The sequence below is a fragment of the Aegilops tauschii genome, chromosome 1, assembly GCF_002575655.3.
Source record: "Aegilops tauschii subsp. strangulata cultivar AL8/78 chromosome 1, Aet v6.0, whole genome shotgun sequence".
NCBI classification, from domain to species: Eukaryota; Viridiplantae; Streptophyta; class Magnoliopsida; order Poales; family Poaceae; genus Aegilops; species Aegilops tauschii.
In genome coordinates this window covers 392,704,475-392,775,123 of record NC_053035.3, presented here as the reverse complement: position 1 = coordinate 392,775,123, position 70,649 = coordinate 392,704,475, and the positions used below count along the sequence as shown (strand labels likewise).

The 70,649-nt window shown below is 46.8% G+C and overlaps 5 protein-coding genes and 1 non-coding gene across 8 annotated transcripts in view; 2 read left to right on the top strand and 4 right to left on the bottom strand.

Annotated features, from left to right (window-relative positions):
- The first annotated feature begins 24,418 nt into the window (after nt 1-24,418).
- On the top strand, nt 24,419-24,491 carry TRNAK-CUU (transfer RNA lysine (anticodon CUU)). Its single transcript has one exon. It is a non-coding gene; the product is annotated as a tRNA-Lys (tRNA).
- Nucleotides 24,492-24,927: 436 nt separating this feature from the next.
- LOC109732247 (kinesin-like protein KIN-10C) lies at nt 24,928-28,634 on the bottom strand. Its single transcript, XM_020291446.4, has 13 exons — nt 28,313-28,634; nt 27,932-28,097; nt 27,630-27,830; nt 27,373-27,544; nt 27,082-27,287; nt 26,706-27,010; nt 26,534-26,619; nt 25,967-26,184; nt 25,836-25,882; nt 25,728-25,749; nt 25,574-25,642; nt 25,448-25,486; nt 24,928-25,339 (listed from the first exon to the last, which is right to left on the bottom strand). Exons 1-13 carry the CDS (start codon nt 28,486-28,488, stop codon nt 25,295-25,297), a joined length of 1,752 nt encoding a protein of 583 aa, XP_020147035.1. The 5' UTR covers nt 28,489-28,634; the 3' UTR covers nt 24,928-25,294.
- A 4,618-nt stretch (nt 28,635-33,252) lies between these two features.
- On the bottom strand, nt 33,253-37,369 carry LOC109732248 (uncharacterized). Of its 2 annotated transcripts, none has more exons than XM_045227941.2 (5): nt 37,235-37,369; nt 36,967-37,145; nt 35,951-36,032; nt 34,980-35,120; nt 33,253-34,359 (listed from the first exon to the last, which is right to left on the bottom strand). In XM_045227941.2, the coding sequence occupies exon 5, from the start codon at nt 34,231-34,233 to the stop codon at nt 33,550-33,552; it is 684 nt and encodes a 227-aa protein (XP_045083876.1). In that variant the 5' UTR covers nt 34,234-34,359; nt 34,980-35,120; nt 35,951-36,032; nt 36,967-37,145; nt 37,235-37,369; the 3' UTR covers nt 33,253-33,549. The 2 variants fall into 2 exon arrangements, with proteins under 2 accessions (XP_045083876.1, XP_045083875.1); XM_045227940.2 differs by having other exon boundaries at nt 33,253-34,356.
- Nucleotides 37,370-43,573: 6,204 nt separating this feature from the next.
- LOC109732249 (transcription factor MYB3R-2) lies at nt 43,574-55,576 on the top strand. Its single transcript, XM_020291449.4, has 9 exons — nt 43,574-43,846; nt 43,953-44,149; nt 45,615-45,666; nt 45,843-45,900; nt 51,664-51,758; nt 51,848-51,951; nt 52,786-52,914; nt 53,783-54,992; nt 55,142-55,576. The coding sequence occupies exons 2-8, from the start codon at nt 43,983-43,985 to the stop codon at nt 54,975-54,977; spliced, it is 1,800 nt and encodes a 599-aa protein (XP_020147038.1). The 5' UTR covers nt 43,574-43,846; nt 43,953-43,982; the 3' UTR covers nt 54,978-54,992; nt 55,142-55,576.
- A 9,259-nt stretch (nt 55,577-64,835) lies between these two features.
- LOC109732250 (laccase-12) lies at nt 64,836-67,443 on the bottom strand. Of its 2 annotated transcripts, none has more exons than XM_020291450.4 (3): nt 67,265-67,443; nt 65,436-66,948; nt 64,836-65,315 (listed from the first exon to the last, which is right to left on the bottom strand). In XM_020291450.4, exons 1-3 carry the CDS (start codon nt 67,373-67,375, stop codon nt 65,185-65,187), a joined length of 1,755 nt encoding a protein of 584 aa, XP_020147039.1. In that variant the 5' UTR covers nt 67,376-67,443; the 3' UTR covers nt 64,836-65,184. The 2 variants fall into 2 exon arrangements, with proteins under 2 accessions (XP_020147039.1, XP_073354985.1); XM_073498884.1 differs by having other exon boundaries at nt 64,998-65,355.
- A 2,601-nt stretch (nt 67,444-70,044) lies between these two features.
- The window catches only part of LOC109732251 (ATP-dependent zinc metalloprotease FTSH 8, mitochondrial), a 5,896-nt gene continuing 5,291 nt past the window's right edge, over nt 70,045-70,649 (bottom strand). Inside the window, exon 8 of the mRNA XM_020291451.3 lies at nt 70,045-70,649. This exon is cut by the window's right edge and continues 199 nt beyond it. Within this exon, the coding sequence (XP_020147040.1) occupies nt 70,363-70,649 (287 nt within the window). The 3' untranslated portion in view covers nt 70,045-70,362.

Sequence of the window (70,649 nt, the reverse complement as noted above, 5' to 3'; positions counted from 1 at the left end):
GTTACATTACTTATGATACTGTTCGGAGATGGGGCTGAAGGGGCAGGTGGCTCCATCCCGGTAGAGGTGGGCCTGGGTTCCCGACGGCCCCCGACTCTTACTTTATGGCGGAGCGACAGGGCAGGTTGAGACCACCTAGGAGAGAGGTGGGCCTGGCCCTGGTCGGCATTTGCGGATACTTCAATTAACACGCTTAACGAGATCTTGGTATTTGATCTGAGTCTGGCCACTGGCCTATACGCACTAACCAACTACGCGGGAACAGTTATGGGCACTCGACGTCGTGGTATCAGCCGAAGCCTTCTTGACATCAGCGACTGAGCGGCGCGCGCCGAATTGGACCGTAAGCCCGCGCTTGTATTAAGGGGGATAGGTCTGCTTTCGGCCGCCCACGCAACATGCAGGTGTGCAATGGGCGATGGGCCTAGACCCCTGCGCCATAGGATTTAGACCGGCGTGCTGACCTCTCTGTTGTGCCTAGGTAGGGCTGCGACGTGTTGATCTTCCGAGGCCGGGCATGACCCAGGAAAGTGTGTTCGGCCAAATGGGATCGAGCGTGTTGGGTAATGTGGTGCACCCCTGCAGGGAAGTTTATCTATTCGAATAGCCGTGTCCCTCGGTAAAAGGACGACCCGGAGTTGTACCTTGACCTTATGACAACTAGAACCAGATACTTAATAAAACACACCCTTCCAAGTGCCAGATACAACCCGGTAATTGCTCTCTCACAGGTCGACGAGGAGAGGATCGTTGGGTTAGGATTATGCTATGCGATGATACTTGGTGAACTTACCATCTACTCTCTTCTACATGCTGCAAGATGGAGGCTGCCAGAAGCGTAGTCTTTGATAGGATTAGCTATCCCCCTCTTATTCTGGCATTCTGCAATTCAGTCCACCGATATTGCCCCTTTACACAGATACCCATGCATATGTAGTGTAGATCCTTGGTTGCGAGTACTTTGGATGAGTACTCACGGTTGCTTTTCTCCCTCTTTTCCCCCTTTCCTTTCTACCTGGTTGTCGCAACCAGATGCTGGAGCCTAGAAGCCAGATGCCACTATCGACGACGACTCCTACTACACCGGAGGGGCCTACTACTACGTGGAGGCCGCTGGCGATGACAATTACAGTAGTTTAGGAGGATCCCAGGCAGGAGGCCTGCGCCTCTTTCGATCTGTATCCCAGTTTGTGCTAGCCTTCTTAAGGCAAACTTGTTTAACTTATGTCTGTACTCAGATATTGTTGCTTCCGCTGACTCGTCTATGATCGAGCACTTGTATTCGAGCCCTCGAGGCCCCTGGCTTGTATTATGATTCTTGTATGACTTATTTATGTTTTTATAGTTGTGTTGTGATATCTTCCCGTGAGTCCCTGATCTTGATCGTACACGTTTGCGTGTATGATTAGTGTACGATTGAATCGGGGGCATTACAGTGTACCTTGTCTTCACCATGGCCCAGGCCTCTCGCGCACCTTCTCGGCAGGCTGATATCTTCCATAATCAAATATGCCGCCGAGCTCCTTTGAATAGCTCCACGAGCTCCGCCATACTTCCTGGAGGGGAGGCGGATGGCCATAAAGCCTTGGAAACACTTCGCATTGCTTGCCGAACTCGCTCGTGCCTTTGGGAAAGCTCTTGTAGCAGGTCGCCTTGAGATCCGGACATTTCCTCTTTGGGACGGCCAGTCAGCATACCTGCAGACATAAATCTTTCAGTTCCAGCCCTCGCTGAATTACAGGGAGACAAGTTTGAAAAGCATACTGAATATGCCGCCTCGTAGCTTTTTATTCTCCTTCACGGAGTCGGCTAGCTGGGCTCGCACATCTTTTAGTTCTTCGCCCAGTAGAGTGTTGGAATCCTGCAGCTTATTCTTCTCATCCCTGACCCGTGTCAGCACACGATCGCTCGCGGCCAGTTAACTTTTGGCTTCTTGCATGACTTGTAGGGCCTCCTTCAGTTGATCTGACGATCCTGCCATGGGAGATACAAAAAGTATTAATATTGCTGGTACATGATTATATTTTCTCGATGGAGGGGAACATTACCAGGCAATGCCTCCTTGGATTTCTCCAGTTCGGCGGTAGCAGCAGCCAGCTGGGTCCGACATTTTTCTAGCTCTTGAGACAATAGGTTGTTCTTCTCTGTGAGCACCTGGGTATACAATGATCCTTAAAACAGTTGTATCAATTGCTTCAAGTCTTGGGGGGCTACTGGTATATAATTATCAGATTTGTACAAATGTGTACTTACCCGCATATCTTTCAAATGCTGGTCTGTGGCTCTAGTAAGCCCGTCTCGAGCAGCTCAAATGTATGCATCAGCCGAGCTGAAGGCATTGAATGCCTCCTTTGTAAAGCCAGGGTCGCGAAGAGCGGCCCGCCGGCGCCGATGATTCATGACGCTTTCCACTTCAGAGTTTGTGACGGATACATCATCTGACTCCTTTGCCGAAGGACAATCCGGCGTCACTCCCGTATCAGCCCTCGCCTTTAAAGCAGGGTCGGGAACCTGACTTGTGGAGGTGCGACCGGCAAGATCCCCGGACATAGTCCGGCGAACGTTTTTCCTGATAAGACACAGCGGAAACTGTCATAGTTTGACGTGACTGCCAGGGGGCATGATCAAAAACCATACCTCTTTGTTGAAGGCTCTGCCGTCTTGTCGCTTGCTTTCCTCTTCGAAGATTTGCTTGGTGTGGGCGCTGCTCTCTTAGGAGATGCCTCTGGCGTACGTTGAGGCATCGGATGCCTCCCCTTTGGAGCACAAAATTGTGCGGTGAGTGAGGCGTAATGAGAAAGCTCTCTCGAAGAAGGTGTCTCTTGATCACTTACATGCGAGGCAGGGAGGAGACCGGGATAGTCGACGGTGATGGCCACTTCCGTGCCGTCATAGCTCGCCTGGTAGAACACCCCATCCTCGAGCTCCACGAATATGTCCGGATCCTCTTCGAATCCGGGGTCAAGGTCCCGGTTGTGATCCTCTGGCTGTGGGGCGGGGCTATGGATCCCCTTGGTAACCTTCCGCCATTCCTGTTACAAATGGATGGGTTAATGTCCATTAAAAGTGACTTAGGGAGAGGATTGAGTAAAGTGGTGGGATTAGAACTCACCCAGCTAGGAGGATTGTACATGGAAAATCCATCTCGACGTTTAATATGAGTGAACTCCTCTTTCTCCCCTTTGTACAGTTCGGCCAATATTTTGGCCAAAGCGGCGGGGGTGTCCAGACCCTTCCGACCGCAGCGTGAGGCGTCATCTTCCCCATTATAGTGCCACATGGGAAGCCCTCTGTACTAGAGTGGCTGAACCCCCCGCACTATGGAAGTCGCCATTACCTCGACTATTGATAGTCCGGACTGGGCGAGTGACTTTATCTTGCCCATCAATTGACGGACTTTCGCGCTATCTTCCTCCTCGAGGCTCCGAGGGCGCCAGCTGTGGCGTTTCTTCAACGGAGCGCTCGAAAATTCGGGAAGACCCATTCATACTGGGTTAGGAAGGGTGACGTCCTCGATATAGAACCACTCGGAAGGCCACTCTTCGGACGCCTTCTTCGGCGTGCCGGACAGGTATTCGGTCCCGGCGATGTGCCATACCTCGGCTCCACCCACTTCGAATATTGATCCCTCTTGGTTACGAGGGACGACGCAGAATAATTTCCTCCATAATTCAAAATGGGCCTCACAACCCAGGAATAGCTCACAAAGAGCAACGTAATCCGCAATGTGCAGGATGGAGGCAGGAGTGAAATTGTGCAGTTGGAGGCCATAATACTCCAGAAGTCCTCGGAGGAATGGGTGGATTGGAAATCTGACGCCTCTTAGCAAGTAGGGAACGAAGCACACCTGTTCCCCCTGGATAGATTGGGGAAATTCTCCGCCTGAGCCCCATCGTTGAAGGAAGTCAATCCTGCTCGAACGGGGACTAGATCTGCGGGGGAAGAAATCTCTGTGTTTGCAGCTTCACTAGTTGACCGTGGGATACAGAACATCTCTCCCAATCGCCTTTTTCGAAGCCGTGGGAACGGGAGGAAGAACTGGGAGCGCTAGCCATGATGGAGTGGTTCCTCCTAGCAAGCTCTGAGGATTTTCCGCGTGGTGTGGAACGGATCTGAGATCCAATCTCTTTTAAATAGACGCTTTTCTCACATGGCCGGGGTGTTATGTGCAAAAAATACCCTGACCTCTCGTATTCTCTCAACACGTGGAAGCTGAAGACATGGATGCACAGAAGCCGATGGGTACGGCATTAAATGGAAGGCCGAATACAACTCTTTGAAGCCATCGTAGGAGGATCCCGCCTTGCAATGCCGAAGACAATCTGCGCGCCGGACACATAGTCATTGAAAGCCTGGATCGGGGGCTACTGAGGGAGTCCTGGATTAAGGGGTCCTCGGACGTCCGGCCTGTTGGACGTGGGCCGGACTGATGGGCTGTGAAGATACAAGACCGAAGACTCTCACCCGTGTCCGGATAGGACTCTCCTTGGAGTGGAAGGCAAGCTTGGCGTCCAGATATGAAGATTCCTTTCTCTGTAACCGACCTTGTACAACCCTAGTCCCCTCCCGTGTCTATATAAAACCGGAGGGTTTAGTCCATAGGGACGATCAAAATCATACAGGCTAGACTTCTAGGGTTTTAGCCATTACGATCTCGTGGTAGATCAACCCTTGTAATACTCATATTCATCAAGATCAATCAAGCAGGAGGTAGGGTATTACCTCCATAGAGAGGGCCCGAACCTGGGTAAACATCGTGTCCCTATCTCCTGTTACCATCGACCTTAGACACATAGTTCGGGACCCCCTACCCGAGATCCACCGGTTTTGACACCGACACTCGCCGATCATCGGTCAAGTCAATCAAAGTCCATACTTTGTTCTCATACATGGATCCCATCTCAGATTTCATGGCCTCAAGCCATTTCGTGGAATTTGGGCTCATCATCGCTTCCTCATAGTTCGTAGGTTCGTCATGGTCTAGTAACATGACTTCCAGAAAGGATTATCGTACCACTCTGGTGCGGACCATACTCTGGTTGACCTACGAGGTTCGGCAGTAACTTGATCCGAAGTTTCATGATCATCATCATTAGCTTCCTCAATAATTGGTGTAGGAATCACTGGAACTGATTTCTGTGATGAACTACTTTCCAATTTGGGAGAAGGTACAACCACCTCATCAAGTTCTACTTCCCCCCACTCACTTCTTTCAACAGAAACTCCTTCTCTAGAAAGGATCCATTCTTAGCAACAAAGATCTTGCCTTCGGATCTGTGATAGAAGGTGTACCCAACAGTTTCTTTTGGGTATCCTATGAAGACGCACTTCTCCGAATTGGATTCGAGCTTATCAGGCTGAAGCTTTTTCACATAAGCATCGCAACCCCAAACTTTAAGAAACAACTGCTTAGGTTTCTTGCTAAACCATAGTTCATATGGTGTCGTCGCAACGGATTAGACGGTGGCCTATTTAACGTGAATGCAGCTGTCTCTAATGCATAACCCCAAAATGATAGTGGTAAATCGCTAAGAGACATCATAGATCGCGCCATATCTAATAAAGTACGATTATGATGTTCGGACAAACCATTACTCCATGGTGTTCCAGGTGGCATCAGTTGTGAAACTATTCCACATTGTTTTTAAATGAAGGCCAAACTCGTAACTCAAATATTTGCCTCCACGATCAGATCGTAGAAACTTTATTTTCTTGTTACAATGATTGATGACCCTCAAGTATAGGGGATCTATCGTAGTCCTTTCGATAAGTAAGAGTGTCGAACCCAACGAGGAGCAGAAGGAAATGATAAGCGGTTTTCAGCAAGGTATTCTCTGCAAGTACTGAAATAAGTGGTAACAGATAGTTTTGTGATAGGATAATTTGTAACGAGCAACAAGTAGCAAAAGTAAATAAAGTGCAGCAAGGTGGCCCAATCCTTTTTGTAGCAAAGGACAAGCCTAGACAAACTCTTATATGAAGAAAAGCGCTCCCGAGGACACATGGGAATTATCGTCAAGCTAGTTTTCATCACGTTCATATGATTCGTGTTCGGTACTTTGATAATTTGATATGTGGGTGGACCGGTGCTTGGGTGCTGTTCTTACTTGAACAAGCATCCCACTTATGATTAACCTCTATTGCAAGCATCCGCAACTACAACAAAAGTATTAAGGTAAACCTAACCATAGCATGAAACATATGGATCCAAATCAGCCCCTTACGAAGCAACGCATAAACTAGGGTTTAAGCTTCTATCACTCTAGCAACCCATCATCTACTTATTACTTCCCAATGCCTTCCTCTAGGCCCAAATAATGGTGAAGTGTTATGTAGTTGACGTTCACATAACACCACTAGAGGATAGACAACATACATCTCATCAAAATATCGAACGAATACCAAATTCACATGACTATAGCAAGACTTCTCCCATGTCCTCAGGAACAAACGTAACTACTCACAAAGCATATTCATGTTCATAATCAGAGGGGTATTAATATGCATATAGGATCTGAACATATGATCTTCCACCAAATAAACCAACTAGTATCAACTACAAGGAGTAATCAACACTACTAGCAACCTACTAGTACCAATCCCGGACTTGGAGACAAGAATTGGATACAAGAGATGAACTAGGGTTTTGAGAGGAGATGGTGCTGGTGAAGATGTTGATGGAGATTGCCCCCTCCCGATGAGAGGAGCGTTGGTGATGACGATGGCGATGATTTCCCCTTCCCGGAGGGAAGTGTCCCCGGCAGAACAGCTCTGCCGGAGCCCTAGATTGGTTCCGCCAAGGTTCCGCCTCGTGGCGGCGGAGTCTCGTCCCGAAAGCTTGCTTATGATTTTTTCCTCGACGAAAGACTTCATATAGCAGAAGATGGCCACCGGAGAGCCAACAGGGGGCCCACGAGGCAGGGGGCGCGCCCTGGGGGTAGGGCGTGCCCCCCACCCTCGTGGGCAGGTGGTGGCCCCCTGACGTATTTCTTCCGCTCAGTATTTTTTATTATTTCCAAAAATAATTTTCATGGAGTTTCAGGACTTTTGGAGTTGTGCAGAATAGGTCTCTAATATTTGCTCCTTTTCCAACCCAGAATTCCAGCTGCCGGCATTCTCCCTCCTCATGTAAACCTTGTAAAATAAGAGAGAATAGGCATAAGTATTGTGACATAACGTGTAATAACAGCCCATAATGCAATAAATATCGATATAAAAGCATGATGCAAAATGGACGTATCAACTCCCCCAAGCTTAGACCTCGCTTGTCCTCAAGCGGAAGCCGATAACGATAAATATGTCCACATGTTTAGAGGTAGAGGTGTCGATAAAATAAAATACGGACATAAGGGAATCATGATTATTTTCATAACAGCAACATATATAGATATTGTCATATGATTTCTTATGCTCAAGTAATAACATATTCACAATGCAAAAGTATGAATCAAAAACTTTATTGAGAACTAACAAACTATAATCTCAGTCATTGAAGCAATTGCAATTTATCATAACATCAGAAAGAGTCTATGTCAGAGCTTTATAGCAAGTCCACATACTCAACTATCACTTAGTCTTTCATAACTGCTAACACTCACGCAATACTTGTGGTTACGGAGTTTTAATCGGACACAGAAAAAGATAGGGGCTTATAGTTTCGCCTCCCAACCTTTTACCTCAAGGGTAATGTCAACAATAATAACTCATGCTGACTTACATCCAATTAGATATATCTATCAGGATCTTTCCAACACCCTGTGCTTGCCAAAGGATAACATGTAAAAAGGAAAGGTGAAGATCACCTTGACTCTTGCATAAGGTAGAAGATACTAATAAAAGATAGGCCCTTCGTAGAGGGAAGCAGAGGTTGCCATGCGCTTTTATGGTTGGATGCACAAAATCTTAATGCGAAAGAACGTCACTTTATATTGCCACTTGTGATATGAACCTTTATTATGCAGTCCATCGCTTTTATTTCTTCCACATCACAAGATCGTATAAAGCTTATTTCCTCCACACCAATCAATCATACATATTTAGAGAGCAATTTTTATTGCTTGCACCGATGACAACTTACTTGAAGGATCTTACTCAATCCATAGGTAGATATGGTGGACTCTCATGGCAAAACTGGTTTAAGGGTTTTTGGAAGCACAAGTAGTATCTCTACTTAGTGCTAAGAATTTGGCTAGCATGAGGGGGAAAGGCAAGCTCAACATGTTGGACGATCCATGACAATATACTTTATCTCAGATATAAGAAAACATAACCCATTACGTTGTCTTCCTTGTCCAACATCAACTCTTTAGCATGTCATATTTTAATGAGTGCTCCCAATCATAAAAGATGTCAAGATAGTATATTTATATGTGCAACCTCTCTTTCTTTATTACTTCCTATTAATTGCAACGATGAACAAAGCTATGTTTGCCAACTCTCAACAACTTTTAATCATCATACTCTTTCTATGTGAAGTCATTACTCTCGATAAGATCAATATGATCTCTTTGTTTCTTTTTATCTTTTCTTTTATTCACTCAAGATCGTAGCAAGATAATCAAGCCCTTGACTCAACACTAATCTTTATTATATATAGCTCACAGACTCGATTACATAGGGAGATCATAAAGCAAAACTCAAAACTAGATCATGCCATAAACTTTATTCTACTAGATCAAGATACTACTAATAGGATCAAACTAAGAAAAACGGTAAAGATAGGAGTGTGATGGTGATACGATACCGGGGCACCTCCCCCAAGCTTGGCAGTTGCCAAGGGGAGTGCCCATACCCATGTGATTATGTCTCCTTTGCTGGTGAGGAAGGTGGAGGTGTTGTTGATGATGCGGGCTTATCATCCATCTTCCAAGGCATAGGCTCACCATCATAGAAGGATGATCGAGTCTCCAGGATCCTCAAATCTGCAGCCAAACTCATCCTTTTGAATCTATATTCATACTCACAGTTTTGGTTTTGCAGGTCATAGATTTGGGCTTGAAGGTGCTCGATCTTCTCGTGAAGCTTGAAGATGGTCTCCCCGATGTTGTCGGCATCCAGCTTGTGATTGTTGGTGAACTCCGCGATCATCATGTGGTTGGAGTTGAGTCCACGTTCCACCATCCCCTGGCACTTGAAAACTTGTTGCTCCATTGCTTCGAGCCTCGTCTCCACGCTTCCGGTCCCCTTCGGTCCCTCAACATCGCGGATGTGCAGCAACCCATCACGCATCTCAATGGTTTGAGGGTGTCGCAGCACCTCCGCGAGGTAAGGGTTGATGACCTTCTCGTAGAACTTGTCCTTGGGGGCACTTGGAGATGTCATGATAATCTAGATCTGTCAGAAAAACAGCTCGAAACAAGAATAGAGAATATTTGCGTGATACAGGAGTCAAAACCTTCGGGAGAATATATAATGAATTTTTACCGACCAAAATACGTATCGTGTAAGAAAACGGAGTCCGGAGAGCGCACAAGGTGCCCACGAGGTAGGGGCGCGCCCAGGGGGGTAGGGCGCGCCCTCCACCCTCGTGGAGGCCTCGTGTCCTTCCCAGACTGCCTCTTATTTTTCTATTTTTCTAAATATTTCAAAATGGAGAAATAATGCCTTAAAAATTGTTTTGGAGTCGGTTTACTTACCGTACCACATACCTACTCCTTTTTGGAGTCTGAAACGTTCCGGAAAGTGTCCCTTATGTATTCCTCCGGGGTTACGGTTTCAATAACATTGGTTTCAACATTTAGGATTACGTGAGATATAATTTTTAATTCTTTGACCGTTCACCACTTTCGGATTTGTGCCTTCGAAGTTGTTGATTTTTATGGCACCGGAACGATAGACCTCCTCGATAACGTAAGGACCTTCCCATTTAGAGAGAAATTTTCCTGCAAAAAATCTTAAACGAGAGTTGTATGGCAATACATAATCACCTACATTAAACTCACGCTTTTGTATCCTTTTGTCATGCCATCTTTTAACTTTTTCTTTAAACAACTTGGCATTTTCATAAGCTTGGGTTCTCCATTCATCAAGTGAGCTAATATCAAATAACCTCTTCTCACCGGCAAGTTTGAAATCATAGTTGAGCTCTTTAATAGCCCAATATGCCTTATGTTCTAGTTCGAGAGGTAAGTGACATGCTTTTCCATAAACCATTTTATACGGAGACATACCCATAGGATTTTTATATGCAGTTCTATAGGCCCATAATGCATCATCAAGTTTCTTGGACCAATTCTTCCTAGACCTATTGACAGTCCTTTGCAAAATTAATTTGAGCTCTGTATTACTCAATTCTACTTGACCACTAGACTGTGGGTGATAAGGAGATGCAATTCTATGATTAACATCATACTTAGCAAGCATTTTACGAAAAGCACCATGAATAAAATGTGAACCACCTTCAGTCATTAAATATCTAGGGACTCCGAACCTCGGAAAAATAACTTCTTTAAGCATTTTAATAGAGGTGTTATGATCAGCACTACTAGTTGGAATAGCTTCTACCCACTTAGTAACGTAATCAACAACAACTAAAATATGTGTATATCCATTAGAGGCAGGAAAAGGTCCCATATAATTAAAGCCCCAAACATCAAATGGTTCAATAACAAGTGAATAATTCATAGGCATTTCTTGACGTCTACTAATATTACCAATTCTTTGACATTCATCACAAGATAAGACAAACTTACAGGCATCCTTGAAGAGAGTAGGCCAATAGAAACCGGATTGCAATACCTTATGTGCAGTTCTATCTCCAGCGTGGTGTCCTCCATAAGCTTCGGAGTGACACTTGCGTAGGATCTGTTCCTGTTCATGCTCAGGTACACAACGTCTAATAACACCATGTACTCCTTTATAAAGATGTGGGTCATCCCAAAAGTAATGTCTCAAATCATAGAAGAACTTTTTCTTTTGTTGGTATGTGAAACTAGGTGGTATAAATTTAGCAACAATGTAATTAGCATAATCAGCATACCATGGAGCAGTACAAGAAGCATTTATGACATTTAATTGCTCATCAGGAAAGCTATCATCAATAGTAGTGGGTCATCAAGAACATTTTCTAACCTAGACAAGTTGTCTGCAACGGGGTTCTCAGCTCCCTTTCTATCAACAATATGCAAATCAAATTCTTGTAGCAAGAGAACCCATCTAATGAGTCTAGGTTTAGCATCTTTCTTTTCCATAAGATATTTAATAGCAGCATGATCTGTGTGAATAGTTACTTTAGAATCAACAATATAAGGCCTGAACTTATCACAAGCAAATACAACTGCTAAGAATTCTTTTTCAGTAGTAGCATAATTTCTTTGAGCATTGTCTAGAGTCTTACTAGCATATTGAATAACATTTAATTTCTTATCAACTCTTCGCCCCTAGAACAGCACCTACAGCATAATCACTAGCATCACACATAATTTCAAAGGGTAAATTCCAATCAGGTGGCTGAACAATAGGTGCAGAGATCAATGCTTTCTTAAGTATTTCAAATGCTTCTACACAATCATCATCAAAGACAAATGGTATATCTTTTTGTAATAAATTAGTCAGAGGCCGAGAAATTTTTGAGAAGTCCTTATTGAACCTCCTATAAAATCCGGTGTGACCAAGGAAACTTCTTATACCTTTGATGTCCTTGGGACATGGCATCTTTTCAATAGCATCAACCTTGGCTTTATCAACTTCAATACCTCTTTCAGAAACTTTATGCCCCAAGACAATACCTTCATTAACCATAAAGTGGCACTTTTCCCAATTCAAGACAAGATTAGTTTCTTCACATCTCTGCAAAACTCGATCAAGGTTGCTCAAGCAATCATCAAAAGAGGATCCATAGACGGAAAAGTCGTCCATGAAAACCTCACAAATCTTTTCACAAAAGTCAGAGAATATAGCCATCATGCATCTTTGAAAGGTAGCAGGTGCATTACATAAACCAAAAGGCATACGTCTATAGGCAAAAGTACCAAAAGGGCAAGTAAAAGTAGTCTTTGATTGATCATTGGCTGACACAGGTATTTGAGAGAAACCAGAATAACCATCTAGAAAGCAAAAATGTGTATGTTTGGATAATCTTTCTAGCATTTGATCGATAAAAGGTAAGGGGCAATGATCCTTTTAGTAGCCTTATTTAATTTGCGGAAATCAATTACCATCCTATAACCTGTAATAATTCTTTGCGGAATCAATTCATCTTTATCATTAGGAATGACAGTAATACCTCCCTTCTTAGGGACACAATGGACAGGACTTACCCACTGACTATCAGCAACGGGATAAATTATACCTGCCTCAAGGAGCTTTAGTATTTCTTTTCTTACCACTTCCTTCATCTTAGGATTCAGCCGTCGTTGATGATCAACAACTGGTTTGGACTACCTAACTCTTTCATTTCTGGAGTAACAGAAGCAGAGGCAGAAGAATGCCTTCTGGAGTCAAAAGCCAACTTGATCTCAGCCTCGATATCCAACACGGTATTCTGATGTGCCGAAAAATCTGAGGAATCTTCTTTCAAATTTATTTTATGTTGACATAGAGTGGGACTAATGCCCTTAAGATCATCAAGAGTATATCCAATAGCAGCACGGTGCTTCTTCAGAGTTTTCAATAATCTCTCTTCTTCATGCTCTGAAAGGTTAGCACTAATAATAACATGACATATCTTCTTTTCATCAAGATAAGCATATTTAAGAGTATCAGGCAACGGTTTAAGCTCAAACACGGGATCACCCTTGGGTGGAGGAGGATCCCCTAGGATTTCAACAGGCAAATTGTGTTTCAGGATAGGTTCTTGTTTAAAGAATACTTCATCTATTTCCCTTCTTTCATTCATAAACATATCATTTTCATGGTCTAGCAAATATTGTTCTAAAGGATCACTAGGAGGTACGGCAATAGAAGCAAGACCAATAATTTCATCCTTACTAGGTAATTCTTCTTCACGGTGTTGTCTACTAAATTTAGAGAAATTAAACTCATGAGACAAATCACCCAAGCCAATAGTAACAACATTCTTTTCGCAGTCTATCCTAGCATTAACTGTGTTCAAGAAGGGTCTACCAAAAATAATGGGACAAAAGCTGTCTTGTGAGGAACCAAGAACAAGAAAATCAGCAGGATATTTAGTTTTCCCACACAAGACTTCAACATCTCTAACAATTCCAATGGGCGATATTGTATCTCTATTAGCAAGTTTGATGGTAACATCAATACCTTCTATCTCAGCAGGTGCAATTTCATGCATAATTTCTTTGTATAAGTCATGAGGTATAGCACTAGCACTAGCACCCATATCACATAAGCCATGATAACAATGGTCTCCTATTTTAACAGAAATAACAGGCATGCCTACCACAGGTCTATGTTTATCTTTAGCACAAGGTTTGGCAATTCTAGCAGTTTCACTGCAGAAATAAATAACATGCCCATCAATATTATCAGCCAAGAGATCTTTAACAATAGCAATATTAGCTTCAACTTTAATTTGCTCAGGAGGTGTATAAGTTCTGATATTGCTTTTACGAACCACAGTTGAAGCTTTAGCATGATCCTATTCTAACAAGGAAAGGTGGTTTCTCAACATAAGAAGTAGGAACAACAGGATCATTATAAGTGATAGTCTTTTCTTCAACTTTAGTAGGTGCAGCTACTTTCACTTCTATGAGAGGATGATATTTAAACCACTTCTCCTTGGGGAGATCAACATAAGTAGCAAAAGATTCACAGAAAGAAGCTACTATCTCACAGTCAAGTCCATATTTAGTGCTAAATTTTCGGAAAACATCGGTATCCATAAAAAATTTAACACAATCAAACTTAGGTGTCATACCTGACTCCTTACCTTCGTCGAGATCCAAATCTTCAGAGTTGCGTTTAATTCTATCCAATAAATTCCATTTGAATTCAATAGTCTTCATCATAAAAGAGCCAGCACAAGAAGTATCGAGCATGGTGCGATCGTTATCAGAAAGCCGAGCATAAAAACTTTGAATAATTATTTCTCTTGGGAGCTCATGATTGGGGCATGAATATAACATTGATTTAAGCCTCCCCCCAAGCTTGAGCGATGCTTTATCCTTCGCGAGGCCAAAAATTATATATATAATTGCGATCACGATGAACAAGATGCATAGGATAAAATTTCTGATGAAATTCCAATTTCAATCGTTTGTAGTTCCATGACCCCGTATCATCACACAGCCTATACCATGTCGATGCATCTCCCTCCAGAGATAAAGGGAAGACCTTCTTCTTAATGACATCATCGGGTATACCTGCAAGCTTAAATAATCCACAAACTTCATCCACATATATTAGGTGCTCATCAGGATGCTTTGTTCCATCTCCTGCAAAAGGATTAGCTAGCAGTTTTTCTAACATACCCAAAGGAACTTCAAAGGGGACATTTTCATTTTCAATAGGTTCAATAGGTTGAGGAGCAACTCTTTGCTCTACTGGTCGGGGTGAAGATACCCCGAACAGGCCCCTCAGAGGATTACTTTCCATAGTAACAAGTGACAGTAAATTTCAGCACACTATATAAATTTTTCCTTACCAAATTCCACCTACCAAAGGCGCTTCACTCCCCGGCAACGGCGCCAGAAAAGAGTCTTGATGACCCACAAGTATAGGGGATCTATCGTAGTCCTTTCGATAAGTAAGAGTGTCGAACCCAACGAGGAGCAGAAGGAAATGATAAGCGGTTTTCAGCAAGGTCTCTGCAAGTACTGAAACAAGTGGTAACAGATTGTGATAAGATAATTTGTAACGAGCAACAAGTAACAAAAGTAAATAAACTGCAGCAAGGTGGCCCAATCCTTTTTGTAGCAAAGGACAAGCCTGTACAAACTCTTATATAGAGAAAAGCGCTCCCGATGACACATGGGAATTATCGTCAAGCTAGTTTTCATCACGTTCATATGATTCGCGTTCGGTACTTTGATAATTTGATATGTGGGTGGACCGGTGCTTGGGTGTTGTTCTTACTTGAACAAGCATCCCACTTATGATTAACCTCTATTGCAAGCATCCGCAACTACAACAAAAGTATTAAGGTAAACCTAACCATAGCATGAAACATATGGATCCAAATCAGCCCCTTACGAAGCAACGCATAAACTAGGGTTTAAGCTTCTGTCACTCTAGCAACCCATCATCTACTTATTACTTCCCAATGCCTTCCTCTAGGCCCAAATAATGGTGAAGTGTTATGTAGTCGGCGTTCACATAACACCACTAGAGGATAGACAACATACATCTCATCAAAATATCGAACAAATACCAAATTCACATGACTACTAATAGCAAGACTTCTCCCATGTCCTCAGGAACAAATGTAACTACTCACAAAGCATATTCATGTTCATAATCAGAGGGGTATTAATATGCATATAGGATCTGAACATATGATCTTCCACCAAATAAACCAACTAGCATCAACTACAAGGAGTAATCAAAACTACTAGCAACCTACTAGTACCAATCCTGGACGAAATGGGAGGAATCTCTCCCGTATGCTGAGTTCTCCTATAATAATAGCTATCAAGCTAGTCTGAAGATGGCCCCCTTCGAGGTGTTATATGGACGAAAGTGCCGAACCCCTCTGAACTGGTCAGAAACTGGGGAACGTCCACTCTTCGGTCCGGATATTATCCAAGATGCCGAAGAACAAGTCCGCATTATTTGCGAGAATCTCAAGACTGCTCAGTCACGTCAGAAGAGTCAGTATGACCGTCATCATAAAGACATGGTCTATCAACCTGGCGAAAAGGCTTATCTTCGAGTCACACCTATGAAGGGTGCTCACCGCTTCGGGATCAAGGGCAAACTAGCTCCTCGCTATATTGGCCCATTCACTATTCTCGAAAGGCGTGGAAAAGTGGCATACCAACTGGAACTACCGCCGAACCTTTCTCAGGTTCACGATGTGTTCCATGTGTCACAGCTCCGCCGTTGCTTCAAGGATCCAATCCGAGCGGTGGATCACGAAGTGCTCGAATTGCAGCAAGACCTCTCCTATAAAGAGCATCCGGTCCGCATTCTCGATCAAGCTGAACGCCGCACACGTCAGAAGGCGATCAAGTTTCTCAAAGTCCAGTGGTCGCACCATTCTGAAGATGAGGCCACTTGGGAACGAGAAGATCGTCTGCGCGAAGAATACCCCGCGCTGTTTCCTTCTACCTCCTAAATCTCGGGACGAGATTTCTTGTAGTGGAGGAGATTTGTAACACCCTGAGAATCATGCTACAGTAACCCCCTGTGATTAAGCTAATCATATTGCTAAACAGGGCTAGATCACATTTGAACCACACCCTTGTCAGACTCCTAGTTCAAACTTCAAATATAATTAAAGTGGAAAATAAAAGTTTTCAAAAATTCAAACAGAAATGTTCAGTGGGTTCTAAATAATACACTGGTAATTATGGTGGAGAAAACACATTTTTATAAAATGTCTAAATACTTTTAAATGAAATAAAACAGAAAAGGAAATAAACAAAAAAAGAAAACAGAAAACAAAACAGAAAAAGAAAACAGGGGGGAAAGGGCCCGCTCCCCCCCCCCCACTAGACCCGCGGCCCAAACCCCCCCCCCCCCCGGCCCAAGCTGGGCTGCCACCCGCGCCCCGCGCCCCGGCCCAGCCCACCTCCCCCCCGCGTCCCCTTCCTGTTCCCCCGACCGGGTCGGAACAGGGGAGCGTCGCCGCCGCACCCCCTCGCCGGCGACGGGGAGGATAAGGGCGCCAGCTCCCCCGCCTCCTCGGGCCTCTCTCCCACTCGCCCCCGCTCTCCCTCGGCCTCTGCGCCTTCTCCCCCGCCAGATCCCCCTCCCTCTCCCCTCCGTTCCCCTCTGCCCGCGCGTGCTCGCCGCCGTTCACCGTCGAACTCGCGGTCACCTTGCCCCGATCGCCTCGACGACGTGCCCGAACGACTCCCCGCCGTCGACTACGTCGACTGCGCCCTCGGGAACGAGCCGAGCGCCTCTGCACCGGCCTCCCCGAGCTCGTCTTCAACCTACGGCCGCCGTCGTTCGTCGCCGATTCCGGCTGCCCCGCGCCCTCCCCGAGCTCACTGCCACTCCCTACAGCCGCGCGGTGAGCTCCTCTACCTCCTCCCCCTCTCCGCTAGCTCGCTCGCGCTCCGTAGCTGCTTCCCCGCGCGCGCCCGAACGCCACGCCGCGGAGCTCGCCGCCGGCGTGTCTCCGGTGACCAAATGGTCACGGGCGTTGGCCCGCTAGCCCGACCGCACCGTGCCGCACCCACCTAGCTAGCTAGTTCGGCCGTTCGCGCGCTCTAGCGTAGCTTCCGTCGGGCACCCGTAGCACCTCGCCGCCGGCGAGCTTGTAGCGGTCGCCCCCGGCCGTTCCAGCCCCTCCGACCACCGCCGTTGGACGCGCGACGTCGAGCCGCGTCGAACGCGCCCAGCCCCGCCTCCGCAAACCCACTGTGGGTGAAACCCGCGCCCCTCCCGCGCGCGCCGCCGTGCGTTTTGGTCGCCGGCGATACTCCGGCGCCGGCCGCCGACGTGGCACACCTGGGGCCACCCCTGGGTCACTGCCAGTGGCCCCCACGGGCCCAGTTGACTGGGTTGACCCAGTCAACTGCTGACTGGGCAGGCCCAGTCACTGACATGCGGGCCCCGCCGCAAAAATTAAAAAAAAAAGAAAAGAAAATGTTTTTATAAATAAAAATAATTAGTTTAATTAATCTCTCACTGACAGGTGGGCCCAGTAGCTAATTAACTAAAGATTAATTAGTTTAATCCTCTGTTAACCCACTGTCTATGACAGGTGGGTCCCCCTTGTCAGTTTGACCAGTCAACCCGGGCTGTCGACCGCTGACGTCACTCCTACGTCACGCTGACGTCATATCCCTTTTTCTGTTAAATTAAATAATTCCAGAAATTCAAATAAACTTTGAAAATTCATATCTTTTAAACCGTAACTCGGATGAAAATGTTTTCTATATGAAAGTTGCTCAGAACGACGAGACGAATCCGAATACGCAGTCCGTTCGTCCACCACACCTCCCTAACCTATCGATCTAGCAACTTTCCCCCTCCGGTCCGTCTGTCCGAAAACGCGAAACATCGGGAATACCTCCCGGATGTCCTCCCCCTTCACCGGTACCACCTACTGTCGCGTTAGGACACCCCTAGCACCGCTCACTGTCATGTCACGCATCGTCATGCTTATGTTTGCATTGTATTTACTATTTCCTCCCCCTCTTCTCTCCGGTAGACTACGAGACCGACACTGCTGCTGCCCAGTTCGACTACGGAGTCGACGACCCCTCCTACTTGCCAGAGCAACCAGGCAAGCCCCCCCTTGATCACCAGATATCGCCTACTCTACTCTCTACTACTTGCATTAGAGTAGTGTAGCATGTTACTACTTTCGATATCCTATTCTGATGCATAGCCTATCCTTGCTACTACTGTTGTTACCTTTACCTGCAATCCTACATGCTTAGTCTAGGATGCTAGATTTCCATCAGTGGCCCTACATTCTTGTCCGTCTGCTGTGCTATACTATCGGGCCGTGATCACCTGGGCGGTGAACACGGGCATATACTTATATACTATATACATGACACATGTGATGATTAAAGTCGGGTCGGCTCGTAGGAGTACCCGCAAGTGGATCTTTGTGGCGGAGCGACAGGGCAGGTTGAGACCGCCTAGGTGAGAGGTGGGCCTGGCCCTGGTCGGCGTTCGCGGATACTTAACACGCTTAATGAGATCTTGGTATTTGATCTGAGTCTGGCCATTTGGTCTATACGCACTAACCATCTACGTGGGAGTAGTTATGGGTATCCCGACGTCGTGGTATCAGCCGAAGCTCTTTTGACGTCAGCGACTGAGTGGCGCGCGCCGGATTGGACTGGAACGCCACTAGGCTAGGTCTGCTTCCGGCCGCGTACGCAACGTGCAGGTGTGCATAGGGCGATGGGCCCAGACCCCTGCGCGCATAGGTTTAGACCGGCGTGCTGGCCTCTCTGTTGAGCCTAGGTGGGGCTGCGACGTGTTGATCTTACGAGGCCGGGCATGACCCAGAAAAGTGTGTCCGGCCAATTGGGATCGAGCGTGTTGGGTTATGTGGTGCACCCCTGCAGGGAAGTTTATCTATTCGAATAGCCGTGTCCCTCGGTAAAAGGACGACCCGGAGTTGTACCTTGAGCTTATGACAACTAGAACTGGATACTGAATAAAATACACCCTTCCAAGTGCCAGATACAACCCGGTGATCGCTCTCTAACAGGGCGATGAGGAGAGGATTGCCGGGTAGGTTTATGCTATGCGATGCTACTTGGAGGACTTCAATCTACTCTCTTCTATATGCTGCAAGATGGAGATGTCCAGAAGCGTAGTCTTCGACAGGACTAGCTATCCCCCTCTTATTCCGGCATTCTGCAGTTCAGTCCTCTGATATGCCCCTTTACCCAATTACCCATGCATATGTAGTGTAGCTCCTTGCTTGCGAGTACTTTGGATGAGTACTCACGGTTGCTTTTCTCCCTCCTTTCCCCTTTCTATACCGGATTGTCGCAACCAGATGCTGGAGTTCAGGAGCCAGACGCCACCGTCGACGACGACACCTACGACACTGGAGGTGCCTACTACTACGTGCAGGCCGCTGACGACGACCAGGAGTAGTTAGGAGGTCCCAGGCAGGAGGCCTTGCCTCTTCGATCGTTGCTACTTTTGTGCTAGCCTTCTTAAGGCAAACTTGTTTAACTTATGTCTGTACTCCGATATTGTTGCTTCCGCTGACTCGTCTATGATCGGGCACTTGTATTCGAGCCCTCGAGGCCCCTGGCTTGTATTATAATGCTTGTATGACTTATTTATGTTGTAGAGTTGTGTTGTGATATCTTCCCGTGAGTCCTTGATCGTGATCGTACACATTTGCGTGCATGATTAGTGTACGGTCAAATCGGGGGCGTCACAGCAGCAATGAGGATAATCCTCAAGTTACGGACCCAGTCTGTGTAGTTGCTACCATCATCTTTCAACTTAGCTTTCTCTAGGAATGCATTAAAATTCAAAGGAACGGTAGCACGAGCCATTGATCTACAACAACATAGACATGTAAAATACTATCAGGTACTAAGTTCATGATAAATTAAAGTACAATTAATCATATTACTTAAGAACTCCCACTTAGATAGACATCCCTCTAGTCATCTAAATGATCACGTGATCCATATCAACTAAACCATGTCCGATCATCATGTGAGATGGAGTAGCTTTCAATGGTGAACATCACTATGTTGATCGTATCTACTATATGATTCACGTTCGACCTTTCGGTCTCACTGTTCCGAGGCCATATCTGCATATGCTAGGCTCGTCAAGTTTAACCCGAGTATTCTGCATGTGCAAAACTGGCTTGCACCCGTTGTATGTGAACGTAGAGCTTATCACACCCGATCATCACGTGGTGTCTCGGCACAACGAACTGTAGCAACGGTGCATACTCAGGGAGAACACTTATACCTTGAAATTTAGTGAGGGATCATCTTATAATGCTACCGCCGTACTAAGCAAAATAAGATGCATAAAGGATAAACATCACACGCAATCAAAATATGTGACATGATATGGCCATCATCATCTTGTGCCTTTGATCTCCATCTCCAAAGCACCGTCATGATCTCCATCGTCACCGGCTTGACACCTTGATCTCCATCGTAGCGTCGTTGTCGTCTCGCCAACTATTGCTTCTATGACTATCGCTACCGCTTAATGATAAATTAAAGAAATTACATGGCGATTGCATTTCATACAATAAAGCGACAACCATAAGGCTCCTGCCAGTTACCGATAACTTTTACAAAACATGATCATCTCATACAACAATTTATATCTCATCACGTCTTAACCATATCACATCACAACATGCCCTGCAAAAACAAGTTAGACGTCCTCTACTTTGTTGTTGCAAGTTTTACGTGGCTGCTACGGGTTTCTAGCAAGAACCGTTCTTACCTACGCATCAAAACCACAACGATTTTTCGTCAAGTGTGCTGTTTTAATCTTATGCAAGGACCGGCCATAGTCAAACTCGATTCAACTAAAGATGGAGAAACAGACACCCGCTAGCCACCTGTGTGCGAAGCACGTCGGTAGAACCAGTCTCATGAACGCGGTCATGTAATGTCGGTCCGGGCCACTTCATCCAACAATACCGCCGAATCAAAGTAAGACGTTGGTGGTAAGCAGTATGACTATTATCGCCCACAACTCTTTGTGTTCTACTCGTGCATATCATCTACGCATAGACCTGGCTCAGATGCCACTGTTGGGGAACGCAGTATTTCAAAAGTTTTCCTACGATCATGCAAGATCTATCTAGGAGATGCATTGCAACAAGACGGGAGTGTGTGTCCACGTACCCTCGTAGACCGAAAGCGGAAGCGTTTGGTAACGCGGTTGATGTAGTCGAACGTCTTCATGATCCAACCGATCCAAGTACCGAACGTACGGCACCTCCGTGTTCAGCACACGTTCAACACGATGACGTCCCTCGAGCTCTTGATCCAATTGAGTACGAGGGGGAGTTCCGTCAGCACGACGACATGGCGACGGTGATGATGAAGTTATCGGCGTAGGGCTTCGCCTAAGCACTACGACGATATGACCGAGGTGTTAAACTGTGGAGGGGGGCACCGCACACGGCTAAGAGATTGTCTGTTGTGCTTTCGGGTGCCCCCCTACCCACGTATATAAAGGAGGGGGAGGAGGAGACCGGCCAAGGGGGAGGCGCGCCAGGGGGAGTCCTACTAGGACTCCAAACCTAGTAGGATTCGGCCCCCCTTTTCCTATTCCAAGAGGGGGAAGGAGGGAAGGAGAGGGAGAGGGGAAGGAAAGAGGGGGCCGCGCCCCCTCCCCCTAGTCCAATTCGGACTGCCATGGGGAGGGGGGCGCCACCTTGTGGCCTTCCCTCTCCTACTCCCTTGTGGCCCATCAAGGCCCATAACTTCCCCCGGGGGGTTTCGGTAACCCCTCGGTTCCCCGATAAATATCTGGAACGTCCCGAAACCATTCCGGTGTCCGAATACCTTCGTCCCATATATCAATCTTTACCACTCGACCATTTCGAGACTCCTCATCATGTCCGTGATCTCATCCGGTACTCCGAACAAACTTCGGTCATCAAATCACATAACTCATAATACAAATTGTCATCGAACGTTAAGTGTGCGGACCCTACGGGTTCGAGAACTATGTAGACATGACTGAGACACATCTCCGGTCAATAACCAATAGAGGAACCTAGATGCTCGTATTGGCTCCTACATATTCTACGAAGATCTTTATCGGTCAAACCGCATAACAACATACGTCATTCCCTTTGTCATCGGTATGTTACTTGCCCGAGATTCGATCGTCGGTATCATCATACCTAGTTCAATCTCGTTACCAGCAAGTCTCTTTACTCGTTTCGTAATACATCATCCCGCAACTAACTCATTAGTCACATTGCTTGCAAGTCTTATAGTGATGTGCATTACCGAGAGGGCCCAGAGATACCTCTTCGATACTTGGAGTGACAAATCCTAATCTCGATCTATGCCAACCCAACAAACACCTTCGGAGACACCTGTAGAGCATCTTTATAATCACCCAGTTACGTTGTGATGTTTGATAGCACACAAGGTGTTCCTCCGGTATTCGGGAGTTGCATAATCTTATAGTCAAAAGAATATGTATAAGTCATGAAGAAAGCAATAGCAGTAAAACTGAACGATCAACATGCTAAGCTAACGGATGGGCCTTGTCCATCACATCATTCTCCCAATGATGTGATCCCGTTCATCAAATGACAACACATGTCTATAGTTAGGAAACTTAACCATCTTTGATTAACGAGCTAGTCAAGTAGAGGCATACTAGGGACATTCTGTTTTGTCTATGTATTCACACATGTACTAAGTTTCCGGTTAATACAATTCTAGCATGAATAATAAACATTTATCATGATATAAGAAAATATAAATAACAACTTTATTATTGCCTCTAGGGCATATTTCCTTCAGCCTTGGTATCTTAAATCTACAAAAGTTTTGTTGCTGCCCTCTGTATTCGATGGTTGTGGTTTGAATGGAAGAATCTGATGCCTTGGGTGAGGCTAGGGAACCCCTAACAGTGCTAGCCGCGATATCTTTGCAGCCGCTACCAAAGTGGAGATTGGTGATGGCCTTCGTGCTTCTCTCTGGGAGTCAGCCTGGCTTGAGGGGCTAAGGCCCAAAGATATTGCTCCTAGCATCTTCTTACTGTCTATAAGAAAGGACTGCTCGGTCCAAAAGGCGATTCACAACAACTTTTGGGCCTCCCGAATTAGCATCAACGTGGGCATCTCCATTAATCATCTAATTGAGTTCGTCAATCTATTGGAAAAGCTCTCCCTCGTCCACCTCAACCCGGATAGGGTGGATACCATCTTCTGAAAGCTAACAAATGTTGGCCACTACTCTGTTGCGTCAGCCTACGAGTCCAGTTCAGGGGCTTAGTTGACACGGAACTTGTGCAGACGGTCTGGAAGAATTGGGCCCCTCCAAAATGCATGTTTTTTGCTTGCCTTGTTATCAACAACAGGATTTGAATGTCAGACCAGCTGCAGCGACGGGGATGCTTAGTTGCAGCTTTTGCCCCCTCTGTAAACATGTCCAAGAATCGGCGGCACACCGCCTCTTCCAATGCAGATACACAACTAGAGTTTGGGGTTTGATCAAGGTTTGGCTTGGCCTTCATGACGTGAACCTTCTGGAGTGGGGTCACATGAACTCAGTTAAATATTGGTGGAGCCTCAGCGTGACTAGGAAGACGCAGTCCAAAAGGCCATTCATCTCCCTCATGCTACTCATTTCGTGTGAAATATGGAAGGAAAAGAACGCAAGGGTGGAGTTATTGTCGCTGGGATCAAAGAAGAGTGTAATTTGTGGTATCTCGCTGGAGCAAAGCATTTGCGTAATTCAATGTTGCGAGAATGATGTTTTTGTAATTCGGCCTTTGATCACAAACTCTAAACCTTCTTCCTTATTCAATAAAAATGGAAAATCTTTGCCGAGTTTAAAAAATAAGTACTGATATGCATTGTTTTTCCGTACGAGGAATGTACTTGAACAATAGATTTGTGAGGCAGCAACTGGGCTGCAGCAAAGCATAGATGTTCTGCCCATGTCTCAAGCTGTTTGTCTAGTCTACGGAATTCCTTGCAAACACGGCAAGGCTGCTTCCGGTTGCATGTACTGTGCATACTCCTTTTGAGATGCCAACAATATTCAATTTGAGCATTTTCATCTACAAGGACATCAAATTACGTTATCTTGGTGTTCAAAAGAATACTTTATCTTGGCTAAATCGCTGACGTCTTATCTAAGTAATATAAATATGCAAATTGTGAGTTTTACAAGCAGCCCGTCTAGCTCAGTTGGTAGAGCGCAAGGCTCTTAACCTTGTGGTCGTGGGTTCGAGCCCCACGGTGGGCGCCTGTTTGTATTTTTTTTGGTGTTTTCGACTACATTGGATTTCCTTCAACTGACGCTAAAAGTTTTTGTATGTAATATTCAGAAGATTTCCTAAACATGTTCAGATATTACAAAGCCACAGGGAATACATTTTTACAAATGCATCAAAACTAGGGATATATCTTTACAAATTACATTGGCTTTGCTTCAACTGATGCTAAAAGTTTTTTGTATGTAATGATCAGAAGATTTCCAGGGATATGAGTCAAAACAAGTACACAATCATGTCATGAGTTCCTACAAAATATGCAAACCAGGCAAACTAATGCTCGCTTAGACACCCAAAAAAAACCTAATGCCCGAAATCTTCTGTGAAACATGCAAATCATCTTGACATCAAAAATAGTTCACGCACACGGTTTGCCAAGCAGAACTCATTTTCAGTTGCTCGTGCATGGAAGCTTGTGAAATATGCAAGCCATTCAATGTATCAGATTCCAGAGAAAATTTGCATCACATCAAGAAGAAAATTGAACATGAAAATGCTTGTGCAAGGAACCTTGCACAAGCTAGGCCATCCCATCAGGAAGACAAATTACAAGAGAAAAATTGCAGCAAGACCCTCTGCCCTAGCAATAGCATCAGCAGCAGGCCGACTGTTAACAGTACAACTACAACTATGTCAACAACAGGCTGACAGTTCACAGTACAGGTACAACACCATCCATTGGGTCACAGATGGTGAACGATATGACCCTGCATCTCCAATGTGGTTGATTACGGCAGTCCATTCCGTGCTTTCAGGCAAGAGGCCATTCCAGTGATCATTTGAAGATTCCTGTGGCTGTTTTCCGTAGGATGTCTTGGATCTGTTTGATGCAGTATAGACAAGTGTTTAAGAGCGCTGTTGTGCACATATATTGTACAAGAAAGAATACAAGAATATGTCAAAAAAAGAAAGTCAGCAGAAGAGTTACTTGTTTCGTTGATAGACCTATATTTCCCAAGTCCGAAAGCTGCCAAATCACATTATGTTAAAAAGCTGACAAATACAGGTGACCTTCACATTCAGTATTAGGGATCTCATGGTACAGAAATCTTACAGATTGGAATGGTCTGGGCGAATCCTCCCGGAGCTCAAGAATGTACTCTGCTCTCTTTTCACCAATTCCCTGAAGAAGAAATGGGAAACATTAGTAGGAAAAGGACATGCCGGTATACCATCCATTAGATTATTATGAAATATAAGGACCATACTTTTAGTTGTTGTAGCTCTTCCCTGCAACCATGGATAGGCCGAGCAAATAATTAGAAAGGATAAACTACATAAATGAACTACAAAAAAAAATGCGAGTTTAAACTTACTTGTTCGCAACATTTAAGAACTCGAGATATTGTTGGATAAGAGATTCCTGCGTAACATAAGAGATCTTTAGAGATCGGTCCTGAACTAAAACAGGTTGCTGATATACGAAATAGGAAAAAATCATGCAGACCTTTAGGTTAGATCCCAGTGCATTAAACTTATCAAGAGGTGTACCATCCGGATTCTTCTCAACTATGTGGCATGCTCCTATTGGAGTTTTGAGCTCCAATGAAGGAGGGCAATTGACATTACAAGGAGTCATCATGTTTGAAGGAATGGGAGACAGAGCTTTCCTGAGAGGAGATTCAGATTTGTCCTCTTTGCAAGGAGTTAACGAAGGGGGTACCTCTGCATTAAACATGTCATACGGCTCAGACTCTAACATGGAAACATAGATCAAGTTCCAAAGTTATACAACAAGCAAACCGCAAGTAAATTGTGTGCGCTTACTTTTAATTGAATAGCAATATTTTGTAATCTGAACAGTTTCATTTCTGCATAAGTCCATTGCTGGTGCAACTTTCAGTTTGTAAATGTTTTTGCTCTGGACCATTATCTTTCTAATACAATGTCACAGAAGGCTCTTGTGTGTTCATTAGAGTTTTCCTTTTTGTTTCTTGGCTTACTGACCTTCGTACGGTCAGAATCTATATCCAACACAAATATATAACTCGTCTGCATATTTCAAACAACATACCTTTCTTAGTTGTCTTTACTTCATCTCGTGAGCTTGGTCTTGTTGTGTTTTCAGCTGTTGTATGGACCGCTGAATCAAAAAGCACCCTGTGCAACAGAAGATAAAATGGCTCAGAGCTCGTAATTTCAGGTGGTCTATGTCAGACTTGCAGAGCCAAATTGGAGACACTGACTTTTTTATTTTAGCACCGTCTTGGTCCATTGCTTTAGCTCTACCAGAAACCCGGGCAGATAGCGGTTGTTTCATATGGCTCATTGAAGAAGGAGTCCTCCATCCAGTTGGGGACAAAAGTCCATTCATTCTTTGGGTGCTCTTAGTTTTCCCCCTTGATTCCAGCCACAATTGCAATTTTGCTTCCATGTCCACCTTTACTTTTGGAGTGTGTTCCTTGCTTGCTGAAGCCATGTTGGTCACCATATGGCCTGAACGAGCAGCCATGCTTAATGTGTGGACTGCCTCCTGGTATACCACAGGATTCTGTGACAAATGAAAAGCAATCAGCATGGATCTATACTCTGTGGGGTGAGACATCTTGACTGGTAACTCACCAGGCAAGCTATCATCACAGCACGGCTATTGCCTCCTAGCGAATCTTGCAGTATGCGGGTCAATCTACTCTCTCTGTAAGGTACCCGTGACTCATTCTTCTTGAGAGCTGAAATGACATTAGACAATGCAAACAGCGATGAATTGATTTTAGAGCTTTCTTGAAGGCGGATCCCTTCATTGCAAGCCCTTCTGTTGTCCTCATTTCCTGAAATGAAACCAACACAGCATGTCTTAAACTGGATGTCCAAAGCTTTATACGTTATATCCACCTTATTGCAGGGGGGTCGTACCAGCAAGGTCGATGAGGTTAAGCTTCCCTTTGACAGTATCATTACTGACCCTGATAGAAAGCACAGCGTGGCTTCTACTTGAAACATCGTTCAGGCCTGTGTGGGCGGCTTTCCGCCTCTGCACACCTATTGAGTAGACTTCCTGAAACTCCTCCATGGATCGAACAGGGACCTTAAACCATGAAAAGACAACAGTAAGCGCACTGCCTAAGGCATATTCCAGCAAACACGTAGATTCAAGGATGCCAGCACATTACCCAAGCCAAGCCCTTGAGCTGTAGGTTACCAAATTTGTCATCCAACGCCATGATCTCCTTTGCCTTGGGCTCGAGCAAGTCATAGCACCGTTCCATGTACACCTCGTAGTACGAGATCTCGACGGAGCACCACGTGCCGGTACAGCGCGCCAAGATTGTCGCGACCGACAAGGGGATGAGCCCTGGCAGATCTTCGCTGCCCTGCGTAGAAACAAGGTTTGTTTCAGAAATAGGTTAACAGTGCAGCATGGCGACATTTCGTCAAACAGTTATGGGCAAGACCGGGAGAATGGAACGGGCACCTGCATGGTGTAGGTCTTGCCGCTGCCGGTTGCCCCATAGGCAAACACGGTCGCGTTGATGCCCTCGAAGATGCCCGGGATCAAGGCGCTGACCTCCTGGTCGAATACGTCGGAGACCCTGTCCTCCTTGCCGAAGTAGGCGTCCACCTTGTAGCACTCGCTCCGGCTGCATGGATCAGGCACAGATCGGTTCACCAGCGGAAGGATCACGAAACAGGCGAGCAAAAAAGGTAGAATTAGCCGTCGGCACAGCTACACTAAGAGTTAATCAGATCTCAAATCATGTTGCGCTTCCCTGACGGCTGCACCAGGAGGGAAAGGGAGCTGCGAATTTTAGGAAATTAGAACAGGAACGACTCCGAGGGTTCTAGAGGTGGGTACCTGGTGTGCTGATCCTTGAGCTGGACGGTGACCTCGCCGCCGGGGTGGTCGCCGATGAGGCAGACGCAGGGGGGCACCGCTGCCGAGCTGGCCTCCGAGGGGAGGAGCGGGCGCACCCGCAGCACGACGCGCACTGGCTGCGAGGAGGAGGATGAGGAGGAGGCGGCGCTCGCCATTGGGGAGAGGTTGACGCGGTGCACGGGACGGGGCGGGGTCGAAGGCGGGGAGCAGATCGGGATGAGGCGAGGTTTTGGGTGAGTCGGGTGTCGTGGACCCTTTGGGGGAGCGAGGAGCACGGTGACCGTTGCGAAGCTGCCGGGGAAGCGGTTCGAATTTGAACACGGGAGGCGGGTCTGACGAGGAACGCCTGGCGCGGTGAGCACGCGACTAACTCGTGACTCGTGAGAGCATCTCCACCAACATTCTACCCACATTTGGGTTTATTAGTTTCCCTTATATTCTACGTCAAACTTTAGTTGTGGTTTTTTTTTTAAATATTCAAATCTATAAAGATTCATCGGAAGTATAAAGCATCTCAAACATAATAAAAATTACATTGAGGTCCATGGACCACCGAACAACCATTGCCGCCGCCAGAACGATGCGCTGCTATCGTCGCTCCCGTACCAAAGTCGGTTTGACCTTGTCGATAACAGTCCGGAAGTCTTCGTGCACGTGCCCCTAAGGACCAGCGCCCTGGAGCCGTAGTCGTCATCGTTGAATCCTTGAATCGATCTGAAGAACCTGACACCAAATCTCGTGGTTACTTACGCACAACGAGAAACCCTAACCTCGCCGTCCCAAAGAGCTGGCAGGAATCTACGCTGATGACACTGTGGATGGCTCAGTCTCACTAGCCATGAAGCAGTGGATGCTAGCGGGTTAATATAGACTTTAAAGGATCTGGTCGAATTCAACATAGTTGGATTCAAGTCTAGATAAGGTCCGAGTCGGACAGACCCGACTATGATACACAACAATAGGTCGTCTGTGAATCTCTAGTACAGCATATGTTCTATGTCCTAAGATCCGAGCCGGCGCATGTAATCGGGATAGTGACAGACATGCTTTGGGCCGACCAAATGCTACTCCGTAACTGAGTAGTTATAAAGGTAGGTTTCGGGCTTGTCCAGGCCCATGTTGCGAGACATGGTCGAGCAAGATGGGATTTGCCCCTCCGATTAGGAGAGAGATATCTCTCGTCCATCGTGTGATCCGACCAAGATAAGTATGGTCATGCGACAAGGATTATGAGATAATTCGGTTAGTGGTCGGCATCACTGGAACAAGAAAGAGGTAGGGTTAGCACAAGCATGACAGACTCACCTTGAGTCTGACAACATATATTGTGTGGCAAGGGAACATAAGTGTGTCATATTGTACAGGTTCGCCAACCCGCTTCATTGTCTACTTGGTGGTCGGCACGCTTTGCTAGAGGCCGCTACCAGTCGAGCAGGTCGGAGGTGATCCGGCCTGCGACCAAGCCGACTTGAATCTAAGGGGTCATGCTCTTAAGGGAAGGAACCTGTGAGACCAGATCCGACTCCACGACTACTCGGACTCGGATCCAGGCCGAACAAATTTGGGCTTTAGGATCCGTGTGAGGCCCAAGTGTTGAGCCTGCGACTGATGCCTTTATATAGTGGAGGTGCGCATACGGTTTCAGTTGATCGCTTCAGCGCCGTCAATAGGGCTTTGCATGCGTTGCAACTAGCCACCTCCACTCGTCCCCGGTTGTGTGATCGGACCTAACAGCCCGCTGCACGACGTTTCTCCTGCACGCGCGGATACCGTTAGAGGCGGTGCACTTGCAACGAACCAGTTCGTGGGATCCGATCAGTTACGTGGGAGATTGACGAGGAGGAGACGATTCCGAAGACGCTCTACTCCAACTCTACTTTCGTTGCACGACACTGCGCGTCTAGTGGTAACGATGTAATCCATCTCCCGTAGCATGTTCATGTTTGATCTGCGCGTAGGGGAAATTTTATATTGCAGCCGATGCACCTTGCGTAGCCTAACACCGTCGCGCCAACGTTTGCGCTGGAGTGAAACATCACTGGCGGTCGACGGGTGCTGCGATGAAGCACCGCTGCGGCGGGTGTTGGCGCCGCAGTGTAGCGTCGCCGGCAGGCGACAATGGAGCATCGGTGAGCTGGCGGCGAGGAGGTGCGGCTCCTGCCACCCACGTCGACGTGCTTTGGTTGCTCCCGTTGCGGCTGCAATGAGAGAGGGGACGACCCGCGCGACGTTGTTGACCGAATCCAAGGGATGGCATGCGACAGATCCAATGACTCCGAGAGGAAGGATCCGACAACCCATGACCCGACTGATTTGTTCAGGAAATCAGTCGGCTGATTTGTAGCAGCCGCCGTAAAACTGTGAGGTAATTCATCATTTAGCCTGTGCAAACCCCATACGCATCATCATGTGCTGGAAAACTCATCCGACCCTATTGTAGAAGAGTTAGAACGCAAATCTTACGCTTTGGCCTTGGAGTTCCTTTGAACTAATCAATCGCCTGGTCATGAATCTTACAAAAATTCAGAGCTCGTTGCCATCCCAGGACCAGCGAGGTGTCCCTGGCTCTGGCAAAGATGAGAAGTGGAACATGACAACCGCCCGCCACATGAGCTGCGTACATAAATACTACTCCCGATCTGCATTTGCTTGCTCCGACCGGCAGCTCGGGCCGGGTCCCGGCGGCATATAATTGCAGGAGCCATCAACAAGGACACGGCTGTTTTTTTTTTTTTTTTGAGGGAACAAGGACACGGCTGTTTAAAGGCGAGAGCTAGCCACACAGGCAGGCAGGGCAGGTAATCGTCCCCACTCTCGTGCTCGTTTCTTGCTTTATCATTGCAAAGAGTGCCATACTATTAGCCGGGCATCTTAGCACTAATCAAGCTCTGCTTGCCCAAACACGGCGCCGTCCATGGGTACGAGCACTGGGCACCTACGGATACACGAACTGTCAAAGGACGGCGCTACGTACAGAGCGACATTTATTCAGGTCACGACGCCGATCAAGCATTTCTCTAAAACCGCTAAGTGGTACTATCAGATATCATGAGGTTCGGAACCAATCCAATCTGTAGTTGGACGTTTAGAGAACCATGGTATCTCAATCCATCAGGGTTCAAGTCCTGGTACTCGTATTTATTTCTGGATTTATTCAGGATTTTCGATTCAAGATGATATGTCGGCTCAGTCTTTCAGATGTGCTCATAAGATTGGGTGTGCGTGTGTGTTTTTTGCATGATAATACGTGTCTCATTCATATTATAAAGAACAAAGTATAAGTCACGTAATGACCGACATGACAAAACTGAAAAGATAGCAGAAAATCCCTGAGCTTGACACCAACGCCCGTCACCTGCCTTCGGCATCACCACATCGGCCACCGAAGAAAAGAATGACGGATCTCCTCCTCACACGAGCTCGACGCGACTCCATCGCTGATATGCAACTTTACGGACCTCGGGGGCTCACCAAAAGTGAAGCCATTGCCGTTGAACGAATCAGATCGGGGCAACACCCTGGACATGCCATCAAACTTCAGATCTGGCACCCCACCACGACTAAGACGCCGAAGGAGGAAACCATACCTGCCATCCACGAACCACGAACCCAGCACACGTTCCGTCTTCCGATGTCGTCAATGCAGACCACAATCTGCATCCGCTCCTGGACTACCTCACAAGCTCCACGCCGACGTTGGAACAAACGTCGTCGCAACAGCGGAGCCCGAGGACACAGGTCCACCACGAGGATGCCGCCGCCACCACGCCATCCTTACTTGAACATACGGGTTTTCAAATCCATCCCCAGCCATAGGACCAATGGCTTCGTCAGGGAAAGATCCGAAGAATCTTTATTCAGTGCCGTCATCGTCGCCACCGAAGCCAAGACGATAAATAGCCTAAAAAACTACTCCATCCGTCCCATAATATAAGAGCGTTTTTAACACTATACTAGTGTCAAAAACGCTTTTATATTATGGGACGGAGGGAATAGACTACAAAGAAGTAAAAACGATCCACGCGCGTGGATTCGGCGACCCCGTGTGTATGTTCATAGAAGTGAATGTATGCACGTGTATACGAGCGCTTGCATATGTACTGTGTTAAAAAAATATCATGAGGTTGGTTCTTAATAATTTTATGGGCGTGGTGGCGGGTGGCCCATGCACCGCTGCTCGTCGCTCAACCACTTAAATACCGATCGTGTCACTCAACTGTTTGAGAGTGTCCTGGATGCCCAACAAACTTTAACTGCTACAACACGACCATCACATGCGTCTGTCCTCCTGGGTCTACTCTAGTATACTTCCCAAGTGAAAACCGAGTAGTACACATCCACGGTATGAACCCCTGGTCATATGTACACTCGATTATTTTTGCATGCATTCGTGCAGAATACGTCACTATTCCAAGTCCAAGCAGCTCTACCTCTGTGGATCTGCCTCGGCCAGCACCACATATGGGCACGAAGCAGAGCTCCTTCACGTCACAGGTGAAAAACAGAGCATATATTCATCCTCACTACCTACCAATACTACACGAGATGGTTGCCTCCCACGTAAGCAGATAAGCAGCACCCACTTCCTCTCTGATTCTGCACCCTTCACTTTCCTCTCTCGAATCTTGACTTGTGGATAAACTCCAGTCTCCATAAGACCATAACAACAGAGTTTTTCCATAAGACCATAACAACAGAGTTTTTCCATAAGACCATAACAACAGAGTTTTTCCAGAAGAAGTAAAAAACACCAGCATGTGGTTTACAATCTCATACTTACAAAAGATTCATTCTAGATTTGTGAAATAATGAGTGCATGGAGGAACACAAAGGACCGTGTGCACAGCAATTTCCAGAACCTGTACAAAAAGAGCTGTGGCACAGCAAGTGCTGTACAATGCTACATGAAAATGCCTCTCATAGAACGCACATGGCTTCTTCATTGATGAAGGAAAATTTCAGAGGCAGGAGTATACTAAAAGTGGAGTAAGATCCTTTCCTTTGGGAAAATCCCTATGCTTAATCTGTTTCAAAGATTTTGCTCGACATATATAGATCTATACAGCTCCCGGCAGGGGAGGGGAACACCGACAGTGAACGAACAAACTAATCCAACCCAAAAGAATCAGACATCTCTTTGCGAATTGCGAGCCAATAATAACAGTACCTGCGCTGCAGAAATGGATCGGGCAAGAGGCTGTCGACCGGGAGCAGGATCATTGGGCCGCGGTGCCCCGGGACTGCAAGGTGATGCTCCTCTGGCTGGGCATGGCGAGCATGGCGGTGTGGTCCAAGAAGTCCTTGAGCTCCACCACGGCCTGCAGTATCCTCCTGAGGTCGTCGGCGCGCACGAAGCCGGCGGCGCCCAGCCGGCGCACGGCGTAGACGTAGATGGTGAGGCACCCCTTCCTGAACTTGAAGCGCGCCATCTCGCTGCCGGTGAGCCCGCGGATGAGCTTCTTGTTCACGTCCCCGAGCGGGATCATGGCCGGCCACAGCTGGTCCACGGCCGCCTTCATGGCCTCCGACTCGAACACGAAGAGCACCACCTTGGACTTCTTGGTGCCGAGGCCGAGCGTGAGCGTGTGCCACGCCTGGTGCGCCAGGATGGTGAAGCTGGTGGGCATGTAGGCGGTGGTGGACGGGAACGGCAGGCTCTGCAGCTCGCTCAGGAACGACGGCGGGATGTCCAGCAGCCGGAGCAGCTCCAGCGGCGACGCCCGCCGCACCGTGAACGACTTGACGATGAACTGCCCGCCGAAGCGGATGCCCTTCACGTCGCCGCACGGCTTGAAGCTCGCCTCCGCCGTCGCCGCCGCCGCGCCGCCGGCCTTGTCCTTCTTCTCCTTGTCCTTCTCCTTGTGCTTGCTGTGCTTGTGCTTCTTCTTCTCCTCTGCCATGGCGATGGCGTGCCGCTCCTTTGCTTTCCCCTGCTGGAGTGGGCTGTGCTGCTAGGGAAAAGGCCGTAATGAGGAGCCCCACCGCCACCTCCCTTCCCTTCGCTGTGCCTCCTCCTGCAGCGGCTGCTGGTACGACCATACCGCAAAGTTTCTAGTCAGAGTGAAGGACCATCCACTTCACCACTTGGACATTATTCAGGACAAGCTTAATTAGTAGCTTTATTATCGTACTTAGTATTTTTGTAATCTCTTCGGTTGGGCAGAGAACACGGAGGCGCTGTCGGTTGCCGATGCCCCCGCCTCGTCATATAAAACGATTTTTTCAGTTTTATAAACCAAGTTATCGCGATTGTCTAAGTGCGGGCACGCGTGTGTCTCTGCTTACTTTGGCCCATGTGTATTAGTAGTAATTAGTGTATGCTTTCTCTCCCTGATGCTTTTTAGTGCGGTTAGCCATCATAGCAACGAAGCTAAAGATCATACTCCTTGAAAGGTGGCACATGATCATAGGCTCTGCCAAAGAACACTGAGTAGTTTCAGACCTAATAATGAGACCCTGTTGGTGCGCATTTCTAAATCTGGTTCCACTTTTAACACTATTCTTAATTTGTCCTGGGTGTTCATGATGATTGATTGATTTCTTGGAGAAATATAAAAGCATGGGTAATTAAAGAAGAAGATCAATCTAGAGCCGCCAACGACAGAATTCGATCACCATTATACTCCCTCGAAAACATGTTACGTACCCGCCAGCAGTTGATCCTGAAGGAAATTAATGATCCCTCACGGAGAAGCAGCAACAATCCTCAGAAGATCAGGTTCAAACTTCCTTTGTTCTTTTCCAGTCACGGCAACTGCGAAAGCGAATGCCCTTGAAGCTATGTGACCTGTCGGAGACTGATCAGGTGAGGATCTTGACAAACAAAAGGCTATCAGCCACAGATGGCACTTCCTAGACTTAGAAGTATGGTAAGATTAAAGGCGAATCCATGGAAGAATTATGGCAACAGCGATAGCGCAACAGCTAACATAGCTATCAGTAGAGCTTATTGAAAATGATGCCGTACAGGAAGCTCCTAAATCTTCCAACCAATTCTTTCGGCTTGTATTTGTGCCACTTCAGTATCCTATATGTAATACTTCTTTTTTCGTTAGTGGATTGGCATACAGATTTTTTATGTTAAAGGTAGAACGGTTCCCTTCAATTCTTAAAAGAGGCCAGATTTTATTTTCATCCAAAAAAGGTCTTAAATAGTGCAAACCTAAGTGGCTAAGAGCCTATAGACAGCATACATTTCAAATACCGAGCTGTGTGTATCTGGCAGAGTTGCCGACAGCAAAAGTTTTGGTTTATTGTCATCCCTTTCAGTTTTTCAATCGGTTTAGATCACAGTGGAATAGTGGAGTGAGAAGATCTAACTCCCATCTGGTGGTTGATATTGAGCGAAGTACATCTCAAAAGTACAGCTGGACACTGATTTTCCAGCGCAACAACCAGTCGTCACATATAAATGCACTAGTCCACATCGATCCTGGTTGATGTGCAGCGCTGTACCTCAGTTACATCAATATGCTTGGAAGGTCATGATTTGAAAGCCCAACAGATATGCTCAGCTCAACTATGGGTACCAGAGTAGATGTCCAAAGCAGAGCAACTATGTGTCTGGTAGTAGAATGCAAGAAAGTTGTCGGATTATGTCTGAGAAAATTAGCTTACCGATTGGAAGGATGGGTGCCAAGATATTCTGACCTTCTGAATTAGGTACGACTGGAGCATTAAAGCACCCCTTGGGACAGGGCTGCATAAAAGTTGAAAACCCATGAAAACGTGTAGAGAAAGATCAGAAAATTGAGATGCAAATCATCTCTCAAGAGAGATTATTATGCCCCTTGAAAATACTGGAAGTGCTAAAAATGTTCAGATGAAATTCAGTGTTTTATTATGATAGAATATCTGAGAGAACCTTGGTGAGTGCATAATGTACAATTGTACACACAACTAAAGCAAAAGTAAGTCCGAGAAGCAAGCGATTCAACATAAACATCATATTGCAATATTGCAGTACAGTAAAAATTAATACACGCAAGCAGATACAGAAGATAAACATAGATGTCAGGCCCTTTCAGAGAGTGAACTATTGCTTTCAAGATCCTGATCCTGTATTGTATAATCTTGATCTTGAGTGTTCAGCCAGTTTCCAAATTTCAATTACCGAAGGGAAAGATGTAGAGCAAGTCAGAAGACACAGGCAAGACAAGGCAACAAACGAATAATAATTAAACTTTATACGAAGCTTAGATCTGTCTCTTTCACCACGAAAGAACATACTTGGCTAAATTCAGGCGGACATGCGGCAGACTGCAAACGTGTAAGCACAAATCAAGGCCTGTATTCATGCACTGCATTAGGCGTGATTAATTACGATAGCAACACTCCATCTACTCTAGGACACTTGAACCCAACGATGATTGCTCAAAATTGACCTCAAAATGCCGCAGGAAACCAAAGCATCTGCGAGGCGAGCGTGCAGCGCGAACGATAAGTGAACATGTTAGTACGACCGCACCTAGCAAGCAGACGGAAAATCAACCATGGAAAGCAAGCAGGCAGGCCAAACCACGCGCAATCTGCACTGTCGTATCAGATTAAGAAGGGTGCGAGGCAGCAACAGCTCCAGGCTTGGTATCAAAGGGAAGAAGGCGCATCGATCGCGGGGGAATTCCACCGGATACCTGGGCTGCGTCTCAGAGAAGGGAGGCCGGATCTTCCACCCGCGGGCGCATGATATAGCTTGTCGTTCTTCGGGGCTAGTGGTGGTGCATCCCAGGCCAAGATCGCTGCCGGAAGACGGGAGGAGTGGAGCTTTCGTCCTTTGTGCGAGTCCGGCTCCGGCTGGCTGACGCAGCCCGCTCTGTGGTGAGGTGAGGTGAGGTGAGGTGGTAGCCGCACGACCGAGCGACGGGCCAAATTAATCGAGGGGGAAGGCGACAGGGCGGAGACCTGAGATTTCAACGAGAAAAAGCTCCCAGGGCACCGCCGTGTGCCGCGTCGGTGGCGGCGGGTGCATGACGCGACGCCGTGGTCGGGGTCGGTCGGCGTCGGACGACGCGTGTGGTCTCTCCCTCGCGCGCCGGCGACACCGCACCGGGCGCGTCGTCGCGGCGCTATTCCCTCCAGCCATGGGCCCTTGTGGCAACGCGCGCTTGGGTCTCCCACCGGGCCCTGAAGGGCTCTTTTTGTGTGGAGAGGATCGGGCCCGGAAGAAGGAGGACTGGGCCGCGAAGCGGCCACGGGCTTTGCAGTTATGGATGGGCCTATCGACAGAACTTCTTTTTTTTTTTCGGTAGAAGGAGCCACGTGGCCCCCATTTTCAATAAATGGAAGCAAACATCATCCAGCAGGAGCCTACCCCCTCAAAAAAAAAACTCCGGCAGGAGCCTTTTTACATTTTCTTCATGATGCCATAACCTGAAAAATCAAAGAAAAAGAAAAACATACATCCTCAGATATCTATCTAACTATACCTATTGGGTGCCATATAATTTTTGGAAACACACAAAGCTATCAATTTCTGAAAGGGCACACTACTAGGCGCCGGTGCGCCGGCCGAAACTTTCGGCCGGTCTACTCCCAGCCGCCTGATTCAGCAGCAAACAACCGTTGGATTTGGTTCCCGCTGTGTCTTCTTCCTCCCTCGTCCGCTCCCCATGCTTCCACGTTGGATTTGCCCCCCCCCCCCCGGCTTCCACATTGGATTTGCCCCCCCCCCCCCCGCAGCGCCGTCCTCGCCACAGCTCGCCGCAGGAAAAAGGGGCACCATCCACTGGCGCCGGGAAGGACGCGTGCCGTCTCCAGCAATGGTTCCCTCTGCCGTAACCCGCATCTGGTGGTGTTGGTTCTAGCGAAATCAAACGTTAGTTCTAGCAAAACAAAATCCCCAATGCCAAGCAGCAAAAACAACACCAAAAAACTCACGGATCCAACTTTTGTTGTCGATGCTTGCGCAGAGAGGCCGCTGGGGGTCGCTGCTACCGTGTTTGCCGTTTCCAGCAAACTTGAACGCCCATTGGTGCTACAACCTGAAGTTTTTCTGCTGCAACCAGAGTCTGGAGATGCTGGAACCAGAGTCCACGCTTGTTGCAACCAACAGCTGCCGGCGGCGAAGATAACGAGCTCTGATGCTACAACTAGAGGTTTTCTTTGCTGGAACCGGGCGGCAAAAAAGTTGCAACCGCTATTCACCGGTGCTGGAACCGGACGGCATCAGGTTCATTTTTGCTGGAACCGGCAAATTGTTTTGCTGGAACCAGCAAGATTTTTTGCTGCGTTGATAGGTGAGAGTTCTTGCTATGCACAATGATGGGGACGTGTTTTGCTGGAATCGTGGATACTTTCTGCTGGAACCGACATGTATTTTTGCTGCTTCCGACAAAACCAATGGTGTTTTGATTTTTGGCTGAGATTTTTTTGCGGACGACGGCGACGAGCGGAGGCAGTGACGTAAGGAGATGGTGCAACCACGGTGGGCGCGAGCTGGAACCGGACGGCGGGTGAGCTGCAGTCTTACGACAGAAGCATGGGGCGGCCGAGGGACGAGCGTGGTCGGCACAGGTGGCCCGCAAGCAGGAGCGGCAAAACGGCAGCGACGCCGGCGGCCGGCGGCGAGGGGAACTTGCAGTGGTTCGTGAGCAGCAGGAAGGAGAGAAAAATCATGGTTGTGGAGTCTCGGCTGAAGGTACAAGAAAGGAAAAAAGAAGGGCCAGGGAAAAGGATAAGGATAGGAGAGGGAGTGGTTGTGCGAGGCCCACCACGTACACGCGTCTTGCTCGGGGGTTGTTTTCCTGGACGCTGGGCCAGCGTGGCGCGCGAGCCGGCCAAACGTTCGGCCGGCGCCCCGACCCCAAACGTTTCCTTTTTCTGAAAGTCTGAAAAGAACAACGCACTAGGATGATAAACACTAGTACTGTACTAGCCAACATGCCTATCCATAGAACCGATTCTTAAAAAAAACTATCCATAGAACTGAACGTGCATGCTTCCGGATTTTTGAACATAAATAAAATGCGTAAAAAGATATCTGAATTTTGTTGCACATACTTTTTTTCTTTTGAAAAACAGCTTGCAAACACTGGCACTCATATACATGCATGAACAATCACCCCGATGAATATACTCACTCACACCCTATTTCTACGAGTTCCTCCGAGAGATTGAGCTGGCAATTTTAGAGATTGGTAAAGTCACCATAGGCTCCTCATGGTGGACAGAAACGTCTTCTCCTACGGAACGAATATCGTCGAGAGCTACACCCAGTTCCCGACACATACATGTTTTGTATCTTTTACATGTGTGCAAAATTTTATGAAGAAATGTCATATGTTGATATAGGAAAAAGAAAGTCCCCCAACCCATTTCTTAACCACTAAATTTGTTTCTTTAGCATAGATCACCATAGTTGTATTTTTTATTTTACAAACAACCGAAAATACATGAACAAATACGTGTCCATTCTTTTGATGACGTTTATCTCTATTTTAAATTTTTACATGCAGGGGCATGTGCTTCAGTTTGACATCAAACAAAATCTATTAAAAAGATGTGAAAAGAGTATGCATAGCACTCCCAACCACAATAAAAATTACACAAAAGCCTTCTGGACCACCAAAACATCACTACTGTTGTCAGAACAAGCCGTTGTTGTTGCTCATCTATTAGAGCCGACCCGATCTCGTCGATGGCGGAAAGTCTTCGTGCATATGCCCCTAAGGACCAACGCCCTGGACTGCAGTTGTAGTTGTTGAACCCTTAAATTGATCTGTCGGATCTGTCACCAAATATCGCCAATCTCACACAAACAACAAAAAAACCTAACCTTGTCGTCCCAAATAGATGAAAGAATGCGATAGGCCAAATGGGAAGGGCCCCATTGGAAGTAAAAGAAATAGGCAATTTTGGAAGTAGAAAATGAAAGAATGAAAATCAAAATATTTAAAAGGTTGGCAATTCAAATTGACAAATTCTTTTTGGAATCATGGGTGATGTGACTTTTGGTGAATTACAAAAGTATGACATGCAAAACTAAAATCCATAAATTACTCATCCAAATACATATTACATAGATAGCAAAAGGAACTAGGGTTTTGGGTGAGCTGCGAGGTGTCGAAGAGCGGAATGGTCGTATCCTCTTCTCCTTTACATAGTGCATATGGGCGGAACACGGTTTCGAGGTGCCTCTGTTGCGAATCAGCATCGGGTCCCTTTACGATAGTTGTTAGGGGATGACATCACGAGGTAGGTGTAGTGCGGTATGAACATCGAATTTTTGTACCGCACAACATCTTCTCTTCCGGAGGCTCTAGTTCACACCCAGTTGAATGTCAGCGATCCTTAAGTCCGGTATATTCCATATATAGGTTGATTGTTGGCTTACAAACGTCTATTTTTGAAAGGAACAAAATAAAAAATATATTTCAATCATTTGCATTTATTAGTCATTAGTAGGCAAATGTAAGTGATTATCTACAAAATATCTTAGAAGATTTCATTTAAACACGTGTAAAAATGAGTGAAAAATTCACTCATCAACAGATAGAGGGGATACAAATCCACAGGTTCGTCGATGGAGCCCGAGGGGACGAGTTTGCCCTAACCACCGCATGGAAGGGAATGCTTGACATATGTTAATATAGGCAAAAATATGCTCCAAAACATCATATTTTGAAGCTCTAAATTTGTTACTTTAGCATATATCACGATAATTGTGTTCTTTTACATGAAATATTTACTAACATCTGAAAATACATGAACAAACACACAGTCATTTTTTCAATAAGGTTTTGTATGTACATAATTATTATTTACATGCCGAGTATATGGTTCAGAGAGCCGTTTTAAATATCTGGCTGGCATCAATCTAAATTTGTTGATTTCCGTTTGTAGCTATAAGCAACAGAACAAAAGTTAAGTCATGTTGTGAACCAACCCATGGGTGGTTAGCAGAACAATGGTGTCCCCAGCCGACCAGGCTTCAAGTCATAGACTTTGGCACCGGCGCTCGCATTTTTTTGAATTTTTTCCAGCGATGTGTGTTCAGTGGGAGGAGACTTCCCGTCGACTACCAAGTCGTCTGTGGCGACTTCGTCAATCTTAAAATGATATGCCGGCTCAGCAGTGGCGGATTTAGGATGTGACAATATGGGGGTCATCATGAACAACATTTCAATGGTTAGAAAAAAAATATGCACTACACTACGCCAAACTTAGTACGATGGACAAACATATGCACTACACCCCACCCCTAGATCCGTCAATGCGGCTCAGTCTTTCGGAGAAGCTCATAGGGTAGGATACATGTGCATGTGTTTATAGGGGTGAGTGTATGTGTATGTGTGTATGAGTGTCTGTGTACCGTGTTAAAAAAAGTTAAGTAATGCTAAAAACACAGAAGCTAAGCTGACGTGTCCCTGAAACAAAACAAAAAATTTATCTTAAGAAAACAAAGTGAGATGATGCCCGGTTTGTTTTATAAGCAGGTGCCTACCAGCCATCACAGAACGGTGATGAGCTTGCAACCTAATAACGACCCGAGTGACGGGAGGCGCTAACCAAACCAAAAGGCTACTGCCAACTACGACCATTTTGTGTCTCTAACCGAACGAACAAACAATAGATATTTCCAACGGCTGAAAAAAGATTATTTTCCTTTCCCTATGAGGACTTTTATACTGCTAGCTTCCATGGAAGGCAAATTAAGTAAGAAACTAGCATAACAATCTGCCAGAACCAGCACGCCACCGGCCGAGACGTTGGCAGTGGAGCGGATCGAGCGCAGCCAGCCGTTGACCGACCGACGTGGAGCGCAAGGAGACACGCGCCGCGGGCATCCGACGGCCAGGAATTATCCGCGAGCGATCGGACGGCCCAGCGCGCCGCACCGGAGGTTAGGCGAGGCCGGCCGTTAGGGGTTCAAACCTGACCCTGGTCGCGCCCGCAACGGTAACCACGGCCGCCGGCCGCGTTCGTTAAAGGGCAAAGTGGCGCCGACCGCTGCTCTCACCAACCACCCATTTGTCCGTCCGACCCACGGCCACGGGATCGGGCCCCGGCCCAGCCGCCGTGAACCCCCGCGTCGTTCTCGCCGTTTGTTCGCGTCGATCCGTTTTCCGGATCGCGCAGGCCCTTGCCATCTCCCGTTTCGCCCCCTCGCGTCCCCCGGAATCGCGAACTGCTCCGAGTTTCCACCACTCTGTATTTGCAAACTGCTCCTTGGGCCGTCGTCTCGGTAGAAACCGGGAAACTACAATGTGGGACGTCGGATCTGCAACCCAAGGGCTGGCTCATCCACCCACCATTCTTTGCGTATAGAAAAAACGAGAGACCCCTCGCAAAAAAAAGAAAAAAAAAAGAAAAAACGAGAGACAGGTGGTGCTTGCCCACGTATCTAATCCGACGATTCACATATGGATTGTTAGGTTTTCATCGAGTGGTAGGTTTTCATGTGATACTTTCTCTAACCACTGAACTCCTATCCTGACACACACATAAAAGATGTTTCAGGTGCACCGTTGCCATTGGAAAGGACACGCGGGCTTGCTCGTTCATATTTGGTCTTCACATTTTTGACGTGTACCATCTTTTATTTGTCGTTTTTCGAAACAAATTCTGTAATATATCTCATATCTACATCTAAAGGATATGCACTGCCACATTTACTACGAGGGCCGTATGTGGAGCAATAACAATTAAGATTACGAAAAGATAAGATTTTCATCGGGCAAGTATCGGCAATGATCAATAGCAACGACCGTCCAGCCCGTGAAGGCAGCTGAAAAGCCAGAAACTACGCGCAGACTATTCTTACGCAGCGATCAGTTTTCAGACCAAGTTTGCCTTTTGTTCCGCTCCTTCACGTTTCTTGTAATTTCTAACTCGAGGATCCTTCCCATTGACTCTGAGCGACCGACCACGGTACGTGGAAAAGCTGTTGATACAGTACTCTGCACGTGTGCACTCTATAACCCACGGTAAAAAAAGAAGACACCGACAATAAGCTAATAGTTGCATATAACGAAAATCAAAATCATACAATCAAATCAATCTCGAGTACAAATGGATCACGCTACATAAATGGAACGAGAATTGCTAGCAGTAGCTAGTGTGTGTTAAGCAAGCTACAGTACGTAGTAACCAACCACAAACCAGGCACCCCCTGCCCGCAAAAAAGAAAAACACCAGGCACCCCCTAGCAATTCGCCGAAACGTCAGGGGCCGATACGGGAAACCTCCGAACCCGGGACCGGGAGGGAGCGAGATAAATTATTCCCGTCTCCTCGTCGCCCCTTTTTCCTTCAACGCAACGGGCGAGGGGTTTTGAAAGACGCCTCCATCCTTCCTTCCTCCCCTCCTCTCCCCCTTCGTCTCCCCCAGCACACAACCGAACGCCGCGGCGCGGCAGATACCCCCCGACCCACACAGGCGCGGCCAAAGCTCCATCCTTTTAACCCCCCACCCCCCTACCCTCCCGCCTAGGGTTTCAGTCCGCCCCCCCGCGCCGCGCCGTCTCCACCCGACTACTCGATCCTCCCGATCCACCCCGATCTGGTGGTTTTCCCGGTTCGTGCGCGGCGGCGGCGGCGGCGCCCCTCGGTTTTGATGTCTCTGTGGTTTCACGCGTTTCCGTGGGGAGTTTCTGATGCTGGCGTTGCTGTGGTGGTTTCAGGCGGCGTGGATGACGTGGCGGCGGCGGTAGATGGGGATGGCGGCGGTCAAGGTGGAGGGGCGCGACGGCTGCGCCGAGAGCAGGCAGCATCTGGCGCTGTCGAGTCCGTCGGCGTCCGAGGGAGGGAGCTATGGCGGCGGGCTCGCGTGGGCGTCGCCAATGGTGCCCAGCCCCGCCGATTCCGGCTCCAGCCGCAGGTACCGCTCCCCCGTCGACCTATCTCGGACTCTGCTGTTCGGTGTTGCTGGCTAGTGGTTGGTTGCTTACCTGACTAGGGTATGGGAGGGAGGCCTGTTTGCCCAGGAGAGGTGGTTTTCTTATGGGGCGTTTGGTTAGCAGATGCAATCGGGGTTGGGTTGTCACTGAAATGGCGCAGCAGGTCGCTGCGTTCTCCATACAATTCCCGTATTTGGACGCCTTTTCTGATGGGAAACATGGCTGCTGTGCAGTGTGATGGCCGTATGGGGCTATGGGCAGGAAAGTGTGATTACAATCAGCATGTGGAAATCAGTCTCGGGTTTTTGATTTCGAGAAACTAATGGTGTTGAGATCATCTGTATTGGAACATGCTGTGTGTGGGGCTTAGTAACTAACTGTTAGGGAAATGTGCAATTTCGTTGAGTGCCACTACATTTCATGAGGTTTAAGTGGTTATCATCTCATCACTTGCTTGGTTTGGGTGTTATGAGGTACTGTACTGCTTTTCTGATTAGATAGTCTCATTGGTGGGAGTGTGCTTGCTTGGCTTGTGCAGTTGCCAGTTAGTATGCTGGGCCATTGGATAGTTTTGCTTAACTTCTGCTGCCTTAGAAATCAGTATGCTTTCTTGGTTGAGGCACAGTGATGGTTGCTTCTCAGTGCTACTTGGAATGAATGGAAGTGGTGATTTACATTGGTTTTAATGAGATTATGTGCACATGTTTTGGTCCTTCTATGTTTCAACTAACTCACTATACGTTTTGCCAATTGATGTCAATTTCCGCAGATTTGGTATGTGTAAATGCATTTCTAGATAAATAGTTGTCAACCAAGTTTGTTAGTGCTGTGTTTGTTAGATGAAATATAATGTCATAATAATGTAATTAATGATATATTTTTGGGTTCCCTCAGCACCGGAACATGCCAATTTAAGCTTATCGAGATGAGTACTTAGGAGTTACGAAGTTAGGATACAAAAGTTCATCCAAGAGAAATTCCTTTTAGTTAATTTATGATTATTTGAACATGTGCCAGCAATGAAGGTTTGATAGGCTGTTAGGGGCTTTACTGTATGCTGGCTGACACTTGTAGCATAGTTAAATTGTCTGAATGTTTACACGCATGCTTAGTTCATTAGTTGCTTGCCTAATTCTGGAATATAGAATAAAAACTTAGCATGTTTATTATTGTAATCTCCATGAAACAACTTTCATCATAGTAATAGTTGTATATTGAACTAGTTATATAGGTTTTCTCATGGCTCTGTGGCTTTGATTATTGATCAACAATGTGTTTAAGAGAGAAAAGCAACAGTCAGCCATTTAGGTACCAGAAGTCCATGTCACAGAAACTTGGTTATTCTTGCCTTGCCCGTCTTTCAACTGGATACCCTGTTTTGCATCTTCAGTTTACCATTACATGAGTAATTTCGTACTATATATGTCAATGATCATACTCTATCAGGCGAATAAGCGGCCCTGTAAGAAGAGCTAAGGGTGGCTGGACACCTGAAGAGGTTAGTATCTAACTATTCCTTTTAAGTAACTTCTACTTCATTTCCAATCTATTCAGTATATCTGTAATACAACTGTTGAACTGTTTGGTGTCCGGCATCTGCTATTATCTTGCTTTGTTATTGCCTTTGGGTCTTTCTTTCTTATTTTTGCCTAATTTTTCTTATTCATGCTGCAGGATGAAACATTGCGCAAGGCAGTTACTGTTTTCAAGGGTAAAAATTGGAAGAGAGTAGGTTAGCTTCTTGTTTGTGCTCTGCATCCTTTTCTCAATGTTCATCTAGCAATTCCAGAAAACTAGGGGTCAATAACCATCAATATTTACCTTCATTATATGGTTTTATTTTATCATGCAATAAATATATTTAATAATGCACCTGTGATTGGTGGAGGAGAGCGCTGTGTTATGTCTAGGTCCAGGGAGGCATGGACTAAGGATAGGTTGCTTGCTCTCATATAGCCACGGCAGGGCTCTGAGTAATAACACAAAAAAAATCCCTACTGGAGATGGGAAGGAGAGACTACAAAACTGTTAGGAATAAGCAACTTGTATTCCCATGAGGCCATAGGCCGATATATATACATGTACAGGTGTGGTACATATGCAGGAAACCCCTTATACAACGGGATAAATACAAAGGGGTATACATGACTTATATTATAACTCTAACACCCCCCCTCAAACTCATGGTGGAGGAACAACACTGAGTTTGGAGAGATAAAAGCCATGTTGCGCTCTAGTCTGGGCCTTCGTCAGGAAATCCGCCAACTGTAACTCGGAAGGCACATACTGAAGAGCAATAACCTGATCCTGCACAGCAGCGCGCACATAGAAAGCATCAACACCAATATGCTTGGTGAGCTCATGCTTCACAGGATCACGAGCAATGCTAATAGCACCTGTACTGTCAGATAAGAGCATAGTCGGTGTAGTGACAGAAACACCAAAATCCTGAAGTAACCACCGTAACCAAGTCACCTCTGCCGTCAAAAGAGCCATAGCTCGCAACTCAGCCTCAGCACTCGAACGGGAAACTGCAATCTGTTTCTTCGTCTTCCAGGCAATGAGAGAACCGCCAAGAAAAACACAGTAAGCAGAAAGTGAACGGCGATCAGAAGGATCACTAGCCCACGTAGCATCCGCATAGGCCTGAAGCTGTAAAGAACTGGAGCTAGGAAAGAAGAGACGGTGAGAGATCGTGCCTCGAAGATATCGGAGAACACGAAGGAGATGACTATAATGAACCGATGTGGGAGCAGAGACAAACTGACTCAGAATATGAACCGGATAAGAGATGTCCGGACGAGTGACAGCTAGATAGACAAGACTGCCAACGAGATGACGATAACGCGTTGGGTCAGGGAGAGGATCACCATCAGTAGCACGAAGGTGAACATTGAGCTCCATAGGAGTCTCAACAGTGCGCTCGTCAGAAAGAGCAGCACGAGCAAGAAGATCCTGAATATACTTTTCCTGAGATATAAAAAAGCCATCAGAGGTAGAAGAGACTTCAATCCCAAGAAAGTAGCGAAGAGGTCCAAGATCAGACATAAGAAACTGCTCACTAAGACGGGCCTTTACAAAGGCAATATACTCGGGATCATCCCCAGTGATGACCATATCATCAACATAGAGAAGAAGAAGAGTCCGGCCACGAGGAGAAAGGTGAATAAACAATGCGGGATCATGAGCACTTGCTGAAAAACCAGCAGTAGTGACCACAGAAGCAAAACGCTCAAACCAGGCGCGAGGGGCTTGCTTAAGGCCATAGAGAGAGCGACGAAGACGACACACCATGCCATCAGGAACAGAATACCCAGGTGGTGACTGCATGTATACCTCCTCACGCAGCTCACCATTAAGAAAGGCATTCTTAACATCAAGCTGAGATATAGTCCAGTGGCGTGCAGAGGCAACAGCAAGAAGTGTACGAATAGTGGTCATATGGGCCACAGGAGCAAACGTCTCGTCATAATCACGACCATGCTCCTGCTGAAAACCACGAGCCACAAGACGAGCTTTGTGACGCTCAAGAGAACCATCGGAGCGAGTCTTAACCTTGTAGACCCACTTACAAGTGATGGGACGGACTCCGGGAGGAAGAGAAACAAGATCCCAGGTACCAGTGCGTTCAAGAGCAGCAATCTCCTCTGCCATCGCAAACTGCCATTCAGGATGAACAACAGCCTGACGGTAAGAAGTCGGCTCAAGAACAGCAGCACCAGCGGTGGGAAATCCAAAGCGATCAATAGGCGGACGAGGACGAGAACGCAAGCCATAAGTAGGCTGAGAGGAAGAGGACGACTCATCCAAGGAAGCATCCACAGGTCGTGAACGACGAGTGTAATGCTGAGGAAGAGATGGAACAAGAGAAGGAGGAATCGCCAAGGTAGAATCAGGGGGTGGCGACGAAGAAGTCACCGGAGATGAAGGTGTAGAATCCGGTGTCATGCTAGGTGAGGAGACCGGGGAAGATGGTGGCGGCGAATCGACGAGGGGTGGAGAAGCAGAGGGAGTGGAACGAATAGGCACAGGCACGATGGGAGTGATAGGGGAGTCAGGAAAAGTGAGGAAAGAGATATCCTCGACTGAAAAAGACGAGGAAGATGGGCGTGGGTAAAAAGGACAAGACTCATCAAAAGTCACGTCTCGAGAGATACGCATCCGACGACCGACAGGATCCCAACAACGATAGCCCTTATGCTCATCACTGTAGCCTAAGAAGACACACTCAACAGACTGAGCGGTCAGGCGAGGGGCAAGAAGAACATAGCAAACACAACCAAACAAGCGGAGCATCGAATAATCGGGAGAACGATCAAACAGACGCTCAAAAGGAACACCACCCTGCAAAGCAGCAGATGGCTGAAGGTTGATAAGATAGACGGAAGTGGAGATAGCCTCGGCCCAAAAATGAGGCGGAAGAGAGGCGGCGATCATCAGAGCACGAGCCGTCTCAAGAAGGTGACGATGCTTGCGCTCAGACACGCCATTCTGAGCATGAGCACCAGGACAAGAGAACTGGGCAAGAGTACCCTGCTCAGCAAGGACACCACGCAACATCTTAGAGATATACTCACCAGCGGAGTCAGCACGAAAAACACGAATGGGTGAAGAGAACTGAGTATGGACCATGGCAGCAAAACGCTTATAAATAGACAACACCTCACTACGTGAAGTCATGAAATAAAGCCATGTGTAACGAGAAAAATCATCGATGAAAATAATATAGTATTTATGACCACCTTTCGAAGCGAAAGGAGCCGGACCCCATACATCAGAATGGACTAAATCGAAAGGACGCTTAGACACTGACTCACTATGAGAATATGGTAACTGAATCTGCTTGCCAAGACGACAACCCTGACACTCTAAAGAGACATCTCCTGAGACAGACCCCAGAAGACCTCGACGAACTAAAGACGATAACCGAGAACCACACAGATGACCAAGTCGATGATGCCACTGCTTGAAGGAACCAGTAACAGAGGCGACAGCAGCGGAGGGACTGGCGATGGTGGTGGCAGCGGAAGGAACATGAAGCCAGTCCAACTCCCAAAGACCCTGAGAATCACGGCGGCGAGGGCCAGCCCCAACCAGAGTGTGCGTGTGACGATCCTGGACAGAACAAGAGTCAACATCAAGGATGACACGACAACCAGAATCAGTAAGTTGACCAGCAGAAAACAGATTCATGGTAAGGCGAGGAACATGAGCAACATCAGGAACAGAATAAGGAGTGGAAAGATGGCCTCTACTAGCAACAGAAAGTGGAGTACCATCAGCAGTGAAGACATGAACAAGAGAATCCAGCGAGCGAAGAGAGGACAAAGCGGAAGAATGAGAAGACATATGAAAAGAAGCTCCAGAGTCCAGAACCCATGGGAAAGTACCTGACTGTGTAGAGGGCGGGTGCTCAGTGCGGGAAGCATCAGTCACAGAACCAGCAGTACTCGTCGAGGAAGAACCTGAAGCCGCGAGCAGACACTTAAGTCTTAGAATATCCTGCTCAGTCAAAGCAATGGCTGAAGCTGGCGAGGGAGATGACGAAGTCCCTGATGATCGCGCCTTGCGCAGGTGTTTCCGCTTGGTGTAGCACTGGGACTCAATATGACCATCATTGTTGCAGTAGTCACAATGTGAACGGGGGCGACCTGAGCCTCCAGAAGGAGTGGGCAAGAGCGGCGGAGCACTCGAGCGAGAATGGGGCGGTGCAGCAGGTGGAGTGGAAGAAACCCGAGTAGCGAGCACAGAGGGAACCTCCAGCAAACCAGCACCACGTAGGCGAGTCTCCTCAGCACGAATCTCTGAAAGCGCCTCCATGAGAGAAATACGGCCACGAGCAAGCAACTGAGCACGCCGGGGCTCAAACTCCTTACGGAGCCGAGACAGGAACTCGTAGACGCGATGAAACTCCAAATCGGCCTGGACAGCCTGGCAGCAGGGGCAAGTACGACAACCAGCACTGCGGAGAGAATCAAGCTGGCGCCAGATGGCAGAACTCTGTGCATAAAAGTCATCAACAGTAGAGTCACCCTGCTGAAGGGCATGCTCCTGACGAACCACAGAAAGGTATAAGGCATCACCAGAGGGCTCATAGCGCTGACGAAGACAGGTCCACATCTAGAAGACAGTAGGAAGACCCAGAAACTCAGAAGCAAACTGAGGCAGAACACTAGCAGTGAGAACAGCTGCAGCACGAGCATCATCATCAAGCCACTGGGTGTAAACAGACAAAGCACCATGATACGTCTGAAGAGCCTCCTCATAAGCCAAAGCCCTCTCATCATAGGCACGATCAGCAGCCTCATCAGCAATCTTAGCCGCATCCTTGGCGGCCTAAGTAGCGTCCGGAGGAAGAACCAGTGGAGTCGGCGGAGTAGGGGCCACCGGAGGGACCGGACGTGGCGGACAGCAGACCTCGCCAGAAAGAACACCCCAGAGACGAATGCCACGCATGTGAATGCGCATGAAGCCAGCGAACTCGGTGTAGTTGGTACCATCGAAGATCACCGGACAGCGAGGGACAGCAACGTAGCCTGATGCAGCAGACATTTTTTTTTGGGGGGGCAAAGATCCGAAAATAGCAGAGGCCGGACGAGGACGGCGGCTGGGAGCGAGATCCGGCGCAGCAGACCTCAGACGACAGACAATCGGGAGGAGAGGGACCTGGCGACCAGGCGAAGTCCTGGCGGGCGTGAGCACCTGGCGGGCGGGAGCACCTGGCAGACGGGAGCTGGCGGGCAGGCGACGGGAGCTGCGCCTGCTGACGGACGGCGGGAGGCGTGAAGAGGAGCTGGCGAGCGGGAGCGGCCCTGAGAGCGGGAGCGGCAGGAGCCCTGTGGCGGGCGGCGGGAGGCGTGAAGAGCGCCTGGCGGGCGGGAGCTGGCGGGCAGGCGACGGGAGCTGCGCCTGAAGAGCGCCTGGAGACACAGCAGCGACGCCGAGGCAAAGAGAAACCGCGGCGGCGGCGGAGATGGGATCGTAGCACGAGTTGCGCGTGCGAAAAAGAGACCTAAAGCTCTAATACCATGTTAGGAATAAGCAACTTGTATTCCCATGAGGCCATAGGCCGATATATATACATGTACAGGTGTGGTACATATGCAGGAAACCCCTTATACAACGGGATAAATACAAAGGGGTATACATGACTTATATTATAACTCTAGCAAAAACTTCTGATTAATCTTTGCTTTATGAAAATATATTGCAAAACTTGATGGAGGTTTTAATAGATATATCTCATGCTAGGCAGTCCTCTCAATTTAATATATTTGGTTATTTTGCGGTTGAGAGTGAGAGGCATGTTAGGATCATATCGGGGAAAATAAGTAAATATGATCCTCATATGTTCTACATTCGAGTTAGAACTCATTTGCACCCTATAGGACTTATGACAAGGAAAGTTAATCTGGGTAAATTTCGTGCTTACTTCTGGAAACAGTAATTTTTTTAAAGTACCGTATTCTTATAGAAGAATCTGTGTTGTATGCAGCCCAGTTTTTCCCTGATAGAACAGAAGTACAATGTCTGCACAGATGGCAAAAAGTTCTTGACCCTGAACTTATAAAAGGACCTTGGACCCAAGAGGTTCGCCAAATATTGTTTGTTTTTCTACCATCAAATCCAAGTCTGCATATATATGTTGTGATCTGTGCACTCATTGAGTTCTTTTACAGGAAGATGAGACCATTATCCAGAAGGTAAAGGAGCATGGACCAACAAAATGGTCCGTTATAGCAAGGTCACTGCATGGTCGTATTGGTAAACAATGCCGAGAGAGGTATTCACCTAATGATATGCCATGCATGATGGCAAAAATCTGTGCAACACACCCTTATATTCATAGATCTCATAATTAGTTTATTGATTTTCCTTGCCTAAAACAAATTGTGGAATACATTTTAAAGAATCTGTATATTTCTGGGGACTGGGGGATTAAAACTGGATGTCAGTTATTGAGGGTATTGGCTATTTTGAGCTGCATTTAAAAGACCTTATATATGAGACCTGCGTTTTCTAATTTGGTCCCAGAGATAATGCGAACTTCAGTTCTTAGGGATTCATATTTTGATTTATACGCAGGACGCTGTAACTAAATATTGCTCAAGTCATTTAGCAGTTCATGATATCTTGACATTGCCCTGATAACTGTTCTGAAAATAGCCAGTGTCCTCCGCAGTGCCTAGAAAATGGCCACAGAAATATAAAGCCCAGCTCCTCCTATTCACAATAAAACAGCTAACCCGAAAAGTTCCTAACTTTGGGTCCCCAAAACCCACTGGCGCAGACTCCTGTGCATTGCATCCCTGTAGCACAGTGGATCTCGTGGCTGTCCTCTTTCCTGGTTGCTTTAAGTTTAGATTACCGTTTCGTATTAGTACATGAGTAAATGTAATACTCCTGTAGTAGAATATTTACTTGGTTCTGGCTAAAAAATCCGTGCACATCGGGCTATTTTAAGCTATAGTTGAATATTAATCACATAGTAATATCTGTAATTGTAATAAAGTTTCTTGCATAATTGATTGATGTATTTACAAGTTCGCCAAAACAAAGTACATACGTAACATAGTATACAGCTAACTTCACTTTTGATGCTGCTCATATGATTTAGATGGCATAATCATCTGGATCCTCAAATAAGGAAAGAAGCTTGGACTTTTGAGGAGGAGCAGGTGCTTGTTGATGCTCATCGTATGCATGGTAATAAATGGGCGGAGATTGCAAAACTCCTTCCTGGAAGGTACTAAGTCACATCATCCTTCATTCCTTCCTCTTGGAAAATACGTTGTTCGCACATATAGTTTAACTGAATCCTTTTGCTTGCCAAGTGATGTTCTGTGTATCATGCCTAGTATATATGCAAATTACTCATAAGAGGAAGGCAGAAAGCTTTGTAGATCTATGAATTAACTTGCTGGCACAATAAACATAGTGTATTTGCATGCTGTTTAGCTGCAGCTTGTCCCTCATCGAGAGTATTGCTAGGATTATTTTTTTCTTATCTCACCGACTAAAAGTTTAGCAAAGTCTAGATTGGACTTGAACAGTTTGAGTCGTTAGTTTTGAAGTTTAGGTCTTCCTAGGACCGTGTGAACTAGAATATGTAGGAATAGGAAAAACACAGGACTTGGATGTCATGTACCTATAGGATCTAACACATGAATTTCAGCACATGTAGTTTATATTAAACCTTTTTTGTCCTCTATTTGATGATGGGCTTCTTGTGCTTATCTTGTTATACCAAGCATAGTAGTTACAAAAAGACACTTTTTTGTCATATACAGGATTGATCTGCTAGTGAACTGACTGTTAGAGGTTGTGTCACTTGGCTGTTCTGCGCAAATATTGTGGGTCAGGCGGTTAGGCCTTTTGCGGCTAGATGGTCAGTGAATGAAATTTGTAGGAGAGTGCGCGGAAATGCTAGTACACGTTATATCCCTGTACCATATAGCTTACTTATGGATGTATTACTGTACTTGTCAAGATGTGATGGTCCTTGTACATAAAGTTCTTCCATTTTTCAATACTATAAATTACCTCATTGGATAGAACTTGCACAACTGCTTATATTTCGTCTTCCACTGATTTAAGTTTTTTCATTCCTCCAGGACAGATAACTCAATAAAAAACCATTGGAATAGTTCAGTGAGAAAAAGGCTAGATGAATATGACACAGGAGCTGCCCATCCAGTTCCAGTACATGTCAGTCATAATGATTTGAAACAGGTCGCGATGGCCCCGCCTTCTGAGAACTACATTGACTTGAATAAAGAGCCAAATATCAGTTTGAGAAACCATTCAGTAATAGTCGATCACTCTGTTCCTACCCATAGTCCACGGGTGTGTAGTTTGAAAAATATTATGGGCTGTTCAGACTTCCTCTCTCTTTCCATGCCAACTGCTCAACCAGTAACTTCATGTCAGGCATCAGTACCTGATGATTCTGCTGTTGCTTTAACAATAATGGGGATGAAAATGGATTCTGTCCGTGACAAGGACATGGAACTGAACTTTGTTCGTCAGAAGGGTCTGCAAATCAATTTGTCGAATGAGAAGGGGCTGGAAATTGACCCCGTAACAGCTAAGCCAGATGGACGTGAATCAACCTTGGTAAAAGAGGCTCAGTCCTTTGGTTCTCTTTGTTATCAGATACCTAAGCTAGAAGATATCGACCTTGTTCGTTCCCCAGTTTTGTCAAGACATCATGGATCAGAACACGGTGTGGATGGATTTCAATCACCCACTGGCTATGCTACTCCCTCTCCAACTGATGGAAAACAATCCGATCAGCTCAGTGTGGAATCAATATTGAAAAGTGCTGCTGAAAACTTCCCAGGTACTCCTTCGATACTCAGGAGAAGGAAAAGGGATAAACCAACGCCTTCTCAAGATACTGATTTTAAGATTAATGCAAACAGTGATGGGTTTGACACTCCCAAAGCAAACTGCGCTACATATAGCCCAAATTCATTTAAAACTGCATCATTTTTGTCCTTGGGTCGCCTTGATGACCAGCAGTTGCCTTCTGTCTTGGGGAAGTTTGATGTTTCCCCCACATATCGACTAAGGTCAAAGCGAATGGCTGTGTTGAAAACCGTTGAGAAGCATCTAGATTTTTCGGCTGATGCAATGGATACTTGCGACATGGTTGGAACTCTGAAATCTTCTTGCCGGAATACGGAGAGCGTCAATGCCAGCTCAGACATTTCAAGCGCACACGATAGGAGGATTAATGGGCATATGATTGGGTTGGAAACTCTAACCAGTGACTTTGCACACACAACACAGCTAGATGCAACCTAATTCTGTAGTATCCAGGTATGATATAGCATTGCATGCCTTTTGACTGTGCACTTGTACATTTATATATGAATAAGAATATAACCAATTAACCATGAGTTCCGTGTGCATGCAAATTCATGATTTGATATGGGCCTAATATATGATTTTGCTTCCCTAAAATGCAGAAGCGGTGGGCGATCCGCTGGAGAGGGGATGAAAACCTTATGCGTCTAAACTGACCTGTCCCTAGACGCTCGCTCACAGGCAGAATTGACCAGAGAAAGCAGTTTTGTTGATCTACCGGGTAGAAAATAATCATTTGCCCCGCCATCTCTCCTTGGCGGGGTGTACATTCGATATTCGAGTCATCTAGCGATACTTTTGTCAACAGGAAAAGAAAATGGCGACTTACATGTAATTCAGCTTTAGAAGGAGCTCAGCTGTGTACAAAGAAAAAAAAACCATAGCTTTATAGGCTTACAGTTCAGCAAGATGCCAGATAGTGGGTGTTTTTTGTTCTTTCGATCAACGATCGTTGGACTATATTGGTGGGGGTCTATAAGACTTGTAATTTGAAGACGTGGATTATGGTTGGAATTTAAAGACGTGGATTATCATCATTGGCATGTGCATTTTGTTTGCTTTGATACTTTTGCTTGGAGTGGCCGTATAATGAAAAACATTTGCTCGGATCTGTGGTGGACTTGTTCCCGCTGTCGACGCACCTCGCCGCCTGCCCACCATTGCTGTGCCAGGGGAGCTCGTCGCTGGGCTGCCTCCCCCGGCCATGGATCTGGCGCTGGAGGACACCATGTACGCGCTGGACGAGGCGGCGCAGCAAGGGATTGTGCCGTTCAGCGGCTACCTCCGAAGCGTGCGCGCGAGCAGTTCTTCCAGCGTGCACTCTGCGCCAAACTTTGCTAGCTCCCATGAGCTGTTGTTTTGGTATTGCATCAGCTCACACTACCAATGCCAGCAGCTACTGCAGTTCACTGGTGTGTGGTGTGCAGTTCGGCTACTCACAGATCGGGACTTGCGCACATCCTAGACATGGTCGCCGGTGTCAAGGACTCAGGACCGTGCGGTTGGACGAGGCTGGTCTGCGGCATAAGCTCTGGGGCGCGTTCGGGACTAACGTCTATGGTGGCCGGAGGAGGACAATTTTTTTAGGTGCCCTATGTTACATCATCGGTCATGGTAGAAAAAAAAAAATTGATGCCCTAAAACTTCTCTCTTCTGCCCCAGAACTTTTTTGATTACCCTATTTTACATCATTTGTTGGAGATGCTCTTAGCCCGAAGCCCACGTACACCACGCGAAGAAATAATCCGCGCAGCAGAGCCACCAAGCTCGATCTAGCCAGTAGCCAGACCAAGCTTCAGGGTAATAGCTTCAAATGTTTCCCTTGCAAAAAAATTAAAAACTTCACATGGTTTGTCTTGAAACAAAATGTAGTATATGCCTTGTTTTTTGGATGGAGGGAGTAAATAGCAGCTTCGCATGGTTCTTAATCCTGTTGCTACGTGTGTTAAAAGGTCGAGCTATCAAGAAAATTGTTGCCGAGTCACGCGGCAAGGCCATTGTCAGGACCTGAATATCCCTGAAGAAATGTACAGCGACGCTGAAAAAAAATCAACAGCTTGTCGAAGCGGTACGTGAACTGGTGAATGGACGGCCAAGATGAATTCAGTTGAGAAGATCAACGGCTCCCGCGTCAACAGTCACTATCTCATTTCCGGCACGGCTACCTACTCCTCTGTTACCGGCTCCGTTTGGGATCTGGTTATCTTCCTCTTCTTCCAGCTGTAGCAGCAGGATTCTCTTAGAACCCTAGGCTACTTGGTAGAACCGGTTGATCCTCGAACTTGTATCCAAATAACCGTATCCGTGAGTAAAATCCTGCTAGTACGAGTCTTATCACTGCGTGGCTGAATTTAGTCCTGTCAGCCATCGCCTTGATTTCTTTGCCGGACCAAGTCCTCTGAGCTTGCTCATCCACCAGACGTACTCCTAGGTCTGCTTGCCACCATGTAATCGTGCATCAAGTTGGAGGCCGTCGGGCGTCACCCCTCGTAGCTCCAGAAACATATATAAACTAAATAAACACCCGGTTGATTGGTCAGTGGTCGCAAACAAGCGCTCTCAACAAGGGTCTCTAACTAGTGTGTGTTAATTTGTAATGTATTTAGGTTATTTTGAATCTAATCGTAGCAAGGCAGCTTGCCGCGTGCTCTTCTTCTGCAATGATGCACTGGAGGCGGAAATGCCAGCAATGCGAGAGGGAACGGCCTTGGCAATACAACGCTTTGATCTCCCTATTTTGGTGCAGTCCGACTCGGTGGTCTCTCTCTCTCTCTCTCTTCACCGTCAAATTCATCCCTCGCCAAATCGTCTTATGGTCACTTCTAACAAGAGATTAAGTTGTTCATGTTGGAGCATGAGTTTATTCTAGTTAAGATAGCCCGGTCACAAAATAGGATCTCTCACTATCTTGCTAATTATGCTCGCACGGCTCGCAGTACCACTTGTTGGTTACAGCGAGAGTCACCTTTTATTCTAGATCTTGTATCAACAGACTATAACTCTATTGCTTTGGAATAAACTCTTTTACACCCGCAGAAAAAAGCATATATAGGATGTTTGTACATATAACATACATTTTGATTCATCTTTTACCTTTCGCTAATACTCCCTCTGTCCGTTGAAACACTTCTTTTGGGATGGAGGGAGTATATAACAATTTGGTCTCCAAATATTGTATGAGCAATGTATCGAAAAGAAACTAGCATTACAGTTCTTGCAATATATGTGCCTTAAGTGTAGTGTGGCTCTATTTTCTGCAATTTATGCTAATATTATACAAAAAAATTATCATGTCTCAATATTTAGCTGCATTATAATGTGGTTAGATTTTTTAATGATAACAACAAACTAACTAGTTAATGTCATATACTAGAGAATAATATAATTATTTAGAAGTCAAAAAGTTTAATATAATTGGTGATCAGGAATTGTTGTTGGATGGTTGATCGAGGAGGACTCTGCCTAGGGCTTCGATTTGTCCCCTCTCCGATCAAGTGTCGGAAAATATAGACTACTTGATAGTGCAATGCTCTTTTTCTCGGCGGTCTATTTTTGGTCCTCGGTGACAAAGGGTTTGTCATTTTGTTGCCTCATCTGACTATTTCCCTCAAAGAATGGTAGTGTTCTGTTACTGACAGATTGACTCGCTTTAAGAGTGAGGAAGTGATAGTTCTTATTATTCCGAGGTTGAGGAAATTTTTATTAGAAAGGAACTCCAGAGTATTCAAAACTATCACAACAATGACGCATATGGTTGGCTCTATCAGAATTGAGTAGTAGATGAATGCTAGGTTATCAGCGGGTAATGCTTGTTAAAAAAAGCGGGTAATAATAAGAGGATATTCCTACCAATAGGGCACTGAGCGGTGGATTCAACATCTTCTTGTAAACCACATTCTTTAGTCTTAATGAGAATGGCAGACAACAGTCCTTGCTTGTTGTTGGGAAAAAGTTATTTTCTTTTCTTCTCAGACGAGTACTTTTTTATAGTTCCTTTATTATTCAGCCAGTTTACCACCTTTAGTAGTTGAGAAAATAATAAATGTGAATGGCAGCATGGGTAACTAACAATGTACCCAATGATGATTCATAGCCTTTCGGTTAAGCTATCAAACATATGACAACCACGACAAACGCATGTACATGGATTATAAAATAATTGAATAATGATAAAAGTGAAACTCAAAACCGGAAAAAGCGATAGTACGTCTCTATATAGGTGACTGCCTAAATCTACCAAATTTGAAACCGGTAGTTGGTGGGACTGGAGGTATCTCCATCGCCAAGCGTTAGAAATTTGACGCAAATATGTATAATGAATAAACGTATTGTTGAAATTTTATGGACTTTAGGGCCGTATTAATAAATAAATGGCTGAAAAATCTTAAAGACCCTTTCTCCGAAACCGTGTTTCTTGTGGACCTGCATCAAGCGAAGGGCAATACAATTTTTGGGGAGCACCTCGGCTCAACTACTCACATCGACTATTTCTGCGACCATGACTACCTTTACTGTGTTAGCTTCATCACCGATGTGCAAGAACGCTGCCATTGCGCTCCCGACCGTCATATATTCAAATTGCCTTTGCTTTTAGTCCATGCGTTCGCGGTTCATCCCAATTTGAATGTGCTAGTTCATTGTTTTTGCATGTATTCACATGTCTACAAGTTCAACATGTATAGCGCTGTTGTCATGTTATTAGTTTGAATTAGATTTATTTAAAGTTGCTAAATATTACAGCAGCTATAACATCATTATACATGAATGTGATTAAAATGAGTACTACTTTGGCCCCCGATCGATGAAAAATAACTAATGAAGCGACCAAAATTTCGGTAACTAATTAAAGAGCCAAACTGTTTGCCTCCTTCCGAAAAGGGAAATCATCCTAGCTACCGCAACTCAGCCGCTAATTATTGGGAGCAGGACGTACTGCTAGCTCCAAGAATCTAGATCCCACACATGGCACATCAATCGTGTAAATTAAAGCCCATCAAATGGTCCGGCAACACCTCAAGAGCTTGCACGCACGCACGGCTGTCAACTGTCAAATCTCAGTGGTAGCCGGCGAACATGCACGTGTGCTCTGCGGCCGTATCGTGCACTAGCAAAGATTGGCGACTGGAAAGCTAGCTAGCTAGACGCTCCACGTGCACCAGCATGTATCGTTGTGAAGCCATCATCCAGGCACCCAGGCGAGGCGACCTATCAGTGTGCAGGACGGCGTACGACACATAATCGCCGGCTTGTGAAGTGAAGTGGCCGATCTATTTCTCCTCGGACAAAATTTCAGAAGTAGCCTCTTCTTTGTCCATTTGTGGATCGTTGGATGAAGATCATGTGGCGTCTGGACTTTTTTCTTCCTCACCTCCCATCAAACGTACCGCCGGCCACCGCCACCCGCAGCCGCCGGCGCTCCCGCGACCGCCTCGCCGCCCCGCCCTCCCTGGAAGCGCCCCCCATCGCTGGTCTAGCCGCCGTCCCCGGCCATCCCTCTAGCCCTGTCCGTGATTGAATTTTTTTCTCTGGCGAAGTGCGGCACCACCCCCACCCTGAGTGGCATAGCCAGGATTTTATGTCAGGGTGGTTCAATTGGCACAAAAAAATGTATACCACAAATTAACAAACCAACATATGCACACATAATATATCCAAAAGGCACATATCAATAAGGTATTTCAAAGCATATTAAAATTCATGTTCAAGTCTTACATTTGCGTAAAATATAACACACCTTATTTGTCGGTATATCGCCTTCTCAAGACCATGGAAGTCTCAATTATATTATCTTCATTCACTTTGGAGAAAGCATCTCGTTCGATGTATGTGACTAGGCAATCATCCAAAAGACTATCACCCATCTTGTTTCTTAACTTGTTTTTGACCACACTCATTGCCGAAAATGCTCTTTCAACACTTGCTGTTGCCACCGGTAGAAGCAATACCAATTTTAGAAGCAAGTACATCAAATTATGAACTATATGCCTCCTTGTTTGAACAAGCTTAACTGAGAGATCAAAAAGATTTTCTAGGCCTTTGAAGTTGTCATCTTTTCTCATGTCATCAATATAGTTATCAAGTTGCATTTCAAGGTGCATCAAGTCAGAGCTCGAAAAATCATTGGGGTAGAACTCAGCAAGTCTACGTACCTTTTGTGCATCAAAAGCAGCAAATGAGTAGGCAGGATTCAAGGCTGACATACAAGAAAGCAACTCCATATTGACCTCATCAAACCTATTGTCGAGCTCTTGACTGATTTTATCAATAATCCCAATATAAATTTCCCTTCTAAAGTGATCTGCATTTGTTTGAGGTTGCACAAACCGTGTTGATCTTCCATAAGGGACATAATTATTCTCCATTACAGGAACTTCAATGCCATGTTTGTTGCAAAAAGAAGTGACCTTTTCAAGGAATGCATCCCACCCATTAGACCTCAGTTCTTGCATCCTACTTTTTGCCAATCTCACAAGTGACATTGCGGTAAGAATATCTTGGTCTCTTCTTTGCAAACACTCACACAAATCATTTGTATATCCAAGAATGAGAAACATCAAGTGTGCATTGAAAACAAAGTCAAATGACTCAAACACTCCAACAATACTATGTATTTTTGGCCATTCAACCCTTTGTGAAGTATCTTTACCAAGAGAGATGAGCACATCACGGATTTCAGCATACATATCAATAATGTTGCAAACAGTACTATAATGAGAGCCCCACCAAGTTTCACCCAGCCTAGGCAAGCCCATCTCTTGATTTAATCCAGTCCCAGTTTCCAGTTCACCACATTCAATTGCTTTCATGATATTATGAAGTCTAGCATTTCGAAGCATGTCATGACGCTTACAAGAAACTCCAACAATATTCAGCAATAGAGATACTTGATCAAAAAACCACACACAATCATCATTTCCCTTGGCAACAGCAACAAAAACTAGTTGGAGTTGATGAGCAAAGCAATGGACATAATAAGCAGAAGGTGACTCTCTCGTGATCAATGTTTTTGGACCTTTAATCTCCCCTTTCATATTGCTAGCCCCATCATAATCTTGCCCACGAATTTGAGTCATGGTTAAATGGTTATCCACAAGTAAATCTTCAATTGCTTCCTTAAGTGACAGTGAAGTAGTATCACCTACATGAACAACTCCAAGAAAGTGCTCACATGGCCTTCCTAGTTTATCAACAAAACGCAAGCATAGAGCCAATTGTTCTTTATGTGATACATCGCTAGATTCATCCGCTAAAATAGCATAGTGATCATCACCAAGTTCTTCAATAAATTTCTTTGTAGTTTCTATTGCACAACATTGGATAATTTGTTGTTGTATACCAAGGGAAGTCAACTTGCAATTACGTGGAGCATTTTTCAAAACATACTTATTCACCTCTTCACTATTTGTTGCAAGCCATTTCGAAAGCTCAATGAAGTTACCTTTGTTGCTAGACTCTTCATTTTCTCTGTGTCCACGGAAGGCCAATCCTTGATGCAAAAGAAACTTCAAACACGTAAGTGAATAAGTCAACCGGATCTTGTAAAGACGTAGATCCTCATTGTTCCCCTTCACCATAAGATTATCAATTTGAGAAGCATGGGGGCTAACAAATAAGTTGTATCTCTCTTGAGCTGCCTGGTGCACACTTGCTACACCACCTTCATGCTTTACAAGCGCGTCCTTTATATTCCAAGTTCTCCAGCCATCTTCAGTAAATGCATTGGTTCTATTGCCACTAGTTTTTTATCTTTGAATAAGTAGCATACAAAGCAGAGCTTTCTTGCTAATACTATATTCAAGCCAATGATGTTTATGAAACCAAAGAGGATTGAATTGCCGATCTCTGCCTCCAATATTTCTGCTTTGAAATTGATGTGCATATGGTTGGAATGGACGCTTGAGGATATATGCTCGTCGAACTGCATCTTGATCATTGACATGATAAGATGCAATGGGCAGTTTATCCCCCGGATCATGTGGAAGGCGACTAATATCATAAACAGGCGGTGGTGGTGGTGGTGGCGGCGGCGGCGGTGGCGGCAGTGGTGGTGAATCCACAATTTCTTCATTTACTCTCTCTTGCACCAACTCAAAGCTTTGTTGTTCCCCTGCGGGCGCTACCGGTGCCGGAGAAGGAAGTGAAAAAGGAGCAGCCACCTTCTTCTTGGATCCATATCTAAAAAAAAAGCGATGCAATGTCTCCTGTCCTCTTCATTTTTGCAACAGTTCTACAAAAAAGGAAATTGTGCCTTGAATTAGAGAAGAACAAACATCTTACTCTGGATTGAAATAGAAAAAGAAATCAACTAGCGCATTGCACGGAGTTGTACTTATGCGTGTGTGCGCGGTTCAGTGGTGACGCGGTTCCTTCGTTGACCGCCGGGACGCGCGTCCTTCGCCGGCCACCTGGCCGTCACCGTCAGCAGGTGCCCTGCCGGAGTGCCGGCCTTGCATTGCATGATGGCGCTAAGGCTCCAGACTTCCGAAGACTAGAGGAAGAGGAGACGACGCGGAGTCGGGGATTAGGAACGATCAGCGTACATACAGATACAAGCATACCAGGAGACGAAAGAAACGAGCCATGTACATGGGCTGAGAGCCTGAGACCTGAGTTGGGCCTGGATATGTTTTTTTAAGAGAAGTATACTATATTAATGGGTTAAATTTCAGGGTGGTCCATGAACCACCGTGGCCACCCTACAACTATGCACTGACCACCCTGAATGCTAAGATAGATAATAGATGATGACGGCGAGACCTTTTCTTATCTTTGTCGAGGACCTTTCTTTTTTCAAAAATCGACTGACCCCGAATTAAAAAACCAGTCGACTGATACATGTAAACTGTGGGACAAGAGGCCATTTTGGGTTTGGGACTAATGTCCGGTGAGATAGTCCGGAGCGGCCGTCGCGTCGGCGAGGTACCCTTCTCCTTTTCCTGAGCCGACGTACGGGGCGTGTCAACTTGGCTGCCCCAACCACCGAGCACGGCCTTGGACGGCAAGCGTGATGACCAGCAGGGACTCTGTACGTGCGACTCATGCATGCATGTCGACCAAACTAAAGCCGGCCTTTTCTTATGCGGGGAGTGCGGGCGTTCCACCGTACGTGACGACGCATGCGCCGACGCTAGCCGCCGGCTTCTCCTAGGTGCATGCGCGTGCGTGCATGGGAGCAGGTGAGGATCGAAGGTCGGCTACTTGCGTTGCTATGGTGGTTCGTCGACCTTTGAGGCAACTCCCCGTGGCCTCCCTTTTCCTCTTCCCAAGCATGATCAAACCACGAAAAAGACGCTTCAACGAACCATACAACATACATGACCACTACACTACGTACGATGATCCTCCTACCCACATGATGGTTAATCAGGGGCACTTCTATTATAATTCTTAAAACCAGAAATTCTTCTTCAAAGTTCAAAATAACACTTGTACTAACATGCCAGACTTTTCATTCTAGGCAGGGAGCGTGCATTGCGAGCGACCGAGCACACATAAATTATTCCTACATCTTCTCATTCTCTAAGGAGCTGTGCGGAAGTCTTTTTATGGTATGTTCCACTCATGACTCATCTCCCCTTCACTCTGCAAGTTTTTTTTTCAAAGTCATACTAAAGCATACTCGCAGATGCCAAGCAAACATTAATGGATCTTTGAGATTTATCGGGCAATTATTTGTTGGGAGCCTCTATTTGTTAGGTGCCTGAAAAAAATGGTTCATCAATCACTTTTTATATGGACCGTCCGGTCTTCATCCAAATGTTCAAAATAGATATAGTATTGTTCATCTTCTTTCCCTCCTATCTTCTTCCTCCCGCATGCCCCAACCGCTGGCCGCCACCACCCGCGGCCAGCGGGCGCCACCGCGCACCGGCTCGCTGCCCCGGCCTCCCCTCAACCACCCTCCACTGTCGTTGCTGGCCGCCGCCCCGACCATCCCTTCCTCTACACTAGTAGAAAAAGGGCCATTTGTCCCGGTTCATAAGGCCCAACTGTCGTTGCTGGCCGTCGCCCCGGCCATCCCTTCCTCTACACTAGTAGAAAAAGTGTCATTTAGCTAAGATAGTGGGGTTGCTGCTTTTGTGACGAACCTGCACCTCACATCCCTAAAAATAGATAGTGGGACTACTTCTCCGGCGAGGTCTGGCCTTCCATCTCGCTCGCTTGGGAAGAAGGAAAAAGTGCCGGACGCCAACAAAAAATTTAGGCAGCTGAAGTTTAGCAAAACCGTTATTTGTTAAATAACTAAAGCCCATAAACTTCAAAAAAATGCTCTTCTAATAAAGTGTGCAAACAAAATTTATCCTGACAATGAACATATCTAGGCTTTATTTCGAAATACACTGCAGATACATACAGATAGGAAAAAAGGCACACACAAGCTTTCTGTTACAACTTACAAAGAAGCTCAGCCAATTAAGAAAACTCCACACAACACCGTGGCAATTAATAAAGTGCATGTAACAAGCACGGCGAATCGCCTGAAAAATTAATTAGCGTAAAAAAAGAATACATCACTGTAGTGGAGATAATGACGACGAACTCGCTGGACACGCGAGAGCAAAAGCTTGAAAAAACAACGTGAGGCGGAAGCGAATCAATGAAGCGACAAATCTTCTTCACCGACGATCGATCTTGATCTTCACGTCTAGCATTTCGGGAGATCTGCCGGCGGCGGCGGGAGCTTCTGGTTCGGAAGGCTGCCGTCCTGCACCAGCCACGCCATCTTCAGCCCCCAGCTCATGTGCACCTCCAAGTGGCAATGCATGAACCATACACCTGCCAGCAGTAATGCATATATTCATACGAGCAGTTAGCTCTGATCGACACAGTACATACGTTAATGAATGAGGATTCAAGATCCATGTATGATGTATGTATGTATATGTGCGAACGGACCTGGGTTGTCGGCGCGGAAGCGGATGGCGACCCAGCCGCCGGCGGGGACGCCGACGGTGTTGCGCTCGACGGGGTCGACGAGGTTGAACTTGGCCGGGTCCTTGGCCGGGTCGTAGTTGCCGAAGCCCTGGCCGACGACGAAGAAGTTGAAGCCGTGCAGGTGCAGCGGGTGGCTCTCGGCGCCGAGGATGCTGGTGTCCTGCATCACCAGCTCCACGGCGGTGCCGAACGGCAGCACCAGCGCCTTGGTCCCGGTCATCACGTTCGTGTTGTTGGGCGGCGTGCCCGTGTAGTTGAACGGGCGCGGCGGCGCGAAGGGGAAGTTGGAGGCGTACACGCCCTTGGACATCCCGGTGTAGTGCGACTGCAGCAGCGCCGTGGTCGGGAGCACGAAGGAGACGTTGTTGATGGACGCCGCGAACCGGGACGTCCCGTTGGGGCCCTGGCACGTGCTCCCGTTCACGGGGGAGCCCGGCGCGCACGGGTGGGTGCCCAGGCCGACGGTGAAGAGGAACTCCCGGTCCACCGCCTGCGGCACGGACGCCGGGTACGCCGCGCTCGCCAGGCTGCGCAGCTTCGCGGTGTAGTTGGACACGGCGCTGGTGTCGTTGATCTGTGGCAGGGTCGGCCTGTAGATCGGCAGGCTCTTGCCGTTGCCGGCGGCGGTGGCGGGGTCATCATGCTCGTACTCGAGGATGCCGGCGACGGTGGTGTTGTCGAAGGTGCCCTGCGTGTTGGTGTAGGGGCGGGCCAGCATGTAGTACCTGGCGCCGGGGTAGGCCGGCTTGGCGGTGAGGAGCACATTGCTGGTCTGTCCCGGCGCGATGATGAGGGTCTCGACGGCGAAGGGCTTGACGTAGAGCGCGTCGACGTCGACGACGGTGAGCGTGTGGTTTGCCACCGCGAAGAAGAGCTCGTCGTTGAGCGCAGCGTTGATGAGCCGGAGCATGTACGTCTTGCCAGGCTTCACCTTCAACCTAAACGTGTCCTTCGCCGAGCAGGCGTAGAGCGGGCCGGGGAGTCCGTTCATGGTGTAGGCGTCGGACACATTAGGCCCCCCGCCGGTCTGCAGCGCCTGGGCGATGACCGCCTCGGTGTCGTTCCTCCACCACTCGCCGAACATGAGGGGCACCTCCCTCTCCGGCGCGGGGAACGGGTAGGGCACGCCGGCGGGCGGGAGGATGACGATGGGGCCGTGCACGGTGGCTCGGAGCCAGGAGATGTGCGCGTGCCACCAGAGCGTGCCACGCTGCCCGACGATCTGGAACCGGTAGACGTAGCTCTGGCCCGGCTGGATGGGACACTGCGTGACGTAGGAGGGGCCGTCATACCACCCGCTGAGCAGCTGCCGCACGCCGTGCCAGTGGATGCTCATGTTGTAGGGGGAGTTGTTGACCACGTTGACCTCCACGTGGTCGCCCTCCCGCGCGTGCAGCGTCGGCCCCGGGAACTGCCCGTTCACCGTCGCGATGCTCTTGGTGCCGCACAGCCGCGTCACGCTCGTCATTTGCACCTGCGTACGTGCCATGCATGCCGCCGTTATGGTCAGTACGTCGCTGGTTAGCCCTGCATTGCATGCACGGTCGATCGGCACGCGTGCATGTCTGCTTGCAACAACTTCAATAATAATTGCAGAGCAGTGCTATTCATACGTAAAAGTTTGATGGAATTGTTACGTGCAACACTCAACAACAGACGGCAATCTAGAAATCAACTAGCACGTAAAAGTTTGCGCAGGGATTTCACGTAGGAATAGGATTTTTTTGAAATGTAGCCGGACACATGTACATCAGTACATGCATCATATATGCATGTATGCACACACTTACATCGAACTGGTACTTCCTCGTGGTGACGGCTTGGGCCGCGGCCAGCGTCGCCGTCGCGCAGAGCAGCAGCGCGGCGACGAGGAGAAGAGACGGCGAGCTGGGGACGGCCATTGCTATAGCTGCTTCCTCTCTGGTGTCGAGTGGGGCTCTGCTAGCTCTGCTTGGTGATTGCAATGGTGGCGCTGGGGCTCTCTATATATACTGGAAAACCATTGGTCGATGAGATATCTAATGTATGATGAGTGGGGCCCAAGCAACCTAATGACTTTTGTTTTCGGTCCTGTCTAGTTACTTTCGATCGTTTGGTGGGTGTGCTTTGTGTTTGGATTTACGACGACGACGATGATAGATGATGATGAGCATGGGGGTATGCACGCGGGGGTTGGGCTCGACGTCGCGGCTGGCGGCAGTTGGACGTACGGGGCTGGCCCATGCACGCATATTACATGGTCTTGTAGCTTTGGAGTGTGGCCAAATTAAAGTCAACCTGATCTTCTGTATGAGCTGTGTCCTCTTGTTTAAGACAACTACTGCTCTTCCTCGTTCCTTACTTGTCACGCACGATTTGTTTCTGGCATGTACTAAGCACGGCATTTATAATGTTCCACCCAAAGGACGAACTCTAGGCTGTTGTGATTATGTACATGCATTTGTGCTGTAGTAGCGCGTACTGTAGGTAGGACGAAAATTAAATGCAGAAATTCATCTCTGGCGATTATCGTAGTATAAGGTGGAAAGACGTCCCACCGGTGCCTTTCTGTCCGACATGGAGTACCCATCGGATGGAACTATCGGACCATCTGTCGTCAAAATCACCGCCTCATGTCGGGGTTACCAATTATTGTCATGGCTTTTATTGTTGAGGGTCGCTAGGGACGAACCTACATCATTACCCCTGTTAAGCGCGTTGTCTACTTGCTATTGTCTTGACCTTCTTCACTAGCTGGTCCTGGTAATTAGGATAAAAATTCTTGGCAACGATGAAATGAGGAGATTTATCCCTTCTTAAAAGGGTTGTTTCGAAAGAAGTTGACTCAGTTGCAACCGTTAATTTCATATCTTGTATGGTTCGACAGTGGTTGCCTTTGTTCTACTCTGTTTAATATTAAGGGTGTGTTTAGGTCTCAGTCGATTGAGATTTAACCAAGTCTTAGTCAAGTGACATAAAATGCAAGAGAGAAAAAGAAAAGCTGAATTTTTTTTTGCACCGATCTTAATTTAAGATCTCATGGATATAGTATCGACTGAGACTTGACCAAGTCGCAGTCGACCGAAACTTAGCAAAACTGTAATATTTATGATCGTGTGCATCGCAATGATGAAAAGGTTAGGGGTTTAGTCTCCTTTTCAAAATGAAAAAAATGAAAATCTGTTTAAAAATCGGAAATAGGGCTAACCAAATAGAATACCGTAGAATATCCGCAAAGTACGCAACTGGAAAAAAAATTGTGGTGAACAGAAGAGACACTAGTACATTGCCGGTTGACTTGTGTAGAAGAAATAATGGTTTGGTTTATTGACCAAAATTGACAGACGAGAGGTTTTAACAGATTCCTTTTGGCAAGCTCCCACCTAACCCTATAGAGAATGCGTTAAATCAGCAGTGGTTGAACTGAACCTTCCCTTTTGAGAAGAGATGGGAGGCGGACTAGGCGGGCGAGCTAAAGCTCAGACGATCTAGCCAGTGACCGCGAGTGCACTGCACCTCTCGCTCCAAGGTCGGGTCCGATGCAGCTTTTTCTCCAGCTAACCCCAACTTACATGCCAAGCGACTGCACGCAAGCAACTCGAAAGTGGCTTCGTGAAGACATGGACGTGACCAGATCGGGGGGAGGAAGGTGATACTTGTTTGTCTGCTGCTGGTCCCGTGGCCGCAGCTTTGCGCTTTTGTGCTGTTGCAGACAAACATTCTGAACTCTCAACGGAGATGGATGGATACTTTGTGATCGATCGATCGATCGAGAGAGACGGGGGCGGGCTGGGTAGATAAGGGTCCTGCTCCGTGTGCGTGATGGTTGGCAGGTACTCACACGGCCACGCTCGTGTCTTTTCCTCCTCTTCCAAGCCTCCTCTCCTCCCATGGGCTGGGGCTGGGCGGGCGCGGAAGGGGATGGCTGAACCAACCCAACCCAACCCAACCCGGCCTTGCTTGCTCGCCGCGCCATGCATCTTCTCTTCCCTTTTGCCTTTCCAGCCGCCTTTCCTTTCTTCCAAGCCGCTTTTCAGCGCGTGTACGTGCATGGAATAGATGTACAGTAGATGCAATCTGATCAGATTCAGATAGCGTCCTCCACTATTATTATTAGGTCGTTGTTTGGTAGCGGCAATGCACTCGCTCGACAACTCTTTTTCTAGAGATCGCGTACAACCCCTACTACTTGGCTACGTGTGATAATGTGGTGTCCAGCAAAGGTAGACTGACAGGATGCCACGGTTATGTCTAAAGGCTATGATTAGTTGATTACGCTGCGTTGAACTACAGATTGGTTCTATTGTAGTACGAACTGACTACCGTCGACCAAAGTACTTAGCTACTCCCTCCGTTTCATATTACTTGTCGCTGATCTAGTACAAAATTACTTAGCTACTTTGTACTAGATCAGCGACAAGTAATATGAAACGGAGGGAGTAGTAGATACCAAACACATCATCTCAAGAAAAGAGTTAAGTGCTTTGTACCTCCGGCGGAAGATAAGTAAAACCTTCTGGAATGTAAATTGGTTTTTGTGTGCGCGTGTGTGTCCAACTCGTTCGGCTTGATAAGGTTCGAACTCTGCTGCTTGAAGGTCGACGAAATCTTCTTTATAGTAAAATCATGAGAAATACAGGATCCGTCAAAAACGTCTAGTGACGCCAATACAAGCTCAGAGCATGAACCTCGACCAGCAGCTCATCGTACCGAAGAACAACAGGGCCACGCCAGCTGCGGAAAGCCTACTGCATTCCTTCCAGCTAATAAATAAAACTGGCATGGCTGATTTTTTAGACGAGGGCGCTGATTTATACAGTTTTTTTCTTCTTATGCTGCAACAACAAAACCAGAATCTATCGGATGAGAGCATGCGATGTACAGCGGGGTAGATGTTCGCCCTGGATTTCTACGTCGGCACGACGACATCAGGAAGCGCAGCGGCCGGCCCGTCGTCATCAGGCACCTCGGCATTCTTGGCGGGCTCTGTAGTCTTGCCCTCTTCGTCCTGGAACCCCTGCTTGAAGAGGTCGTAGTTTGTTAGCTCGGCTGCCTTGAAGGGGCGGTCTCCTAATACCCTGGTCAGATCGTCCTGGTGGAGGACCTCCTTCTCGAGCAGCAACTCCGCGATGAGAGCAACTTGTTCCTTCTTCTCAGTTAATAGGTCGACTGTTCTTTTGTAGGCCTTGGCGACCC

Coding starts and splice junctions, on each gene's coding strand:
- LOC109732247 (XM_020291446.4), bottom strand. CDS start 28,488: ATGGCGAGCGCCGCCTCCTCCTCATCCTCCTCCTCGCAGCCAGTGCGC. Junction 25,643..25,727: donor AAGAGCTACAACAACTAAAA/GTATGGTCCTTA, acceptor TTTCTTCTTCAG/GGAATTGGTGAAAAGAGAGC. Junction 25,487..25,573: donor CGCCCAGACCATTCCAATCT/GTAAGATTTCTG, acceptor GTGATTTGGCAG/CTTTCGGACTTGGGAAATAT.
- LOC109732250 (XM_073498884.1), bottom strand. CDS start 67,375: ATGGCCGTCCCCAGCTCGCCGTCTCTTCTCCTCGTCGCCGCGCTGCTG. Junction 66,949..67,264: donor CGAGGAAGTACCAGTTCGAT/GTAAGTGTGTGC, acceptor GCACGTACGCAG/GTGCAAATGACGAGCGTGAC. Junction 65,356..65,435: donor CTTCCGCGCCGACAACCCAG/GTCCGTTCGCAC, acceptor TGTGTCGATCAG/AGCTAACTGCTCGTATGAAT.
- LOC109732248 (XM_045227941.2), bottom strand. CDS start 34,233: ATGGCAGAGGAGAAGAAGAAGCACAAGCACAGCAAGCACAAGGAGAAG.
- LOC109732249 (XM_020291449.4), top strand. CDS start 43,983: ATGGGGATGGCGGCGGTCAAGGTGGAGGGGCGCGACGGCTGCGCCGAG. Junction 45,901..51,663: donor TAAAAATTGGAAGAGAGTAG/GTTAGCTTCTTG, acceptor TGTTGTATGCAG/CCCAGTTTTTCCCTGATAGA. Junction 52,915..53,782: donor GCAAAACTCCTTCCTGGAAG/GTACTAAGTCAC, acceptor TCATTCCTCCAG/GACAGATAACTCAATAAAAA.